Source organism: Vicia villosa, unplaced genomic scaffold, assembly GCF_029867415.1.
Source record: "Vicia villosa cultivar HV-30 ecotype Madison, WI unplaced genomic scaffold, Vvil1.0 ctg.000255F_1_1_3, whole genome shotgun sequence".
In the NCBI taxonomy this organism is placed as follows: domain Eukaryota; kingdom Viridiplantae; phylum Streptophyta; class Magnoliopsida; order Fabales; family Fabaceae; genus Vicia; species Vicia villosa.
Genome location: NW_026705108.1, coordinates 222,489 through 294,577, shown reverse-complemented (window position 1 = coordinate 294,577; position 72,089 = coordinate 222,489). Strand labels below are relative to the sequence as shown.

Here is a 72,089-nt window from a genome sequence, read left to right as displayed (position 1 = left end):
GTTTTATTCGCTCTTTCTCCCATTTTCTTTGGAAACAATAAAGCGCATGGGTGACTCTGTTTAAAACATATGAGCTAAGTCTATTCAATGGCTTTAGTCTCACAAATTTCACCGCTACATTAACCACTAGTTATCATCATCTAAACTTGTTGTCCATGTTGAATGCATATCATCTGCAAAATAAAGTTCCACAGTAGTAGAAGAAGAAGGGGTGGATGTAACCACCTTCATCATTTGTCGGGCTTTCTCTCGATCGAAGAGATTTCTCACTACAACCATACCTTTTGAAGCCATCGTATCTACAAAATGAAAATCAAGAATTCATTAAATGTTTAGAAAATTCCAGAAAGAAAACAAAGCCATGCCAAGTTTCTCTTCTCATCAAAAAATTTCCCTTCTCTCCGAAAAATTTCCCTTCTCTCGTTAACATCAATGAAACCTATTATAGTCGAGGTACCAATGAACCGCTTCTTTTAAATTGAGGTTTCGACATCGAAGGACCAGCCCCTTCTTTATAAAGACCCATTTGCCATCGACTTAATTAGTGATATCAAGCCGACACAGATCTTAGAATACTTCTTTTCAACACTACACGGTTATCCTTGGGAGCAACTGTTCTGGGCCGTCTGAGTTCTTAATAAGAAGAAGCCATTGATGCTCCAAAGGAGACCTAACAACCTGCTCCATTCAAGGATAAATACTCTTGCCCACGTATTCATACTTTCCGTATTTAACCATATCTTTTTAATCTCTATCACTGACTTGAGTGTTGCATTGCTTGCTAACCTAGCATGTACATCTCCGTGATCCATCGCGCCAAAGACTTGTAACACAATAATAAAAGTTTAGCCTTCTAACTCAAACATAATTATAGTTCCGATCTAGAACAAAACTCTTGTATTGTTATTTTTTTCTCTAAATTCATTCGTACTCTAGTTTTACCAAATATAAACATTGACTTTATAAACATTGACTTATTCATTAAGTTACCATATTACTTATATACTTGAAAAATAAACTTGTTGTAATACATGATAATACCAAGTGTTGTTATGATTCACATATTGGTTTCTTAAGGAAGTTTAAGTGACTGGTTTATGCCGACAATTATATTCTATCGATTGAGTAAGGAAATTTCTTTATCCACCTCCTAACCTTCTTGGTCACCTCCGGTGAATTTACCAAAATACCCCTTGTTTCGGAAGTTCATTTTCAAAAACATACTTTTTTTGAAAAAAATTGTGTTTTCGGAAATGTATCTCCGAAAAGGTGTTTTTTTTAATAAAAAATATTAATTTCGGAGATGCATCTCCGAAATAAATTTGTTTTTCAGAAAATTGGTGTATTCGGAAGTTCATCTCCGAATTCACCCCCTTTGGAGGAATTCGGAAATGTTCTTCCGAAATAAGGTCTGGACAGAAGAAAAATAAAAAACAAGAACGATTCGCTTTATTTAATCGGATGAAGATTACATCGATCACATTACATAAGATTAAAGTTACATATTGTTGAACACGGGTAGGTGGGGACGAGTCAAAATTTTGATAACGTCGTCCGCCAATATTTGAAGTTTCGCGTCCAACTCGATCGGGCCCTTCGAAGAAAATCGGTCGAACGTTGTCTACAAAACCGCTAAATCTTCGTCGTTCTTGATCTTAAAAGGTGTGAACTTAATGTCTCCTTCGTCGTTAAGCGATAGCGAGAGGTACTCGAGCTTGACAACCTTTCGATTCTCGGGATAGTGCAAAAGCATGTTGAGCGACATTATCAACTCCGCAAACAACGTGTCGCGCGAGAAGCGAAATTGGAACGACATCGGGTAGCCGGTGGTGAAGTAGATGAATGCTAGGTGGGGGTAGATTTGTGTCATTTGTGTTTTCTTGTGTGAAGAGGATGAAGAAGAGTGTTTTGTATTTATAGACTTATTGGAGCAATGATGGTCCAACAAACCTTATCCTACTTAGTGGACTTTTCGGAAATGAACTTCCGAAAATTGGAGGCAAACTAGTATATTTCGGAAGTTCATTTCTGAATTATGCAGAAACAAATGTAAATTTTGCATTTTGTTGATTGCTTAGTGTTTTGTGTAAAAAAAACAAAAGGAATTCACAATAGACATAAATTAGACAATGATGACATAAAACATACTTATATTATATATGTATTGAATCGGTCCGATTTTACATGATAAACAACAATACATACAAAAATGGTCATTACAAACAAAAAACGATCCGGAACAAACTAAAATTCACCGAACCAATCGGTGGATCCTAAGTCCAAAATAGGTATGTTCTTCGACTGCTCTCTATTTTTCTCGCGCTCTTGGCTCATCATTTCTTCAAACTCCGCCATTCTTGAAACGAAAGGATCCGGCCAAGTCTCCTCCTCATTTGAACTATGTGCCGTCCATTGACAAGAAGTAGCCGGTATAGGACACCCTAGTTTCAAAAACACTTGACGAAGTGCCACGATCGTAGATACCTGAAGCATATGATGCGGCTCGACGCGTCCAATGGCGGTCGACTATGGAGTGGAAAGAAATTCTCACTTAGTCCAAACCTCGTCAAATCGACACACAACATATCATATGCACTTGCTATTAGATGACCCATATTGGGGAATGACATCCACTTCGAATCCGGAGCGATACCGGTAAGTGATGGAACAAGTGAATCATGAATTTTCGCAAACTTTTCTTGATTTTCATATAGTCGACCGTAGATGTCCCGATACGAAGTCAACTCCACAATAAGTTCTCGTCGGACTAAAGTGTGATTAATTTCCCCTTTACCGAGCAAACCCGCGACGGCCCGATATCCACAATTGTCATCGCCTCCAACATCAATGATGTTATCGATATATTTGTGCATAAAAAGTGGCCTCTCATCAATGTAGACAATGGGTGAATTTTTGATCGGTGGTGTGCGAGGTGGCTTCGAAATACGGTCTCCTTTGTTACCACTACACTTGGACTTCGGTGTCGGTGAATCCGGGAATGATGCATCAACATGTTCAAACTAGGAAGGAGGTCGTTTTGTTGATGTGTCTTCTTGTGTAATTTTGGACTTTTTCAGTGCACTTTTCGTTTTAACCGGTTGAGATGGCGGTTTCAAATCGGTGGTCTCCGGAAATGCAATTTTTTGCAATTGTTCTTTTATGTGCATTTTCATTGTGTCATACGCTTTAGCAAACTTCTCCATTATCACTTTCAACTCGTCGGAGATGGTGATTTTGGAGTCATTTTCTTTCGGCGGGTCAAAATCATCAAAACGAAGCTTCTTCCAATGGTCGGCTACCTCAACCATGCATATTGGTGAATTCAACTTCTTCTTTTTTGAAAGGATACAAGCACATGGAAGGTCGTATGTCTTTCTAATGGTGCACCCACATAATGAACTATCCGGCCCCGTGGTCTCCAACCGCTTTGCTTCATGAAACAAAAAATTCAAACCCGTTCAGGATATGTTGTAAATCAATTGGGAGAATAGAATTTGGACCTTATACCGGTGTTCTATAACCGTCTTGCTCCGACCGAACGATGTTTGAATTTCATTGTGTTGATTTTCAAGCATTTGGTTCACGGTGTCCCATCCCCGACACAAATCTCCCTTGCTATCACCCAACCACCTCTTGAAGACCGCATGTGCGGATTCAACTCGGTTAGTTGTGGTGCAACCAAGATGTCTAACTCGATTTGTCCAAGGGCACACGACTTTTTCTCTGACTTTGTCAAGAATGGTAGATTTGATGTAATGACAAAAAGTCTTAATGGAACCACACAAATACCTAAAGTGTACCAATTTCCCGGTATACACCTCTTCGGAGTATGCATCCAAAATTTCCCTCCATGCCTCCATTATCCTATCAACCACAACACCGGCTTTGATAACTTTACTGTTTTCATCCGGCCTATCTTTTGTCCCAACCGCGGGTTTCAACTTACTTCTCACGTTGCAAGTTATGTGATACCGACAAAGTTGAAGGGTAGAAAAACACTTAGAAAGGGGGGGTTTGAATAAGTGTAGTTTCAAAACTTGTAAGATAAATACAACTTGCACAATTATTTTTATCTTGGTTCGTTGTTAACAAAACTACTCTAGTCCACCCTTGACAAGGTGATTTACCTCAACTGAGGATTTAATCCACTAATCACACAAGATTACAATGGTTTTCCACTTAGATAACTTCTAAGTCTTCTAGAGTATTCTAATCACATCCTGATCACTCTAGGAACAACCTGCTTAGATAACCTCTAAGACTTTCTAGAGAATCCGATCACAACTTGATCTCCTCTAGTTCTTTACAATTGAATGTAAACAATTTCAAAGAGTATTACAATGCTTCTTAAAAGCTATAATCACAACTGTGATATTTCTCTTAAAGTTTAAGCTTAATCTCACTAAGATATTACAACAGCAATGTAGTGAGGTTGATGAAGTTTTTGAGAGCTTTTGATTTGAACAGCGTTTCTGTATGTTTGCGCAAGAGTTATTTTAAGCTTTTCATCAGAACTTCTATTTATAGGCGTTTGAGAATATGACCGTTGGGAGCATTTAATGCTTTGCTTATTCCGTACAACATTGCATTTAATGTTTCACTCTTTTGTCAACTACCTCGAGCCTTACTTTTGCTGTGACTACTGACGTTGCCGTTAATAGCTTTTAACGTTCCTTTTGTCAGTCAGCGTAGCCTGCCATCTTGTACTTGATTGTGATTTGATCTTTTGTAGATACAACGTTTGAATCTTCAGAGTCAATACAGCTTGGTGCAGAGCATCTTCTTGTCTTCTGACCTTGAAGTGCTTCTGAGTGTGATACCATGAAACTTCAGTGCTTCTGCTTCTGAACTCATGTTCTTCTGATGCTTCAAAGGACCATGTTCTGATTCTGCTTGACCATCTTCTGATGTCTTGCGAGAGCATGTTCTTATGTTGCATTCTGAACTTCTCGATTCAAAGCTTCTGAGCGCTGATTTGTGCATACTCTTTGTATATTTCCTGAAATGGAAATTGCATAGGATTAGAGTACCACATTATCTTAAGCAAAATTCATATACATTGTTATCATCAAAACTAAGAATATTGATCAGAACAAATCTTGTTCTAACAATCTCCCCCTTTTTGATGATGACAAAAACATATATAATTGATATGAATTTGCAATCAAAATATCGGACGGCTAAAGACAATTACACAATTATAGCATAAGAATATGATTATTAAGTGTGAATGTGTTTCCCCCTGAGATTAACAATCTCCCCCTAAGATGAATAATCTCCCCCTGAAGTAAATACTGGAAGAAATTTATAGATAAGGACTTCCCTGAGTATTTTCCATTTCAGTTGAGACATTCACATAAGCTTATAACTTCAGAAAATTCAGAGCTTCTGCTTCTTGCTTCCATAGGACAGCTTCAGAGCTTTGAATTTCTTCTAGAGTCATTGCATGCTTGATTGTATCAGAACATTCTTGAATGTACCAGAGCGTCATCAGAACATCTCTACATCCTGAAATGTTTCAAAAACAAACTAGACAACAAGAGTCAAAGCATGAATGAATCAGAACATATAGTATGTGTTAGAGCATACAGAATGCATCATAACATAAGATATGCATCAGAGCACATAAAAATAATCAGAGCATATAAAACATAAAAATGTGTTAGAGCATATTCTATCACAAGAATATCAGAACATTCTTCCTTCTTGCTTCTGATCTTGAAGCTTCATAGCACTCAGCTTGCTTCAGATTCTATGAGCATGTTCTTTACATAATTGCTTTTCCCCATGGTTTTGCTTCTAATGTTGAGCTTTTTCAGAATGACTTCAATCATGCAAAAATCTCAAAAACATAGAACTTGCAAATTTTGTTAGACATGTGGGGACTTTCTTCCCAGCAACTAATATAAATAATCAAATCAATTATCACATCTTCTCCCCCTTTTTGTCATAACATCAAAAAACATAAAAGATTCAGATGAAAGAACAAACAAAATATGAGAAGAAAAAAGATTTCATTAATATGATTGAAACAGAAGATACAACAAAATGCATAAGAAGCAGATGCAAACAAAAAAGAGACAACTAAGACACACAAGACTACGACTGGCCTAGTTTAGACATAATCTTTGCAAGAAGGTCATGAATCCCAGTATTGCTCTCAGCCTGCTGCACCATGAATGAGCGAAACTCATTGTTGGTATCTTCTTGCCTGTCCATACGAGAAGCAAGTTCAGCTTGATTTTTCTGCAAAGCCTCCAAAGTCTTCACAAGAAGGGAAGGTTCGCCAGAAGAAGAAGCTTCATTACTTCTGCTCAAAGGGACAGCATTCTCCACAGCATTTGCCACAGTGAGATCATCATAATGATTTTCCTCAGCAGGAATATCTTCAGCAGGATGAATCTCAGCTTCTGCATCCTCCATCACAACATCTGAGTCAAACTCAGAAACAGCTTCAGCATATTCTGGTTCAGGAATCTCAGAATCTCCATTTTCCAATGCTTGAAGAATAGCAGCTAGATTGGTTGGAGGAGTTGGACCAGCCACTTCTGCAGGGTAGACTACTTCTGGAAAGACCATGTTTGGAGCTCTTTCAGAAGGGTTCTCCCTTAGCCAATTAAATACCCACTGGAAATCTCCAGTCAGAACTGAGAAGTGGGGTTTGAAAACCACAATGGCTCTACAAGGATTGCCAACCAGCTCATCTACAGGCATCCTTTCTTCAAGAACTCTCCTGTTTCTGATAGGATGATAATATTGGTCATCATCAACTTCTAAGAAGTATCCAGGAGCACCAGGTGCATTTTCCATAAATCTTCTCTGAACTTCCATAGCTTCAACTTGAAAATTCTGTTGAAAGGCCCTCCAGAGGTTTCGAGTAGAATTCTCATCTAGATTATTTCAAAAAGCATCTCTCAGAATCTCCATCCAACTGGTGAAATCACACTTGAACAACTCATAGTAAATATGAGGAGACGGTTCAGGACGAAGGAATGTGAATTTGTAGTCAGGATAGAGAAGGCAATATGGATTGGATATTCTGGAAGGTAAGGGATGGGATGGAGAAGGTTCAGAATCATGGGGGATAGAAGATGATGAGGGGATATCAGAAGGTGTTGAAAGAATGGTAGTTATGGGGGTAGGGTTAAGAATTTGAGACGATGATGGTATTTGCAAGCTGTTTGGTGGAGGTGATATAGTGGTAGGAATTGGTGTAGAAGGAGGTGATTGAGGGACATTTGCAATAGAGAGGGTGGTTTGAGGGTCAGAATATGGAGGAGAGAATACTTGCCTGGAGAGATTACCAGTTCTTATCGCACGATAAGAATCTACTTTAAGAGGGTCAAAAGTAACCTTCTGCTTCTTAGCTTCCTTAGCATCTTCTTCTGTAGCTTTTCTTTTTAGCTTCTTTTCTTCTTTCCTTCGGGATTTCCTTCTTAACTCAGATAAAGAAGGAAGAGCTCTTCCTCTTATCCATGCAGAATCTACAGCATTTTGCTCAAGAACATATTTCTTTAAGAAACTCTTAACAGATTTTTTAAGTTCTTCTTGGAACAGCTGTGAGAAATTTTCAACCGGAATCCTTCTAGTTAGAATATCTGGAAATATTTTGGGAACAACAATTAATTCCTCAATGATGCACATCCTATGGAGATCAAAACCATTCTTAACATGTCCTTGAATGACACCAAAAAACTTAGAAGTTCCAATAGATCTCAAAGAACCTATGAAATCACTTTCTATCGAATGTCTGAAATCATTCTGGCGAAAGGAATAGTATTCTTCTTTAAGTTAGGAAACTTCGCTCGTTCCTCATCTCGTGATAATTCAATACCAGTTTTCAGGTTCTGGAATAGAATGTTGGAGATGTTAACTTCAATCTTTCTTCCAATACAGAAAAGAATGTACTTATGATCTGCATTGATGAAGGTTGAGGTGAAATATTTCTTTCTGTGATAGAGAGATCCTAGAATGATCTCAGCCCAAACTTTGTAGAACGGTTTTAGAAATTCAGACATATGAGAATCCACACCACAAACATCTGATATTTGTCGCTCAACAGTTGTCCAACAAACTCTACCAGGTTCAACGCCTGTGACTCCCTCATAATCATCAAGATTGTACAACTTCCTGATCAACTTTTTAGTAACCACAACTTCATGCCCTAACACGAAGGAGGTGATAGCATTAGGGGTTACCGTTGCATGCACCCAGAAATATTTTACAAGAGCAGGATAGATAGGTCCAACCATTCTATCAAGGTAGTTTGACCATCCTTGAGCCATTGTTTCAGGATCAGTGAAGAAACCATGTAGACTTAGATGTTCAAAATCCACCGAAGATTCACATAGAACTTCCAGTTCATTTTCAGGAATAGAGCATGTCTTCAATGGAGAGGAACCAGGCTTTTGAAAAACCAGTTGTGCAGAAGACATGTTGAGAGCTTGAGGATGGAGAACCTTAGGGTTTCTGAGATTCGGTCAAGAAACTTTTGGGTTTATGCAATATGAATAAACTCAAACGAGAGAAAGATATGAAAAGGAGATGACAACGAATGCAAAGAGAGAGAGAGAGAGAGAGAGAGAGAGAGAGAGAGAGGGAAAGGAAACATTTTTAAAAGAATATTAAACGAAATAATAAAAAAATTAAAAAGAAATGATGAAGAGCATTTAATGTAACATGATGTGAGGAGAGAGAATTATGACAAAATAAGTGATTAGCACGGTTACCTAGGTCGGCGTCTCCTTAGTTGAGAGCATGCTTGTCCAAATAGAGTAAACACGTGTTTATCATCTGGAAAGCTAGTGACAGCTGTTTTGCTATACAAGAATTTCTGAGTCAACTTAGATAATGAAACGTTAGTAGTAACAGAATCAGAACTTCTAATTAACCATCATCATAACTTCTTATAGCACATAAAAACATTTAGAGCTAATGCATATGTCAGAACTTCTCATCTTCTCATTCTGGGCATAAGTCTATGCTAATGTTTTTCAGAATGAACTTAAACCTATCTTCAGCAAGGGGTTTTGTAAAGATATCAGCCCATTGATGATCTGTATCCACAAAGTTTAAAGAAAGAACACCCTTCTGAACATAGTCCCTTATGAAATGATGTTTAATATCAATATGTTTAGCTTTGGAATTTAATATAGGATTTTTAGATAAACAAATAGCAAAAGTATTATCACATAAGATAGGAATGTTACTCTCATATATCTGATAATCTTCTAACTGACTCTTCATCCATAGCATCTGTGTACTACATCCAGCAGCAGCAACATATTCTGCTTTTGTAGTAGATAGGGAAATGGTAGCTTGCTTCTTGCTGTACCAGGAGATCAGATGACTTCCAAGAAATTGACAACTTCCAGAAGTACTCTTTCTTTCAATTATATCTCCAGCGTAGTCAGCATCACAATATCCTACTAAGTTGTATTCTTCAGATCTTCTGTAGACTAAACCAACATTAGTAGTACCTTTCAAATACCTCAGAATTCTCTTAAGAGCAGTTAAGTGAGATTCTCTAGGATCTGATTGGAATCTAGCACACAAACAAACACTGAATAGAATATCAGGTCTAGAAGCCGTAAGATATAAGAGACATCCAATCATACCTCTGTACAACTTCTGATCTACCTTCTTACTTACCTCATCCTTACCTAAGATACACGTTGGATGCATATGAGTTTTTGCTTCTTTGCTTTCAGAAAGATTAAACTTCTTCAGAAGTTCCTTCACATACTTGGTTTGATGAACATACGTTCCTTCTGATGTTTGATTGATTTGAATCCCAAGAAAATACTTGAGCTCTCCCATCATGCTCATCTCAAACTCAGCCTGCATAGTTTTAGCAAACTCCTTTCCAAGTGTAGCATTAGATGTTCCAAAGATAATATCATCAACATATATTTGACAAATTAAAATATATTTTTTAAAGGTTTAACAAAAGAGAGTAGTGTCCACTTTCCCTCTAGTGAAACCATTATCTAGAAGGAAAGAACTTAATCTCTCATACCAAGCTCTAGGAGCTTGCTTCAATCCATATAATGATTTCTTTAATTTAAAAACATGATTTGGAGACTTAGAGTCTTCAAAACCAGGAGGTTGGTGGACATAAACTTCTTCATCTATATAACCATTTAAGAAGGCACTCTTAACATCCATCTGATATAGAGTGATGTTGTGTTCAGTGGCAAAAGAAATTAGTAGACGAATAGATTCTAACCTGGCCACTGGTGCAAAGGTCTCTGTATAGTCAATCCCTTCTTGCTGACTATAACCCTGAGCAAGCAGTCTGGCTTTGTTTCTTACCACTTCTCCCTTATCACTTAGCTTGTTTCTGAAGACCCACTTTGTACCTATGATGTTGAAACCTTTGGTTCTAGGAACAAGATCCCAAACATCATTCCTTGTAAACTGATTTAACTCTTCTTGCATGGCAATTATCTAGTCTGCATCTTCTAGAGCTTGATCAACAGAAGTTGGCTCGATCAAAGAAACAAGACCTAATTGACAGTCAGCGTTGTTCTTAAGAAATGCTCTTGTTCTGATAAGATCATCCTTCTTTCCAAGAATGACATCTTCTGAGTGAGTAGAAGTGAGTCTGGAAGATCTTCTGACTGTTAGTTCTTCAGAAATCCTCAGATTCTCTAAAGAAGCCGCAACTTGATATTTTGATTCTTTGCTTCTGAGATGCTCAGCTTCTGATGCTTTGCTTCTTGGTTCTACAGCTTCTGATATATCAATATTTATATCTGCAAAATTTTCAGACTGCTTTGGCTTTTCAAGACCAAGCTTATCATCAAACCTGATATTGATTGATTCTTCTATAACCAATGTTTCAGTATTGTATACTCTATAGCCTTTATAGCGTTCAGAATATCCAAGAAGGAAACACTTTTGTGCCTTAGAATCAAACTTACCAAGATGATCTTTAGTATTCAGAATAAAACAAACACATCCAAAAGGATGAAAATATGAAATATTGGGCTTTCTGTTCTTCCACAATTCATAAGGAGTCTTATTTAGAATAGGTCTTATAGAGATTCTATTCTGAATATAACATGCAATGTTTATTGCTTCTGCCCAGAAATGCTTAGCCATATTGGTTTCATTGATCATGGCTCTGGCCATTTCTTGAAGAGTCCTATTCTTTTGTTCTACAACTCCATTTTGTTGTGGAGTTCTAGGACAAGAGAAATCATGGGCAATACCATTTTCTTTGAAGAACTCCTCAAAGAATCTGTTCTCAAATTCACCACCATGATCACTTCTGACCTTTATGATTTTGCACTCCTTCTCAGATTGAATCTGAGTGCAGAATTCAAAGAACACTGAATGAGACTCATCCTTGTGTTTTAAGAACTTTACCCATGTCCGGCGGCTATAATCATCAACAATGACTAATCCATATTTCTTCCCTCTGACAGATGTTGTTTTGACTGGGCCAAACAAATCAATGTGCAGAAGTTCTAACGGCCTTGAGGAAGAAACAACATTCTTAGACTTGAATGCAGGTTTGGAGAACTTGCCCTTCTGACATGCTTCACATAGAGCATCTGATTTGTATTTTAGATTAGGGAGTCCTCTGACAAGATTTAGTTTGTTAATCTGAGAAATCTTTCTCAAACTAGCATGTCCTAATCTTCTATGCCAGACCCATTGCTCTTCAGAAACAGACATAAGACAGGTTACCTTCTGATTCTTAAGATCTTGAAGATCCGTCTTATAAACATTATTCTTTCTCTTGCCTGTAAATAGGCTTGATCCATCCTTTTGACTTACAGCCTTGCAAGACTTTTGATTAAAGATTATGTCATAACCATTGTCACTTAAATGACTTATGGACAGTTAGTTATGAGCTAATCCATCTACCAGAAGAACATTAGATATAGAAGGAGAGTTACCATACTTTATGGTTCCAGAGCCAATTATCTTGCCCTTCTGATCTCCCCCGAACTTAACTTCTCCAGCATATTTAAGCACCCGGTCTTGGAACATAGACCTTCTTCCCGTCATGTTTCGAGAGCACCCAGAGTCCAAGTACCATGACATGTTTTCCTTTGTCTTCTTTGCAGCCAAGGATATCTGCAACAGGAATAATCTTTTCCTTAGGTACCCACATTTTCTTGGGTCCTTTCTTGTTAGTTCTCCTCAAGTTCTGATTGAACTTGGGTTTAGCATTGTAGATAATAGGAGGAACATCATGATATTCTTTGTTTTGAGTTCCATGATATTTCTTAGGTTGTGTCACATGCTTCTTAGTGTGTGTTATGTGAAAGCTTTTGGCATGTGATGTGTGCCTAATATCATGGGGGTGGCCAAATTTAAATTGGTTATACGGAGGCTTGTATGATATTTTCATATCATCCACAGAATCAAGCTTGTATGGGGTTTCACCCTCATAACCAATGCCAACTCTTTTGTTTCGAGAGACAGCATATATCATAGAAGCTAGTTGACTTCTGCCAATACTTCTAGATAAGAACTTCCTGAAACTTAAATCATATTCTTTCAGAATATGGTTCAGACTTGGAATGGACTTTTCTGAATCAGAAGAAGATCCAATGTTATTGGATAATTTTAAAACTTTTTCTTTTAATTCAGAATTTTCCAATTCTAGCTTCTTAGTTTCAAATTCAAATTGCTTTTTCAGCTTTTTGTATTTGATACTAAGTTGAGATTTAAGTTCTAGAAGTTCCGAGACTGGAAACTAACTCATCTCTAGTTAGTTCAGAAAATACCTCTTCAGAATCTGAGTCTGACGTAGATTCTGATTCATCATCCACTGTAGCCATCAGTGCAATATTTGCCTGCTCGCCTTCAGAGTCTGATTTTGATTCTGATGAATCTGAATCGTCCCAGGTAGCCATAAGACCTTTCTTCTTATGGATCTTCTTTTTGGGATTTTCCTTCTGAAGCTTAGGGCACTCATTCTTGTAGTGTCCAGGCTCATTGCACTCGTAGCAAGTGACCTTCTTCTTGTCAGATCTTCTGCTCCCAGAAGATTCTCCTTTTTCAGGCTTCTTTGAACTTCTGAAGTTCTTGAACTTCCTTTGCTTGCTTTTCCAGAGTTGATTTACCCTTCTGGAGATCATGGACAGTTCATCTTCTTCTTCTGATTCTGATTCTTCAGAATCTACTTCTTCAGCCTGAAAAATGTTAGTGCATTTTTTATAATTAGATTTTAATGCAATAGACTTACCTTTCTTCTGAGGTTCATTAGCATCCAGCTCAATCTCATGACTCCTCAGAGCACTGATAAATTCTTCAAGAGAGACTTCATTCAGGTTCTTGGCAATTTTGAATGCAGTCACCATAGGACCCCATCTTCTTGGCGAGCTTCTGATGATCTTCTTGACGTGATCAGCCTTGATGTATCCCTTGTCAAGAACCCTCAATCCAGCAGTAAGAGTTTGAAATCTTGAAAACATTGTTTCAATGTTTTCATCATCCTCCATCTTGAAGGCTTCATATTTCTGGATCAAGGCAAGAGCTTTAGTCTCCTTGACTTGGGCATTTCTCTCATGAGTCATTTTCAATGATTCATATATGTCATAGGCAGTTTCCCTGTTAGATATCTTCTCATATTCAGCATGAGAGATAGCATTCAGCAAAACAGTCATGCACTTGTGATGATTTTTGAATTGCTTCTTTTGATCATCATTCATTTCTTGTCTTGTGAGATTTACACCACTAGCTTTTACTGGATGTTTGTAACCATCCATCAGAAGATCCCATAAGTCACCATCTAGACTAAGAAATTAACTTTCAAGTTTATCCTTCCAATATTCAAAGTTTTCACCATCAAATATTGGTGGTCTAGTGTAACCATTGTTACCATTTCCATTGTGTTGCTCAGTGGAAGCAGATGTAGGTGTATTTGTTGGATCTTCACCATCCATCTAGACTTTGTGTTTTTCTCTTCCTGAATCTTTTCTAACACGGTTAAGTGCTTGCACCTAGAACCGGCTCTCTGATGCCAATTGAAGGGTAGAAAAACACTTAGAAAGGGGGGGGGGGGGGGTTTGAATAAGTGTAGTTTCAAAACTTGTAAGATAAATAAAACTTGCACAATTATTTTTATCCAGGTTCGTTGTTAACTAAACTACTCCAGTCCACCCTTGACAAGGTGATTTACCTCAACTGAGGATTTAATCCACTAATCACACAAGAATACAATGGTTTTCCACTTAGATAACTTCTAAGTGTTCTAGAGTATTCTGATCACAACCTGATCACTCCAGGAACAACCTGCTTAGATAACCTCTAAGACTTTCTAGAGAATTCGATCACAACTTGATCTCCTCTAGTTCTTTACAATTGAATGTAAACAATTTTTAAGAGTATTACAATGCTTCTTAAAAGCTATAATCACAACTGTGATATTTCTCTTAAAGTTTAAGCTTAATCTCAATAAGATATTACAACAGCAATGTAGTGAGGTTGATGAAGTTTTTGAGAGCTTTTGATTTGAACAGCGTTTCTGTAAGTTTGCGCAAGAGTTATTTTGAGCTTCTCATCAGAACTTCTATTTATAGGCGTTTGAGAAGATGACCGTTGGGAGCATTTAATACTTTACGTATTCTGTACAGCATTGCATTTAATGTTTTACTCTTTTGTCAACTACCTCGAGCCTTTCTTTTGCTGTGACTACTGACGTTGCCGTTAATAGATTCTAACGTTCCTTTTGTCAGTCAGCGTAGCCTGCCATCTTGTACTTGATTCTAATTTGATCTTTTGTAGATACAACGTTTGAATCTTCAGAGTCAATACAGCTTGGTGCAGAGCATCTTCTTGTCTTCTGACCTTGAAGTGCTTCTGAGCGTGATACCATGAAACTTCAGTGCTTCTGCTTCTGAACTCGTGTTCTTCTGATGCTTCAAAGGACCATGTTCTGATTCTGCTTGACCATCTTCTGATGTCTTGCGAGAGCATGTTCTTATGTTGCATTATGAACTTCTTGAGTCAAAGCTTCTGAGCGCTGATTTGTGCATACTCTTTGTATATTTCCTGAATTGGAAATTGCATAGGATTAGAGTACCACATTATCTTAAGCAAAATTCATATACATTGTTATCATCAAAACTAAGAATATTGATAAGAACAAATCTTGTTCTAACAAAAGTAACGCGGTCGATGTCGAGAAGACGGTATCAACCGCGTTCATCAAAGCATTGTCCCGGTCGGTGACAATGACGTTTGGCATAACCTTTTGATCAACTAACAAATACTTGCATATTCCCAAAGCCCATTGTCATACCCCAATTTTTGACCTAAGATACCACCTCATATCATTTGCATATGCATCATTTGCATCTCTAACAAATTGCATAGCTTGTGTTTGTTACTTGTGCTCAGCAGGGTTTAATCAAGAGATCACTCATCAGTGCAAGGAACAGTCAATTAGGGTTTTATTCTCCCTTCATCTCAAATGAATCATCTTCATCAACAATCAACATTTGGTCCTCAGAGATTCATTTCAACAAGCTCAAAGGCTCTGAACCAACCAGATTAGGGTTTTGACTGAAGATAGCACACCCCTGACTTTTGCTCAGGATTTGACCTAATGACTTGGGACATAACCTCAAGAACCCAAATACATCATTTTGGCCTAATCTATTGGCTCAAGACATCTCTTACACAAGGAATGATCAACAGTGAAATTGCAAATCATCAGATTAGGGTTTTGAACTATCAGGGACCAAAATCAGGGATCACATTTGGGAAACCCTAAAAATCCCCAGGGAGTCAATCAAAGGTTTCAATCATCCTCAAATAATCCCTATGACAATATCCAATGGAAATTACATCTCAATTCAAGATCCACAGTCATCAATTTCATCAGGTCGACAATTAGGGTTTTTGACCTAATTCATCTGAACAACTGACTTTTTAATCAGGACAAGAGGTCACAACTCAAACCATGGCTCAATATCCTCTAATACTTCAATGTGATCCATTCATACCATTCATTTGATGAGGATAGCCTGTTTCATTTGAAATCTCCAGAAACGCGATTCGTCTGAAAAAGTCAACTGTACAAGATCACCATTGACTTTTGGGGAATTTTGGTCAACCATGACTTTTGAAGTTTTGAATCATCAATATATGATATATGAAGTCAATTGATCAAGAAAAATCAAGAAAATCAATCAAGAATCAAAAAGTCAAAGTTTGACTTTCATACTTAGAAAATTTTCTAAGTGTTTTTCAATGGTTTTTTCCAAACTTTGGAGGGGAATAACTCAAAATTTCACCTACAAACTAAAAAAAACTTCCAACATGAAAGTTGTAGATTTTGATCCAATAAACAACTTTGACACATATAAATTTTTTCCATAAGATCAACCATTTAAGAGATATGGAGCTTCAAAGTTGGCATCTTTGGAAAATTTCACTTGAAACCTCATTTTTTTCAAAGTTCATGGATCTTTTTCACCCACTTCCTTAAAGATCTTGAAGAAACTTTTAACTAGGGTTTTGAAGAGTGTAACATGAGCTTTCCAAAATGTCCAAGAGCATGAAAAAATATGGAGTGTAGCCATGGTTTTGAATTTTGACATTAGTGAACTTTTCACTTGAAATTACATGCCATTTTCACTAAGTTATGAACCAATTTGCCAAATGATCCAAGTAATGATGCATAGAAGCAATAATTGAATGATATTTCTGATTTGAGATCAGAATGGAAGAGGATAAGAAGCTTGAGAAATAACCATGGTTAAGTCACTTTTAACCATTTGCATTTAATGTGAAAGATTCCTTTTTATCTCTAAAGCCAAATCATCATTCTTGATCAACTTGCAAGAGCTTTGTATTCAGAAACTTTGGCCTATAAATAGAGGTCCTTACCTCATTCAAAATCACACCAAAACCTCACAATTATAGGTTTTCTCTCTTCTTTCTTGAATTGCAAGTTTCATAGTTTTCAAAGAGGTAGAAAACTCAACCTCCAAACCATTGAAGTTATGGCCAAAGTGATGGTTCTAACATCTCATAAACATCATATGGGATGTGTTTGATCCATTCACACACCCCAAAACACCTCAAATCTCAAAATCACTACCTCACTTCCATATATGCACATAATAAGCCTTATCATGCCAAAATCAATTCCAGGCTATTTCTGTCCAAACTAGCACTTCAAACACCATCCATATACTTCATATGAACTATCCAAACACTCACCATCAACCTGTAACCTCATAATCATCAAGCTCGATCCATACTTAAAGCTTCTGCAGATCGGGTTCCATGGCCTTGCTCAAGTGAATTCAAACTGTTCCAAGCATTCAAACATGTTCCATAAGGTCCATTGATGCTGTCCAGATCAAGAAACAACAACTGGAACTCCTCATTTGCAGAATTCGATTTTCAGTTTTGCCATTTTTAAGGTAAGTGCTCATGAACTTCAAACTCTATTCTCCATGCATCATAAATGAAATATGAACATACCATCTTGTTTCTGCACACATGAGGATCATTAACCCTCAATCAATTGCTATTTATCTTGCACATACACAATTTCATGATCAATCTCAGAATTAGGGTTCTTCACGATTTCCAGAAAATTGATGACCTTAGAGTGGAAATAAATGAAATTAAAGATCACCATCATGTTCCTTATGGAAAATCGAGTGAAATAGACCCCTTACTTGATCCAAACAATTCAGTTTTCAGAATTTTCAAATTTGATTTGGGGATGTGTTCTTGGCGCCTTTTTTTGTTCATAAATTTCAAATGTTTGTTTTTAATATAATTAAATGGAGGCATATGTATAACAAGCTGCGCGCGCAGCTCAGTTGGTCATTGTTTTGATTGGCAAGCATGAGGGCGTGGGTTCAAGTCCTTGTGGAGACAAAACCAATTTTTCATCACTTATTTTTCTTATTTTTCTTCACAAGCTTCATTTAATTAATTAAGTAACCAAACTAATTCATTTTTTCTTCATTTTTTAAACACTTCTCATTTAATATACATATTTTATGAATACCAAAAAAAATCATCAAAAAAGATTTATTTAATACATTTTTAAATAGGTTTAAAATGACGTGTTTTAAGTGTTTTTTTAATACTTTAAAATATTGTTTTCCATTTGATTTTCAAACATAATCACTTGTAAATATTTTTTGAAGCAAACCCTAATCATCTAAGTGTTAATTAAGTATAATCTTTTTGCTTTTTTTGATTAAATTAACTTCTTTCAAAAATCAAACCGTTTTAAACAAGCGATCGCGATTCTTTTCAAAAACGATAAAACATTTCTTTTTGATTTCAAAAGAAAACTTTTGATTAAATCTTTGTAATTGATCAATTGATTTTCAAAACGAAGTGGGGCCTCTCGAATATTAGAGAGTGTAAGTCCCATTTCTTTTCTTTTTGTACAGTTTTTTTTTAAAAAATAAAACTTTTTCAAAATAAAATCTTTTCAAACAATTTTCAAAACAATTTTCAAAACAATAAAACTTCAAAGAAACAAAACTTTTCAAACATACCATGGGCCTCCATGTAGGTATAAGTCCCAAGCCCCTTTTGTACATACCCACTCCAGTACGTGAAATTAGGTATTTCATTGTACGCCTTTTATACATATCTCAATCTGTTTTTTTAACTTTGAATAACAAACCAAAAATGAAGGTTTCTTTAAACCTTCCCAAAAAATATACCATGGGCCTCCATGTAGGTATAAGTCCCAAGCCCCTTTGTAAATACCTGTTTACATAGCTTTGAATAAATTCAAGTGGACTTCTCCCCGAGTGTGAGTCCCGAGCCCTGTGTATACAAATGGATCATGCTTACAGGTATATTTCCTTCATAAACTCCATTATATACACACACTTTGTCATATATGTATAACTGTTCATATTTGTTCATGTACTTGTTCATGTTTGTTCGTACTTGTTCATACTTGTGATTGTGTTATATATGCTTGTTCAACTTAGTATAACACTAGGTTCCCCATAGCCTCCTATTGGGCTTCGTGCAAAGAATCTCCCTAGTTTAGGTTAGGACATAGAGTATGGTTTCCCGGTGAAATCGCTCTAAGAGCTCAAACCAACTATACCATGCCTCCCCTTGGGCTTTGTACAAACGAGTGACCCTCCCATAGCCTCCTCTTGGGCTTACAATGCAAGGACCCTGGATTGTCCCTCCCATAGCCTCCTCTTGGGCTTACAATGCAAGGACCCTCGGATAGCCTCCTCTTGGGCTTCGTACAAGGACCCACGGGCTTCTTATAAGCATCCCCAATATCCAAATCAAATACCCTAGGAGATTAGACATTTTTCATCTCTATGATAGGAGTATCTCTTCTATATCATCACAAACAATCAATCAATCAAACTTTTTTGCCACAAGGCTGGCTAATCAATCAAACTTTTTTGCCACAAGGCTGGCTAATCAATCAAACTGTTTTACCACCGTACTGGATGATTAATCAAAGTTTTTGTCACAAGGCTGACTTCATTGAAACTTTTGCCACAAGGCTGGCTGATTAATCAAAGTTTTTGTCACAAGGCTGACTTCATTGAAACTTTTGCCACAAGGCTGGTTAAACAAAAACATCTTTATCATTCTAAGCACCCTAAGTGGCATGGCCCCGGGCTTATAATGAAAAGATTTTCAAACAAAAATCAAACAGATGTATGTGATGATATAGATTAGATACATCGAACATTGAGATGACATTTGTCTCTTTTCCTTTGCTTCCACTAGCATAAGTGGGAACTACGATTGCTCTGACTTTCTCAACATCCCTTTGAGAATACGTAGGCACAAGGTCGATCCTTGGCGAGCAAAACAAAACAAAAAAAAACCATTCAAACCTTAGCACCCGTAGACCCCGAGCTACAGATGCTCTGATTCCCTCTAAGGGATATGTATGCAGAGGATCGCGATGATCTTTGCGAGCATAATCAAACAAACACCTTAGGTCCCACCTATTTCACAAGAACCTCCACCACAACAAGAATGGAATAAACAAAACAAAGAAACCTATAGAGTACTATAGATACGTTGGGTGCTAATACCTTCCCTTCGTATAACCAACCCTCTTACCCAAGATCTCTCCCCCACCTTTAGGTTATTGCAGCTTTTTTCCTTTTCCTCTTTTGGAAACAATAAAAAGTTTGGTCGGTACAAAAGAAAAATCATTTTTTGAGCACTCGAGCCCAAAGAAGGCATCAAGTGTCTCATCCCGAAAAAAAACAACGATTTTTCGCCCGCGACAGATAAATGGCGACTTCACTGGGGACCATCTTTTTATTGTTTCAAAAGAAAGGGTTAATTCTAATTTTTGCGTTTGTTATTTCATTTTTGTTACATGTTTGGTTCTATGATTCTGCTACATCTGTGGTTCTGTTACAAGTGATACATTATGGACAAATCCTAACCCGGATTAAGTACACATAAGAATTAGGTGGAGGGTATAGTCATGTATGGCATACAAGGAGTTAGTCCTTAAAAAGTCAGCATGAGAATCCTTCCGCTCAGTGGAGGTTCCTTGTTTGTAGTATATGTTTAGCAAGTTCAGTTGCGAAGACATTATTGCTTTCATTGAACTGTAGAAGCTGAGTTGGCTGTAGAACCCCAACCCATCCTGGCCTTATTAGGGCGTGGTGCAGAAACGATCCAGGTGAAGACTTGGATAGTTGTCATGCGGAGAACCACACTCAGACGAGTTTTTCTTGAGAATATTTCTAGCTCACAAGTTCAGTTGTGCAAGCCGGTAATATCCGAAAGAAAAATGTAGACTCTGACGTATCAGTAGAACATGTTTTGTAGGTGATAAACCCTAGTACTATCCCATGTTTGGTTCTCTGACCTCATGCTCGTGACGCTGGACCTTTGGACCTATGTGTACTATGTTTGAATTACCATGTTTGTAGTACCATGTTTGCGTTACCATGTTTGAACTACCATGTTTGCTTTACCATGTTTGAATATGTGGCATCCACGCATCCATGCATTCATACATTCAAAAAAAATCCATCTTTTCCCATAAAAACATGATTTTTCCAAAAAAATTTTAGAGAATTTTCTTTGCAAACATTATAGGATTAAGTTATGGAGTGGGTAAAAAGGCATACCAAAAAGTACGATTTCAAAATGCCTAATGTGGAAAGGCTGAAAGAGTTAGCATCTTCTGTACAAGATCCTTCTGATTTTAGGAAAAGCCATGGAAAGCTTTTGCCTATCTTGAACACTCATGTTGATGAAGGACTTCTCAAAACTCTGGTTCAGTTCTATGATCCCGTCTACCGGTGTTTCACCTTTCCAGACTATCAGTTGGTACCAACCTTGGAAGAATACGCCGATCTTTTGGGTATTCCTGTATCTGACAAAATACCTTTCAATGGTTTGGAAGCCATTCCTAAGTCACCAGTCATTGCAGCAAGTATCCACTTGAAGAAATCTGAAATAGAAAGTAATTGGACTACCAAAGGAAACTTTCCGGGTTTAACTTCGCAGTTTCTAATAAAGAAAGCCTTTGATTTCATTGACACTGGTAGCATGATAGCTTTTGAAGCTGTACTAGCCTTGCTCATCTATGGGTTGGTTCTGTTTCCCAACGTCAACGACTTTGTTGATATCAACGCCATAAAGATCTTTCTGATTGGAAATCCTGTTCCGACTTTGCTTGGTGACATGTATTTCTCTGTTCATCATAGGAATCGCCAAGGCGGTGGAATCATTGTATGTTGTGCACCTCTTTTGTACAAATGGATTGTTTCACACTTACCTAAGTCTCCTATTTTCACGGAAAACCGAGAAGGCTTACGTTGGCCTCGAAGACTTATGTCACTTACTAATAATGATATTCATTGGTATACCTTGGCTCGCTGTGGTACAGAAACCATTGATAGTTGTGGAGAGTTCGCCAATGTACCCCTCATTGGTACACAAGGAGGAATTAACTACAATCCGGTCCTAGCCCGACGACAACTCGGGTATGCAAATTCAATTAAACCAATGGGTCTCGCAGTGGAATGCTACTTTTACCGAGAAGGGGAGGATCCTCAAAGGTTGAAGACAAGAATGGTGAGAGCTTGGTGCGACGTCCGAAGAAAAGAAAAAGGTGGGATAAGGAACTGCATTGCTACGAACGCCTACACCAGCTGGGTAAAGAAAAGAGCAAAGGAGTTTCAAATGCCTTACGATTATGAAAAACCCATGTTCCCTGTGGTGTCTCAACTACACAACATTCCCATTGACACTACGGAAGAATACCAAGAGATTTTAGCCAAGATGAGGTCAGAAAAAGACGCTTGGGAAGAAAAGTTTCGTAAAACTGAGGAGGAAAATAGAAAGTTGAAGAAAAGAGTGAAAGATCACGAAGAAACTCTTTATTATCAAGATGGTTGGCTCATGAGTAAAGATGAGAAGATCCGTCAGAAAGATGCTGCAATCAGAAGATACATCAAAGAAAGCAAGAAGAATCTTGAAGCCTCGACAAGCAACGCTCCGATGCCTGACAATTGGAAGAATGTTGTTGACAAGCTGAGAGCTGAAAAGGCCGAGTTGAAAGCTTACTATGGGAAAGAAATCATGAAGCTCAAGCTGCACAACGCATTTGGTTTTTCGTCTGATGAAGATGTTTAGGATTTGTTTAGCTTTTTTATTTATTATTTGCTTTTGTAAGGAGCAACGCTCCAATGTTGTAACATTTCCCATTATTGCAAAAAAAAAATGAATGAATAAAGGATTTGTTTGTGTTCAAATGTTTGCAAGAAAATAATCTTTAAAATGTTTGGAAAAATCATAAATTTCTTTTTACATACATCATTCTGCATATCGAGTCTGTTGTATAGAGTCTTATCTTTTGGATCTTTCTCCAATAGATCGTCAAGCTGTCGCGTCTCAAAGTTTCTCGACCGCTCTCGCAATCAGATCACAGATACAATACTCGTTCAAGCAGAAGAAGAGTAATGGAACACTCTGAACAAGAGAATATTGAGCTCCGTGGTACGGTGACCACCCTTCAGGAAAAGTTGGAAAGTCTCACTACTCTGGTTGACTCCTTGATGGCCGCACAGAATCAGCCGCCACCACCCAACAGTCAAGCAACGGTAACATCTGAAGTCACTACTCCAGTTTCTACAGTTGCATTCGGTATTCCATCTTTCTCCATGCCAGAAGGTTGGGGCTCGCCTTTCAGCTTTGGTACAGGTTTCTGCCATAATTTCTCTGGGGTTCAAACAGCTACAGCTGAAGCGCCTGCTGCACAAGGTTCAACATTTATTCCACATTCAGGGGTAACTTTTTCCCAAATCACTATGGCACTTTCTCAACCCACTATGACAGTTCCGACCCCTACGGTTCACACTGTTCCTTATGATGGCAATGAGATTTATCATGATCAAGGTGATAGCACAAATTCGCGTAATCTTGTGGAAAATCTCCAAGAACAGTTCAACAAGATTCAGCTGGAAGTCAAAGCTATCCGTGGAAAAGATTTGTTTGGAAAGAATGCCCAGGAGCTATGTTTGGTTCCCAGTGTACAAATACCTGCTAAGTTCAAGGTCCCAGACTTTGAGAAGTACAAAGGTAGTTCTTGTCCACAAAGTCATCTCGTGATGTATGCTAGAAAGATGTCTACTTATGCAGATAATCATCAGTTGCTTATCCATTACTTTCAAGACAGTTTGACTGGTGCCGCACTGAAGTGGTACACAGGCTTGGATAGCACCAATATTCGAACATTCAATGACCTAGGTGAGGCCTTTGTCCGACAATACAAGTATAACTCGGATATGGCTCCAGACAGAGATCAGCTTCGATCCATGGCTCAGAAAGATCATGAAGCTTTCAAAGAATATGCCCAACGATGGAGAGAAACTGCTGCTCAGATTAATCCACCGTTAAAAGAGAAAGAGATGACAAAAATCTTCTTGAATACTCTCAGTCCCTTTTATTATGAACGCATGATTGCTAGTGCTCCAAGTGATTTCACCGAAATGGTAAACATGGGGATGCGTCTAGAAGAAGGGGTCCGAACCGGACGTCTAACTAAAGAAGGTGGATCTTCGAGTGGAACCAAAAAGTTCGGAAGTGGTTTCCCAAAGAAGAAAGAACAAAGTGTCGACATGGTATCCCAAGGGAGGCCAAGAGGAAATGTCAGTCGTCAACAACAGGTTTCTGCTATTGCGCCAGTCGTTAATACAGCGCCAAATCCGGGATTTACCCCGCAGTTTCAACAACAACAGCCTCGACAACAGGCTCAGCAGTTCAACAACAATCAGAATCGTGTGCAAAGAGCTCCACAGTTTGATCCGATTCCAATGACCTACACAGAGTTGTACCCTGCTTTGATTGAAAGAGGTCTTGTTCAAACTAAAGCACCACCACCAGTACCTGAGAAACTTCCATGGTGGTACAAAGCTGAGGTATCATGCCCTTATCATCAAGGAGCACCTGGCCATGATCTTGAGCATTACATAGCCTTGAAATATGAAGTTCAGAGGTTGGTTAGGTCAAATCTCCTCTCTTTCAGAAATTTGAATCCTAATGTGCAAGCAAATCCGTTGCCCAATCATGGAGGGCATGTTGTAAACATGGTATATGGATGTCCTGGCCAATACCGAGTCTATAATATCAACTTCTCAAGAGCAGATTTGGTACAAATGCACGCCACTCTTTGTCGGGGGCAGAATTTTCGCCAGCATCAATACGGTTCCTGTAGAATATGTTGTGTGGATCCTCACGGATGTTCGATTGTGAGAAGAGATCTCCAAGTTTTGCTAGATAATGGTACTATTGAGATCTACAGAAATAGGGGTGAAAATGAAGTTAACATGATAGGATGTTATCCGCATGAGCTTTTAGTCTCAGATATCAACTCGGAAATGCCTACAGTTAACGTCATCGTTCCTCATTTCAACATGCCTGAGCGCATGGAAGTTACTTACAACAAGCCGAAGGTTCCAATTGCTCCTTTGATCATTTGTCTACCTGGACCTGTTCCTTATGACTCTGACAAGGCAGTTCCATACAATTACAATGCCACAATGATAAAGAATGGACAAGAAGTTCCTTTACCTACTCTCTCATCTGTCGTAAACATCGCTGATGTGAGTCGAGTAACAAGAAGTGGACGTGTGTATACTCCACTACCTCCAAAGCAGCCTGTTGCTCCTGTAACTGGGCAAAATCCTGTTAATACACCAGTGGGGAATCCTGTGGAAACTCCTGTCAGTAATACAAACACTGATATTGGTCAATCCAGTGGAACCAATGTCAATCCAGATTTTGATGAAATTTTGAAGCTTATCAAAAGAAGTGAATACAAGATTGTGGATCAGCTTATGCAGACTCCTTCAAAAATCTCAATACTTTCATTGCTGTTAAACTCAGAAGCCCACAGGGAAGCCCTGATGAAGGTCTTGGATCAGGCTTTTGTAGATCATGATGTGACTGTTGACCATTTTGATGGGATAATAGCCAACATAACTGCTTGCAACAATTTAAGCTTCTGTGATGAAGAACTCCCCGAGGAGGGCAGAAATCACAATCTTGCTTTGCACATTTCTATGAACTGTCAGTCAGACTCTTTGTCCAATGTGTTGGTAGACACCGGATCTTCCTTAAATGTGATGCCAAAGAAGACTCTTGCTCGCTTGTCTTACCAAGGAATGCCTATGAAATTCAGTGGTGTAGTAGTCAAAGCATTTGATGGATCGCGAAAATCTGTTATTGGCGAAGTCAACCTTCCCATGACAATTGGTCCACATACATTTCAAATCACCTTCCAGGTCATGGACATTCAAGCTGCTTATAGCTGTCTGTTAGGACGACCATGGATCCATGAAGCAGGAGCGGTAACTTCTACGCTCCATCAAAAGTTAAAATTTGTAACAAATGGAAAATTGGTAACGATAAGTGGAGAACAAGCCTTGATGGTGAGCCATTTATCCAATTTCTCTTTCATCAGTGCTGATGATGTGGAAGGAACTCAGTTCCAAGGTCTCTCTTTAGAAGACGAATCTTCCAAAAAGAAAGCATCAATCTCTTCTTACAAAGAGGCAGTAAAAGTAGTGAAAGATGGAACTACCACTGGCTGGGGGCAAGTTGTGATCCCGACCAAGAATGAAACCAGAGCAGGACTCGGATGTTCACCAACATTCTCAAACTGCACCAAGAAGGATGAAACCCTTCGTCCGATCAAAGAAACGTTCCATGGTGGAGGGTTCCTTAATCCAATTCCTCAAGAGGTTAATGTCCTTATCGAAGAATGTATCGAAGAAGGTCTCTCCGATGATGAAGAAGAATGGAAATGTTATCTCAATGACTCGGGATACATATCTCAGGAAGAACCATATCCTCCGTCAGAGAAATCCAAAGGCAAAGAAACTGAGCCTGTTCCTGCAGAGATCTGGGACACCTTGGGACAACCAAGTGGAAAATTTGATTATATGGTGAAATACACTGCACCTGAAAGTTCAAAGATTGCGATTGAAGATATCCAACCAACTGGATGGGGAGATTCCTTTGAATATAATAGTCAACCAGAAGAGGCTTATCAACCCTGTCAATTTTCTCAGCAGCCTGAAATTACTGAAGATTTCGGATTCAATGCATCTGCCAAGGTTTATAATCCTGAAGGTGGTTATTATCACATAAATGCCATTTTTGAAGATGAAGGGGAAGATGGCCCCGTAACTGACTCGGAAAGTGTCGCTGACAATGAGTCTCTTCATCCTGAAGACTGGGAAATACATCCTGAAAATTCTGAAGATTGTGACTCGTCTTATGCTCTTCAAGAGGTGGAAGAAGACCGTTTCAACTCTATAAAGAACAAGGGTGACAAACCAGGGCCTTCAAATCCTGCTCGACCAGCGGTCAATGTCAATACTGAAGATCACTCTGGGGAGAATTTTCCTGAATACATAATACACAGAGGAGTTCGTTGCTACTGGAAGGCTGTCGACGTTCCGAATGTTGTTCGCCGCTCAAAGTAATCACCTCGCTGTTATTTTGACCTCCTGCCTTGCCCAAAGCAGAGAGATGTTTTATAGGGCTTTGCTTTTAAATGTTCCGCCCAAATAACTTTGTGTATAGGGCTTTGTTTTAAAAGTTTCCCTCTTTGTCCTGCCCAAGACAAATGAGTTTGTGTTTAGGGCTTTGTTTCAAAGATGAATCATAAATAAAGTGTCATTTTGAATTCCCTACATTATATGTTTTATTTTTGCTTTTTTCTGGAAATGGTAATCCTAAAAAACCAAAATAAAATAAAAAAAAAACTTTTTCAAAAAAAATCTGCATACACTCCTGCATTCATAAATTTTTCTGAAATAAATATAAATCACATGTGCAGATTTACTATTGATAAACCCATTGAATGCAATAACCCTATGCCCTCTCCCAACTTTGAGTTTCCTGTGTTCGAAGCCGAAGAAGAGGAAGAAGAGGAGATCCCGGACGAGATCTCTCGATTACTTAAGCACGAGGAAAGAGCCATTCTGCCTCACAAAGAGCCTTTAGAAAAGATCAATTTGGGTTCTGAAGAAGACATAAAAGAAGTGACCATTGGATCGCTGCTTGATACTGATGTCAAGAGTAAGTTGACAGACCTTCTCAAAGAGTATGTTGACGTGTTTGCCTGGTCCTACCAAGACATGCCTGGGTTGGATACCAATATTGTTCAGCATTACTTGCCATTGAAGCCAGAATATCCGCCAGTTAAGCAGAAATTGCGAAGGACTCACCCTGACATGGCTAACAAGATCAAAGTGGAAGTTCAAAAGCAACTCGACGCAGGTTTTCTAGTCACCTCTGAGTATCCTCAATGGTTGGCCAACATAGTGCCAGTTCCGAAGAAAGATGGCAAAGTCAAAATGTGTGTTGACTACCGTGACTTGAACAAGGCCAGTCCAAAAGACGACTTTCCATTACCTCATATTGACATGCTGGTTGATAACACCGCTAAGTTCAACGTCTTTTCTTTCATGGACGGGTTCTCCGGTTATAATCAGATCAAGATGGCTCCTGAAGACATGGAGAAGACATCTTTCATCACCCCATGGGGTACCTTTTGCTACAAAGTGATGCCGTTTGGATTAAAGAATGCAGGCGCAACTTATCAAAGGGCAATGACTACTCTCTTTCATGACATGATGCATAAAGAAATAGAAGTTTATGTGGACGACATGATAGCCAAGTCCAGCACAGAAGAAGAACATATTGAATACCTTTTGAAGTTGTTTCAACGACTAAGGAAATATCAGCTTCGCTTGAATCCTAACAAATGTACTTTTGGGGTTAGATCTGGAAAACTCTTGGGTTTCATTGTCAGCCAAAGAGGTATTGAAGTAGATCCCGACAAAGTCAGAGCTATTCAAGAGATGCCTGCACCAAAAACTGAAAAGCAAGTAAGAGGATTTCTCGGACGATTGAACTACATCTCCAGATTTATCTCTCAAATGACTGCTACATGTGGGCCAATTTTCAAGCTTCTCCGCAAAGATCAAGGGGTTGTATGGACTGAAGATTGCCAGAAAGCGTTCGACAGTATCAAGGAATACCTGTTAGAACCACCAATATTGATTCCTCCAGTTGAAGGAAGACCACTAATCATGTACCTTACTGTGTTAGAAGAATCCATGGGTTGTATGCTTGGACAACAAGATGAAACCGGTAAGAAGGAGCATGCCATCTATTACTTGAGTAAGAAATTCACAGACTGTGAGTCTCGTTACTCCATGCTCGAAAAAACATGTTGTGCTTTGGCTTGGGCTTCAAAACGTCTCCGCCAATACATGATCAACAATACTACTTGGTTAATCTCCAAAATGGATCCGATCAAGTACGTCTTTGAAAAGCCTGCCTTAACAGGAAGGATTGCCCGATGGCAAATGCTGTTATCCGAATATGACATTGAATACCGTGCTCAAAAAGCGGTCAAAGGAAGCATTCTCGCCGATCACTTGGCGCATCAACCAATTAATGAATATCAATCTCTCAAGTTTGACTTTCCTGATGAAGATGTCTTGTACTTGAAGATGAAAGATTGTGACGAACCGTTACCTGAAGAAGGTCCTGAGCCCGGATCAAGATGGGGCTTAATTTTTGATGGAGCAGTAAACGCTTTTGGCAATGGAATTGGGGCAATTATCATCACTCCCAAGGGTACTCATATCCCATTCTCCGCCAGATTGCTATTTGATTGCACCAACAACATCGCAGAATATGAAGCTTGTATCATGGGTCTCGAAGAAGCCATTGATTTAAGAGTCAAGATCCTAGACATATATGGAGATTCAGCCCTTGTGATCAACCAAATCAAAGACAAATGGGAAACTTACCACCCTGGTTTAATTCCTTACAGAGATTATGCAAGACGTCTTTTGACTTTCTTCAATAAAGTTGAATTGCATCATTTACCTCGAGATCAGAATCGAATGGCAGACGCCTTGGCTACTCTATCTTCCATGTTCAAAGTCAATCATTGGAATGATGTGCCTAAAGTCAGAATCACGCGCCTTGAAAGGCCCGCCTATGTGTTTGCAACTGAAGCAGTCATCGATGATAAACCGTGGTTCCACGACATCAAACGCTTCCTTCAAACTCAAGAGTACCCGCTTGGGGCATCAAACAAAGATAAGAAAACTCTAAGGAGACTTTCTGGCAGTTTCTTCCTGAACGGAGATGTGCTATACAATAGAAACTTCGACATGGTTTTGCTCAGATGCGTGGATAGACACGAAGCAGACATGTTAATGCATGAAGTGCATGAAGGGTCCTTTGGAACTCATTCAAATGGGCATGCAATGTCCAAAAAGATCTTAAGGGCAGGATACTATTGGTTGACAATGGAATCAGACTGTTACAAACACGTGAAGAGATGTCACAAGTGCCAGATCTATGCAGATAAGATCCATGTGCCACCGACTCTACTCAACGTTCTCTCATCTCCATGGCCTTTTTCCATGTGGGGTAACGATATGATTGGAATGATCAAACCGAAAGCTTCAAACGGTCATCGTTTCATCTTGGTAGCTATTGATTACTTCACCAAATGGGTCGAAGCAGCATCTTACGCCAATGTTACAAGACAAGTGGTTGTGAGGTTTATCAAGAACAACATCATTTGCCGATATGGTATTCCCAGCAAGATCATTACTGATAATGGTTCGAACTTGAACAACAAGATGATGAAAGAATTGTGTGAGGAATTCAAGATTGAGCATCATAACTCTTCTCCTTATAGACCAAAAATGAACGGCGCCGTCGAAGCCGCCAACAAGAACATTAAGAAAATCGTCCAGAAAATGGTCGTCACTTACAAAGACTGGCAGGAAATGCTGCCATTTGCTTTACATGGGTACCGTACTTCAGTGCGTACTTCAACAGGGGCAACTCCCTTTTCTCTAGTATACGGCATGGAAGCTGTACTCCCCGTAGAAGTTGAAATCCCATCAATGAGAGTCCTCATGGAAACTAAGTTATCAGAGGCTGAATGGTGTCAAAGCAGATATGATCAGTTGAACTTAATCGAAGAAAAACGTATGACTGCTCTATGCCATGGACAGTTATACCAAGCAAGGATGAAACAAGCCTTCAACAAAAAGGTTCGACCTCGTGAATTTCAAGAAGGCGACCTCGTGCTTAAAAAGATCTTGTCTTTTCAACCAGATTCTAGGGGCAAATGGTCTCCTAATTACGAAGGCCCGTATGTCGTCAAAAGAACATTTTCTGGCGGCGCCATGACTCTTGTAACCATGGATGGTGATGAACTCCCACATCCTGTGAATGCTGATGCAGTCAAGAAATACTTTGTCTAAAAAATACAAAAGAACAGCTCGGTAAGTCGAAAACCCGCAAAGGGCGACTTAGGCAAAAATGAGCGTCTCGGTGGACTGAAAACCTGAAAGGGCGGTCCAGGCAAAAATTAGAGACAATAAACAGAAAAATTCATCCTGGTAGATTGAAAACCTGAAAGGGCAATCTAGGCAAAAATTAGGGATTAATGCCAAAGTAACTGCATCAGTCCGTACTTCGTCACCTGAAGAGTCTTTTTCATCAGAGGATCTTCAATCAAATCATTGCCAATCTGAAGCAACAAGCACAGTTGGAACTCAAAGTTGTTAGGGGGAATAGTGGTTATTGCTTTCAATGTAGCCTTTTCCGCATAATTACCATTTCCAACTTTTGTAAATACTCCATGGAATTACGCCTTTAGCGGATTTCCATCCTATTAAATAAATTTGAGCCTTGTGCCCATTTGTTTGCAATCTTTAATTTCTTTCAGTTTCAAAATGACGCTTTAATTGTGTTATTCACTTTTGAAACAAAAAAAGAAAAAAAATAGGTTTTAAATGAATTTACTTTTCTTTTTCAAAATAAAAGCGAAATTTTCCTTTGAGTTGTGAACAACGGAAGGAACATCAGCAGTCGTCTCCACAGGATGAACAAAAGGATTCTCCCTGAAAAATTGTTGAGACAACGGTATTCTGGTCCCAGAAAAGAATTCCTGAAGAAGCTCTTCTATCCCCAGTGAAGAAGCTCTTCTATCCCCAGTGAAGAAGCTCTCCTATCCTCAGTGACGAAGATTTTCCATCTCCAGTGAAGAAGTTCTTTCATCTCAATGAGAAAAGATGCTCATCTTCCCCAGAGAAGTTTAAAGCACACAACATCATTCATCACCCGTGCTATCTACAACATGTTGAAAAACATTTGCCAAGTATTTGGTTGTATTGCGACGTCGGTCCCTCTCCAGCATACTTCTTTGTCTGTCAGTATTGTCAGCATGCATACTACATTCATGACATTCATCATTCATACATATTTGCATCATTTATGCATTCTTGCATTTTTCAATGTCTGCCTAAAATCACTTGTCCAGGATATACCTATCCCAAAAAAAAAAAGAAGAAGAAAAAAAAAAAAGAGAAAAAGAGGAAAAAGAAACAGTATGGGCGTGTCATCTCTCCAAGTAGGTTATCACCCATAAGCCAAAATAAAATCTTCTTTCTCCAGGTCCCCACTGAGATCATTCCTCGTGGAAGAAGGTTGCTTTAGTTTTCTCCTCTCAAAACGGAGGAGAAAATCCCCAGTCGAGTTCATTCCTCATTGGGCACAAAGTCTTGTTTGACTGTTTCTTTCCAATTCATTCATGGATAGAACCCTGTCTTTACCAAAGATTCAAATTCCGATTCCCCAAATAGAGTCAAGAAAAAAATAGACAATAAGCAATAGCCTCGTCATCTGAGCAGCTTATGTCTCTTTCAAAAGTTTTTTCCTCTCTAGGAAATCAATCATGAAGACCATTTGACAATCAGGGCCTTATTACTGTTCACAAGGCTGAATAACCAGTAATTCCCCTAGCAAAGTCTCCAGGATCATTTTGTCACTTGGCTGATAATCGATCATGTCTTCAAAACCACTATCACGAGGCTGGTAGTCGGTAACCTTTTGTTCTGGTTATATTATTTAACATGTCTATCACAAGGCTGATAGTCGGTAATATTAACCGAACCTTTGAAACTCTTTTTACCTTGTCAAGTCTATCACCATGCTGATAGTCGGTAATACAGTTTCATACCTTTCACCTTCACATTATTAAACAAGTCTATCCCCATGCTGATAGTCGATAATGTCGATAGGTAAGCTTTTCTTACAAAGCTATCATTCCCCGGTGAAGCATACACTTGCTTTCCCGAAAAGACAAAACGGAATCTCTTCCTAAAACGGATTGAGATATCCTTCCCGATCTCTTTTCCCCAGTGGAGTCAGTTTGATATCCTTCGGTAAAGATATTCTTGCATCATTCGCAATTTTGGTATCCTAGGTCCAAAATTCGCGTCTTCTGATATTTAAGTCTCTTCCACCCTATCAAAACGAAGATTTTCAATCTTCATGTCTCAGGTTGAAGAAACTTAAATAGGGGCATCTGTCATACCCCAATTTTTGACCTAAGATACCACCTCATATCATTTGCATATGCATCATTTGCATCTCTAACAAATTGCATAGCTTGTGTTTGTTACTTGTGCTCAGCCGGGTTTAATCAAGAGATCACTCATCAGTGCAAGGAACAGTCAATTAGGGTTTTGTTCTCCCTTCATCTCAAATGAATCATCTTCATCAACAATCAACATTTGGTCCTCAGAGATTCATTTCAACAAGCTCAAAGGCTCTGAACCAACCAGATTAGGGTTTTGACTGAAGATAGCACACCCCTGACTTTTGCTCAGGATTTGACCTAATGACTTGGGACATAACCTCAAGACCCCAAGTACATCATTTTGGCCTAATCTATTGGCTCAAGACATCTCTTACACAAGGAATGATCAACAGTGAAATTGCAAATCATCAGATTAGGGTTTTGAACTATCAGGGACCAAAATCAGGGATCACATTTGGGAAACCCTAAAAATCCCCAGGGAGTCAATCAAAGGTTTCAATCATCCTCAAATAATCCCTATGACAATATCCAATGGAAATTACATCTCAATTCAAGATCCACAGTCATCAATTTCATCAGGTCGACAATTAGGGTTTTTGACCTAATTCATCTGAACAACTGACTTTTTAATCAGGACAAGAGGTCACAACTCAAACCATGGCTCAATATCCTCTAATACTTCAATGTGATCCATTCATACCATTCATTTGATGAGGATAGCCTGTTTCATTTGAAATCTCCAGAAACGCGATTCGTCTGAAAAAGTCAACTGTACAAGATCACCATTGACTTTTGGGGAATTTTGGTCAACCATGACTTTTGAAGTTTTGAATCATCAATATATGATATATGAAGTCAATTGATCAAGAAAAATCAAGAAAATCAATCAAGAATCAAAAAGTCAAAGTTTGACTTTCATACTTAGAAAATTTTCTAAGTGTTTTTCAATGGTTTTTTCCAAACTTTGGAGGGGAATAACTCAAAATTTCACCTACAAACTAAAAAAAACTCCCAACATGAAAGTTGTAGATTTTGATCCAATAAACAACTTTGACACATATAAATTTTTTCCATAAGATCAACCATTTAAGAGATATGGAGCTTCAAAGTTGGCATCTTTGGAAAATTTCACTTGAAACCTCATTTTTTTCAAAGTTCATGGATCTTTTTCACCCACTTCCTTAAAGATCTTGAAGAAACTTTTAACTAGGGTTTTGAAGAGTGTAACATGAGCTTTCCAAAATGTCCAAGAGCATGAAAAAATATGGAGTGTAGCCATGGTTTTGAATTTTGACATTAGTGAACTTTTCACTTGAAATTACATGCCATTTTCACTAAGTTATGAACCAATTTGCCAAATGATCCAAGTAATGATGCATAGAAGCAATAATTGAATGATATTTTCTGATTTGAGATCAGAATGGAAGAGGATAAGAAGCTTGAGAAATAACCATGGTTAAGTCACTTTTAACCATTTGCATTTAATGTGAAAGATTCCTTTTTATCTCTTAAGCCAAATCATCATTCTTGATCAACTTGCAAGAGCTTTGTATTCAGAAACTTTGGCCTATAAATAGAGGTCCTTACCTCATTCAAAATCACACCAAAACCTCACAATTATAGGTTTTCTCTCTTCTTTCTTGAATTGCAAGTTTCATAGTTTTCAAAGAGGTAGAAAACTCAACCTCCAAACCATTGAAGTTATGGCCAAAGTGATGGTTCTAACATCTCATAAACATCATATGGGATGTGTTTGATCCATTCACACACCCCAAAACACCTCAAATCTCAAAATCACTACCTCACTTCCATATATGCACATAATAAGCCTTATCATGCCAAAATCAATTCCAGGCTATTTCTGTCCAAACTAGCACTTCAAACACCATCCATATACTTCATATGAACTATCCAAACACTCACCATCAACCTGTAACCTCATAATCATCAAGCTCGATCCATACTTAAAGCTTCTGCAGATCGGGTTCCATGGCCTTGCTCAAGTGAATTCAAACTGTTCCAAGCATTCAAACATGTTCCATAAGGTCCATTGATGCTGTCCAGATCAAGAAACAACAACTGGAACTCCTCATTTGCAGAATTCGATTTTCAGTTTTGCCATTTTTAAGGTAAGTGCTCATGAACTTCAAACTCTATTCTCCATGCATCATAAATGAAATATGAACATACCATCTTGTTTCTGCACACATGAGGATCATTAACCCTCAATCAATTGCTATTTATCTTGCACATACACAATTTCATGATCAATCTCAGAATTAGGGTTCTTCACGATTTCCAGAAAATTGATGACCTTAGAGTGGAAATAAATGAAATTAAAGATCACCATCATGTTCCTTATGGAAAATCGAGTGAAATAGACCCCTTACTTGATCCAAACAATTCAGTTTTCAGAATTTTCAAATTTGATTTGGGGATGTGTTCTTGGCGCCTTTTTTTGTTCATAAATTTCAAATGTTTGTTTTTAATATAATTAAATGGAGGCATATGTATAACAAGCTGCGCGCGCAGCTCAATTGGTCATTGTTTTGATTGGCAAGCATGAGGGCGTGGGTTCAAGTCCTTGTGGAGACAAAACCAATTTTTTATCACTTATTTTTCTTATTTTTCTTCACAAGCTTCATTTAATTAATTAAGTAACCAAACTAATTCATTTTTTCTTCATTTTTTAAACACTTCTCATTTAATATACATATTTTATGAATACCAAAAAAAATCATCAAAAAAGATTTATTTAATACATTTTTAAATAGGTTTAAAATGACGTGTTTTAAGTGTTTTTTTAATACTTTAAAATATTGTTTTCCATTTGATTTTCAAACATAATCACTTGTAAATATTTTTTGAAGCAAACCCTAATCATCTAAGTGTTAATTAAGTATAATCTTTTTGCTTGTTTTGATTAAATTAACTTCTTTCAAAAATCAAACCGTTTTAAACAAGCGATCGCGATTCTTTTCAAAAACGATAAAACATTTCTTTTTGATTTCAAAAGAAAACTTTTGATTAAATCTTTGTAATTGATCAATTGATTTTCAAAACGAAGTGGGGCCTCTCGAATATTAGAGAGTGTAAGTCCCATTTCTTTTCTTTTTGTACAGTTTTTTTTAAAAAAATAAAACTTTTTCAAAATAAAATCTTTTCAAACAATTTTCAAAACAATTTTCAAAACAATAAAACTTCAAAGAAACAAAACTTTTCAAACATACCATGGGCCTCCATGTAGGTATAAGTCCTAAGCCCCTTTTGTACATACCCACTCCAGTACGTGAAATTAGGTATTTCATTGTACGCCTTTTATACATATCTCAATCTGTTTTTTTTAACTTTGAATAACAAACCAAAAATGAAGGTTTCTTTAAACCTTCCCAAAAAATATACCATGGGCCTCCATGTAGGTATAAGTCCCAAGCCCCTTTGTAAATACCTGTTTACATAGCTTTGAATAAATTCAAGTGGACTTCTCCCCGAGTGTGAGTCCCGAGCCCTGTGTATACAAATGGATCATGCTTACAGGTATATTTCCTTCATAAACTCCATTATATACACACACTTTGTCATATATGTATAACTGTTCATATTTGTTCATGTACTTGTTCATGTTTGTTCGTACTTGTTCATACTTGTGATTGTGTTATATATGCTTGTTCAACTTAGTATAACACTAGGTTCCCCATAGCCTCCTATTGGGCTTCGTGCAAAGAATCTCCCTAGTTTAGGTTAGGACATAGAGTATGGTTTCCCGGTGAAATCGCTCTAAGAGCTCAAACCAACTATACCATGCCTCCCCTTGGGCTTTGTACAAACGAGTGACCCTCCCATAGCCTCCTCTTGGGCTTACAATGCAAGGACCCTGGATTGTCCCTCCCATAGCCTCCTCTTGGGCTTACAATGCAAGGACCCTCGGATAGCCTCCTCTTGGGCTTCGTACAAGGACCCACGGGCTTCTTATAAGCATCCCCAATATCCAAATCAAATACCCTAGGAGATTAGACATTTTTCATCTCTATGATAGGAGTATCTCTTCTATATCATCACAAACAATCAATCAATCAAACTTTTTTGCCACAAGGCTGGCTAATCAATCAAACTTTTTTGCCACAAGGCTGGCTAATCAATCAAACTGTTTTACCACCGTACTGGATGATTAATCAAAGTTTTTGTCACAAGGCTGACTTCATTGAAACTTTTGCCACAAGGCTGGCTGATTAATCAAAGTTTTTGTCACAAGGCTGACTTCATTGAAACTTTTGCCACAAGGCTGGTTAAACAAAAACATCTTTATCATTCTAAGCACCCTAAGTGGCATGGCCCCGGGCTTATAATGAAAAGATTTTCAAACAAAAATCAAACAGATGTATGTGATGATATAGATTAGATACATCGAACATTGAGATGACATTTGTCTCTTTTCCTTTGCTTCCACTAGCATAAGTGGGAACTACGATTGCTCTGACTTTCTCAACATCCCTTTGAGAATACGTAGGCACAAGGTCGATCCTTGGCGAGCAAAACAAAACAAAAAAAAACCATTCAAACCTTAGCACCCGTAGACCCCGAGCTACAGATGCTCTGATTCCCTCTAAGGGATATGTATGCAGAGGATCGCGATGATCTTTGCGAGCATAATCAAACAAACACCTTAGGTCCCACCTATTTCACAAGAACCTCCACCACAACAAGAATGGAATAAACAAAACAAAGAAACCTATAGAGTACTATAGATACGTTGGGTGCTAATACCTTCCCTTCGTATAACCAACCCTCTTACCCAAGATCTCTCCCCCACCTTTAGGTTATTGCAGTTTTTTTCCTTTTCCTCTTTTGGAAACAATAAAAAGTTTGGTCGGTACAAAAGAAAAATCATTTTTTGAGCACTCGAGCCCAAAGAAGGCATCAGGTGTCTCATCCCGAAAAAAAACAACGATTTTTCGCCCGCGACACCCATGGAAAGTTATCTTCTTTTTCACACTCCAAAAAAGCAAACCCGACCGAATATGTCTTGTCCGTCGAGGTCACACCGACAATCTCTAGAAGAGGAAGCCTATACTTGTTGGTTTTGTACGTCGAATCCATCACAAGAACGGTTGGAAATGTGTTGAATAATTTGATACTTTCGGGATGAGTCCAAAATATATCACGCACCGTAACTTTGTCCTCGGACGTTCGGAAGCTTGACACATATTTGTTGTCGCCTAATAGCTTCAAAAGTTGTTGCATTTCCGACCGAAGGCCCATTTTCAAAACTTTGAGATTGTGTCGTTCATTGTAAACTTGCTTGATATTTGAAACGCTATCCGGTTTTTTACGCTTCAAATCGGCAAGTATGTTGCGAGACGCCACTTTGACTATCGTTAAATCCGAAATCACATTCTTCTCTTCGCGGGACAAACGACACGCCATTGGATGTCCGTGTAACTTGGCATCCAAGGCATGATTATGAATTCCACAAATTACGGTTAAACGCCACGAATCATCAACCCTCTGAGTCGCGCGCAACTTAAACGGACACCCACACTTTCTCGATCTCGTGTCTTCGTGTTTTAGCACCCGGTTTGATTGTGCATAACTCCCACCCCGTTCGCAATTCAAAACAACGAAAGGTTTCCGCCTACTATTTCCATTGTCGGACCTTAAAATAACAATACCAAATCCAAGTTTACTAGCTTCGTTCCGAACCCAATCAATCAATTGTTCGCGACTACCGAAGCTCCGATCATTTGTAAATTATTGCCGAACATCAACCGCATTGATCATAGGATTAACGTCGATAACCGGATCGTTATTAACGTTGACAACTGCCGGAACTACTGCGTCATCGTCTTGCACAATGTTGTCTGGATGCACCATACCTAACATATGCAAAAATTAGCAAAATTGGCCAAAACTGTTTTTTTTAACTGCCAGGCCATATTTCGGAAGTTCATTTCTGAAATTTGTTAGGTAATATATTTCGGAAATGAACTTCCGAACCATCGCATGTTTCAGCATAAATTTGTTGAATCAATGTAGTGAAATAGGGGATGAAACGAGAGATGTTTACCTCAAATTTTAGCTTTCTATGCTCCTTTAACGTGATCAACGGTTTAAAACATGATTTTAGGACGAAAAATGGATGGAGATTGATTGAGTTTTGGAGAGGGTTTGGAGAAGTTTTGGAGAAAAAATGATGAAATAGTGAAAGAGGGAAAATTGTATATGCAGCAATATTTTCGGAAATGAACTTCCGAAATATTCACGGTTTTGAATTTTTTTTTTTTACTTCGGAAATGCATCTCTGAAAACACCACTTTTTTGGTATTTTCGGCGATGCATTTCCGAAGTCAAAAAAAATTTAAAAAAAAAAATAACTTCGGAGATGCATCTCCGAAGCAGGGATAATTTTGGGATTTTGCTGGGAGTGACCCCATAGAAAGGTGGGTAAAAAAATTTTGTTGAGTAAAAACGCATTTAAGTATGATCTGTAGATTATTGGATTCGGTTGATAAATGGTTTGAAATTTGAATGATTTTTATGGTCTTTTTCATAAGCAAACAAACATGAATTATAGAGGAGTAGAAGGATAGTGGTGAAAGTCATCAATTAAACTTGATGGTCTTTTTTTATGTAAAGCACTAATTAAACTTGATGGTCTTTTTTTATATAAAGCATTAATTAGTCTTGAATATGGCCATTCTATATATGGAAATTTGAATGATTTTTATGGTCTTTTTCATAAGCAAACAAACATGAATTATAGAGGAGTAGAAGGATAGTGGCGAAAGTCATCAATTAAACTTGATGGTCTTTTTTTATGTAAAGCACTAATTAAACTTGATGGTCTTTTTTTATGTAAAGCATTAACTAGTCTTGAATATGGCCATTCTATATATGGTAATGATTTTAGTTAATAGTTTTTAATCTTTGATGGTAGAATAAGATGATTTCAAAATATGTCATCTATATTGAAATTATTAAGAGTGTAGAAGAAAAGATACTGTACTCATAAAATTGTAGCTATGGATGGAGATAAAATACGTTCCTATTTTCAGTATTTTATTTTTGTTGTAAGAAATATGAGAATAAATTTATAGAATACCGTTTGAAATTTCTATATTTTCCATCTAGAATCCTTAAAAGTCAATAGATTTTCTAACCTATTTCTTTTATAATTTGTGAGCTATAGAATAAACTAAAGTAAAAACATAAATGTGACAAGTCTATCCCTTTTTTTATTTTTTGATATTTATTTTAGTAATTTTCAACTTCCAAAACTACAATCATTACTCAAAGGAAAACGTCTATATTCATCTTTCCTTTTCTATGAACAAGTTTGTGCACCACTTTACTATGGTCGGAGTTGAATGGTGACCTAATAGTATAACTTTCTTTGTCGGTGTCCGAACAATTGGTGTAAGAACTTCAATAATGTAACCCTGTTTTGTTACGGCAATGGTCCTCATTAACCTAAAATAAATATTGAAACAATAATTATGACATTCCTACTAAGCTAGCAAAGAAAATGACATAAAAGAAAAAGAAATATCAAAATATTAAATCATTACAAATTTATGCTTCATGACAACTCATTATCATTATCATTCAATGTGATATTATGAGAATTCATTACCATTCATTATAGCAAAAACGAGTACCTATAAACCCATCAAATCATATAGTACTGATTAATAATCATGTAGTATTAAAATCATTATTCATTAATTAATTAAGAATTCTATGTTATACACAAATTAAAATGTACTAGTGTTCTCTTCATGAAATGAGAGCCACAAAAAATTAGATAATTATTTCAATCAATCACAATGCACCGCTTCATTATTTATTTTCTTATAATTGTATAATTTTTTTTTATTAGAGTGTGTTTTGGTAGTAAAGAGAAAGTAAGAAAAAAAAAGACGGTGAGAAAAGAGAGAAAGAGATAAGAAATATAATAGATTTGACATATTATTATTATTTTTTCTTCTGATAATCAGATTTGACATATTATTTAGTATAAAAGAAATATGAGAGAAATAAAAAAGAGAGAAGTGTTAATAAATTTTAAAAGTACAAATATACCATCAATTAAGAAACCATTCAATAAATTTAATTTAATTTAATTTTTCATTTATCAATTTTTTATGATTACATAATTACTCCCTTTATTATTAATTTAATTAAATACATTAATTACTTTTTTATTTTATATAAATTTTATACATAGAATAGAAATGAAAATTAATATATTTAATTAAAATACAGATAATGGAAATATTGAGTTTTGTTTTTTTTTTTTAAATTTATTAATAAATCCTTAAATAAAAAAATGTCTTATATAAATTAATTTAGTTTTTATTTAATTTCAATTATTAAATTAGATTATAATTATAATCAAAATGTTTTTTTATTATTAATATGTTTAATTATTTAATTAGTCATTTAACTTGATAAATCTATTAGTTTTTTCAAAAAAATTTAGAGTGGTTACCAAAGGTATATGACTTATATGCAGTATTATAGACAAGGATAATAATGGAATTGAATAGTGTGAGTTATTACTGTTCCTTTTTCTTCGCTATTTAGCAAGAACTGAAAAATCGTGTGCTCCATAAACATTATATCTCTCTTCTCAATTTCTCTGCATTCCAAGCAAGAGAAATAAAGTATTTCTCTTATACTTCTCTCTTCAATATCCCTCTGTTTACAAGTTCTCTCATAACTTAAGAAGAAACAACAACTGCAAACCTCACATTGGGATGTCGCGGCGGAAGGAGCAAGAGAAAGAGATGGAGGGAGTAAGCGATAAGCTGCATTAATTTATTTTATATTTTTTTAACATATGTTCATTAATTTATCAGTTCTGGTTTTAGAATCTAATTTTGATTCACTTAATTTTATCATGTACAGGTGGTTTCGTTTGCAGGAGCTGGAAACTCGAGTAAGTATAAGAAACGAAATTTTGGTCTTTTGATTTTAATTGAAAGGCTGGGTTTGGTTCTTATACCTGCTCTAATACTAACCTTGACTCTTCCGTTTTTGCGGAATGAAGATTATTGGGAGGTTAGTATTTGGAAATGGGAAATCATGATTCTGTTTTTAGTCTCGGGTCGGTTATTGTGGCGTTCTATCATTAGGATTATTGTGTTTTGGATTCAAAGAAAATTTCAATGGAAGATCGAGGTTCTTTACTATGTATATGCTTTGAAGAAAACAGTTCAGAATTATATATGGTTATTGATACTTTATTTAGCATGGTCTTTCTGGTTCCGGCTGATCAACACTGATTTGAAAGATTTGGAGACAGCTCTGTTCTGTTTTTTTCAGGCTCTTTCATTATGGCTCTTCAAAACCTTAATTGCTAAAGTGTTAACCACTCATTATCATTTGACAACATATTTCGGCAACATTGAAGAGTCGATCAACAATCTCTTATGGATTAATATGCTTTCTGGATCACATATGGTAAAAATTCAAAAGACTAAAGCACAAGAGGAGGAAAGGCGTGCTGCTTGTAACTTGTCTAACATCACAATTGAAAGGCCAAGGAGTGAGATTGAATATGGTGGTGGAATATCTTTCAATATTTTGTCTAAGCTGAATCCAAAATTTGTGTCTTCTTTAGAAATGAAGAGCTTAATAAAAACATTCACCTACAGAGCACTTGATTTGGAAGACGACCATTCCGCATTAGTCACAACTGAAAAGGAGGCTAAAGCAGCAACCGAACAAATATTCAGAAATATTGCTATATGTGGTTCCAACTCCAAGTATATAGACATTGAGGACTTGATGCCTTTTATGATTGAAAGTCAAGCTTCTCAAATTGTAAATCACCTTAAAGGGGCATAGATTCTGGAAAAATAAGTCAAACTGCCTTGAAAGACTGGATTCTGAATGTGTTATGGGAGAGAAGAACACTTATTTTAAAAATAAATGACCCCAAATCCCCGGTCCCAAAGTTATACAACTTGTTGAACTTCTTAACTGTCCTTGAGATTTTTGTTTTAACGATTTTAATTTTGATTTGGGAAATGGTCACTACCAAAACCCTTGCCGTTATTGGGTCACAGTTCGTGTTGGTTGCATACATATTGAAAATCACATTGACCGCTGCTTTTAAAGGAATAGGTTTTGTTTTCTTAAAACATCCCTATGATGTAGGAGATAGATGTGTCATCGATGATACAGAACTTATTGTTGAAGAAATAAACTTACTGCATACTGTGTTTATATCGTTGGAACAACAACTCATAACCATACCCAACAGCGAACTTAGCAAGAAAGTCATACTTAATCATAATCACAGTCCTGAATTGGAAGAGCCTCTGCAATTTTATATTGATGTATCAACTCCCGATGATATTAGAGATATAAGAGGTTAGTTAGATTAATTATTAGTTGGTGTTCTTTACATAATTAGTTAGTGTGTATTTATATGCTTTAGATGGTCAAATTGTAATAATGTCTTAACTTGTTGATTGGAAAGCTGAGATACCTTCCTTCTGAGAAGGAGAAGGATAACAAGTTTGCTCCTAATGATATTATGCAGATTATTGATTATCTTCTCTTTCTCTTATTTGTGTTTTTATTATTTTGGTATTAGAAAATTATTATTATTATATCAAGTATAAACATTATTTTGGCATGTTATTCTACTATTAATTTGTCTTGTATAAAATTTGTTAGTGAGACAATTCAATGATGCCACCATTCAAGAAAATGCGAAACCTGTGAGAGTTTCCCATATTACTCTCATTATGTTGAGAATCAATTTGAGCTTGATGAGTGGTGGAAGATGATTGGTCGGGCGGAACCGAGTCTGCAGAATCGCCATTCTGTTGATTCTGTCCATTTCAAGATCTCCATAAGAAAAAAATGTATTAATACATTGAAATTCCAAACTCAACAGCTTCCATATGAGCCTGTCATAATGCAGTTTCAAGAAAATGTATTAATACATTTAAATACTTTATATTAAAAAAAGCTTCTTTCATACAATTTGGGGCGAACCTAATTCAATCATACAAAAGTGCCGTGGGCAACATATTTGTGACTTTCAACTGTGTTCAAAGTGGTGCTTTGTTTCCTTGATTATAAAACTGTACGTGAATTAGGAAGACTCGGGGAAGGGACACATGTTGTGGTGCTTTGTTCCCGTGATTACGAAACTGTACGAGAATTAGGAAGACTTAGGCTATGTTTGCGAGTTTGGAGGGGAGGGGAGGGGAAGGCTTCCAAAAACAAAATTTTAAAAAAAATATAGGAAAATATTTGACATTTTTGAAAAAATGATTTTGTTTAGAATGATAAAAGAGTCATTATCATTACTAAATTTTTAATTTTCAAAATACTATAACAACCTAAAAGATATTTGGAAAATTTATGTAAGCCCTTCAAAACCCTCCTTCAATACAATTTTTGAGTTCCCCCATTTTATGGGGTTTTTGGTGTTATGAATAAACTCAAACCCTCCAAAACCCTCCTACCCAAAATCCTTTTATCCTTTTCACCCAATTCTTCCTATTTTTCAAAGCCCTCCCCTCCCTTCCCCTCCAAACTCCCAAACATAGCCTTAGGGAGGGGACACACAATAGCATAATAAATCTTGTATATTAAAGTAAATTTCCTATTCAATATAGAAAGTAAAGACTTTTTACATCTGATTTCAGGCAAGACTAACAATAGAAAAAGATCTACTGGCACTGAGAACTGTATTTTTCATTATGTAGTAAATTCAAGAATCACTCCAAGCATCATCGTCTTCATCAGTTCCCGCGAATCCGGAGTACCGTAACTGATGGCTCCTCAAGTGTTGTAAATTCCTGAATAGACTCTTCTGTTAATGCATTTGAAGAAATGGAATCATCTCCAGATACAGAACATTCACCGAGTGCAATTCTCCAGGACTGTCTTTTTTGGCTTTAAAACATGTATCTTCCATTATTTTACTAGAAGATTGGGTCTGTTTGTCTTGTTTAAAGATGGTATCAGCCCCAGGAACAGAACATTCAGTGAGCCTGAAAATCGCCACTGAAGACATAGTGAAACGAGAGAGATGAGGCTGAGTTGAGTCTTGAGAAGCTTTGCACCTTCTGAAGAGACAATGACAAGGATAGGGGCATCATGCCAAACCCTGAGAATAAATTTGGCATTCGTTTTGTAAGTGACCTCTGTTCAATTGCAAGTTAGCTTGGTGAGGTCTTAAAAGTGTTGACTAAGTAATGTTGATTCTCCATTGATACTTGAGCATGACTACATTATTGGAGGTCTCCAGAGGTTTTATTGGATCATTAAAGCATTGAAGGAAATTCAAATTTCAAATAGAAAAAGAGAGAAAACTTCATTTTTTTTAAATTCAAATGGTTTGAGTTACAAGTTACAAAACCAAATACATTCAAGTTTCAAGTACAAAAGCTACTACAAAAAAAAAAGGAGAAAATCACACTGAAAAAAAATACAAAATTCCAAAGTTGACTTTCTAGTCAATAGTTGACCTTTTGGTCAACGGTTGACCATTGACTTTTTGAACCAGGACCTTTGACCTTGACTCTACACTCTTTCCTAGACTATTTCTCTTCAATTCTTCAAGTCCACTCCATCATGCCTCAAAGTTCTTCATGATCCATACGCTTTGTAACTCTGCATCATGTAAAACAACACAACATAGACCAATCAACATTATTTTGATGATTTCATACCTGTAAAAATCAAGTACATATCAGTTGATGGCCACAATACCAACTGTATATTACAAGCAAGCTTTCAAAACAGTTCCATAAACAACAACTCAAAACTATGACAAGATCCAAAATGTATGCCCACTTAAGTTAGTTCAAGGGCATGATAGATTAAATGTTCAGTTCAGACCATGACAATACATGCATACACATCCTAATAACAGACCATGACAATACATGCATACACATCCTAATAAGAGACCATGACAATATGATAGAACAGAGGAAAGGTAGAATAGAATGGAGAAAATTATTTTATTAATGAATATGAAAACAGAAAAGATATCTAGAGCAAATGCTCCTCAGTCAGAGAAAACAATTCTCTCACTGCCCAACCCTAATATGAAAAACAAAATAATAATAATAAGATACCTACCTACGGCCCCATACACTCCTATTTATATGGGAAATCTAAACTAACTCCTATTTATATGAGAAATCTAAACTAACTCCTATTTATATGGGAATACTAATTAACTGGGTCTTTTTTATTCTTTCTCACATATACTCTCCATTGTTCAGGCCCCAAATTATCTTTGTTAACTAACACATCCCTATCATCACTTGTGGGGTCCGCTCCATTCCTATCATCACCCCCACCTACAACATTAGCCTTGTCCTCAAGGCGCAGATCAGGGAATTGACTCTTCAACAACAGTTCCTCTTCCCAGGTAGCATTTCCAACATCCACCCCTTCCCATTGAATCAACCATTCTCTCTTGTGCTGTCCACCATCCAATTTATCCCTCCATGACAAAACCTTGGCCGGAGTAATATCCCCTTTTTCTGACTCTAAACTGATAGGTAGCTGAGTAGTAGTAGTATAGTTTTCCACCACTTTCTTCAATTGCGACACGTGAAATGTAGGATGTATTTTAGATGTTGGTGGTAACTTTAACTTATAAGCAACCTGCCCTATCTTCTTCATGATTTGATAAGGTCCGAAAAATCTAGGGGCTAATTTTTGATGGATTCTTTGCACGATCGAGTGTTGTCGATGAGGACGTAATTTGAGGAAAACCCAATCACCAACCTCAAATTGCACTTCCTTGCGTCTCTTGTCAGCTTGGTATTTCATGTGCTCCTGGGTTTTGAGTAAATTAGTTTTCAATTGACGCAACGCCTCATCTCTGTCCCTTAACTCCTGTGCTACAGCTTCTACTCTGGTTTCGCCCTCCAAAAAATGCACCAACACTGGAGGCTTTCTGCCATATACTACCTCAAAAGGGGAGAACCCCATAGACACATGAAATGTGGTATTATACCACAGTTCTTCCAACGGAATCCAGTGTGCCCATGTCTTAGGTTGATCTGCAATAAAACAACGTAGATAGGCTTCTAAGCAACGATTAATCACTTTAGTTTGGCCATCCGTTTGGTGTAACACTCCGTATTTTTCATAATTTATTTAAAATTAATTTAATTGAACTATGGGAATTATTTGGAATTATTGAGAATTATTGAGAAATTAAGCAAATGGGCTTAAACTTTGATTAGTAAAGAGGGGGTGTGTTGGTAGGCCCTATTACTAATTAAAATTATTTTATTTTATTTTATTTTTTCACAAAATAAGGGATTGTGAGAAAAGAGGGATAGAACCAAGAGAAGAGAAGTTTGAACGTGAAAGAGAAGAGAAGCAGAGAAGTGCGAAAGAGGAAGAGTGAAGAATCAACCTTCAGGTAAGGGGTACTCTTCCATTTATCCTCTATTATGGGATTATAGGTAGTAGGATGGAATTGAACATGTTGTTTATGTCAATTGAGTTATGCTTGGGTTGTAGAAATGTTAGGTTTTGAGAGAATTGATTAATAATGTTGTATTGATCATGTATAGTGTTAATTGGATGATTGAAATGTGTTATAAATGTGTTAATTTGTGTTTGTGGTTGCTGTTTGGTGTTATAATACATTTGGGTGCGAATTGGTGTGGATTCGGGTTTCTACGGTGTTGGAAAAATGGGGTTTTTCTGCTACAGCAGCGTCAGGAATCGGTTCCCAGGTGGGAGGAACCGGGTTCCCGTAGTAAAAATCAGAAGCGAAGGATTTCTGTTCAGCAGGAACCGGTTCCCATGTAGGTGCAACCCGGTTCCTGGTAGTAAAAACCAGAGAGGTGTTTCTGAAGGATTTCAGGAATCGGTTCCCGCGTAGGGAAGAACCGGGTTCTACGTACTTTTGCTAAATTCTATTTAACTTTAAAAACTCCTAACTTTTAAACCGTAAATCGGATTTTGGAGCCGTTTTGAGCATAGTAAAGCTAATCAAATGATTTACATAATAAAATAGTGTTTTGAGTCGTAACTCAATTTTATTTTTAAAACACTCAATTTTATTTGGTTGTGGTGGTTTATGCGTACAGGCACATTAATGAATGTTTTACCTGTTATGATGTTATGGTTGTAATTGGTGTTTGTTATACATATATTGTTGATGTAAAATATGTATTTGATTATGGTTGAGAAATAGCATAACTGTGTGTGGCTATTGATTATTGTGTTGGTTGATGATTATGACATTTGGTTGGTTAATGTTGATGATGAGCATGTTATGGTTGATACATTCATTTCATAATCATTATGTGGCTTATCCTTGACGATGGTGGATCAGTGGTAGCTAATTCCCATTGTGTGGAATTAGTGAGTGGGTGTCGCCGTATCCTTGACGATGGTGGATCGGTGTGATGGGTTATCCTAGATTTGGTACCACATGCATATAGTTGCATTGCATTAGGCTACTTGTGTTATTATAACATGAATGGAAGATTGTCCAATGTTATAATATGTATGATTGTGTATTGGTTGTGACTAATTGTGGTGTTGTTAATCTGATTGTAACTGTAATTGGGTGGATAATATGTGATTGATATTTTATTATCTATATATTATAACATTGGTTAAATGTGAATGAGAATCACCCTTACTGTTGTTATTTTTCAGATTGAGGAGCGACTTTTGTACTTGGTGAGGATTAGCTCGTCAAGTAATTCGTTAGAGTCGGTTGGGTCCGTGCCATGCTCTGGTCGTGTAACATTGGGGACGTTATTTAGAGTTATTTGTTAAACTCTTTTCATTGGGTGTTTTGCTTATGTTGGTGTTTTAAGTCTAAGACTTTGGTTGTTTCATTATTCAGATGTTAAAGATATTTCCGCTGTGTTAACATGATAATCTGAATAATTTTGGTTTAACGTTCTCTTTTATGGCATGACATGAGTATTGTTTTAATTATATGGAATTTGTAATGCCCTTTTCATGTTTTACTCTAATTATTGCTTAATATTTATGTGGGGTATTAGAAGTGTGTTACAATAGTGGTATCAGAGCATAGTCGGTCGTTAGAGTCAGAGTCTCGTGTCAGTTAATTCCTCGTATGCGATTAGTGTAAGGTTGACACTATCGATACTTCTTGTTCTAACGAATATTGTTTTATTATTTAGCAGAACAATGGCCGGAAGAGGTGGAAGGAACAACGATGCGATTGCTGAGGCTCTGGGCATGATTGCTGGTGTACTGGGAGGTAATGCCAATGGAGCTAGAATTGGTGCTGACAGGCAGCTGAACAGTTTTCAGAGGAACAACCCTCCGTTGTTCAAAGGCACTCACGATCCCGAAGGCGCTCAGAGGTGGCTGAAGAAAATTGAAAGGATCTTTCGGGTGATTGATTGCGATGAAAATCTGAAGGTGAGATATGGTACTCACATGCTGTCTGAAGAAGCTGATGATTGGTGGATGGCTAGTAGGGATGAACTGAGAGCTGCTGGTGTTGCATCACTTGGGCTGTGTTCAAGATAGAATTCTTGCGAAGGTACTTTCCTGAGGATGTTAGGGGCAGGAAAGAGGTTGAATTTTTGGAGCAGACACAAGGTAACATGACCGTGTCGGAGTACGCGTCCAAGTTTGTTGAACTAGCGAAGTATTATATCCATTACAACAATGATGAGGCTAGCGAGTTCTCGAAGTGTGTTAAGTTCGAGAATGGTCTCCATGACGAGATTAAACAGGGTATCAGATATCAGAGGATTCGCAGGTTTGTTGATTTGGTTGACTGCAGCCGAATCTTTGAAGAGGACAATATTAAGATGAAGTCGTCGCACTCTCGCGAGTTGGTCGACAAGAAAGGGAAGAAGCATATGGATCGTGGTAAGCCATATGGTAAAGGTAACCAGAAAGCTGGAGGCTGGAAGAAGCCTAGTGGGGGAGACTCTAGTGCCCCTATTAAGTGCTTTAAGTGTGGAGAACCTGGTCATCGCATTCACGAGTGCAAAAGTGAAGAAAAGAAGTGCTATAAATGTGGAAATGCGGGTCACATTGCTATTGAGTGCAAAGGGAACACTGTAACTTGTTTCACCTGTGGAGAAGAGAGTCATATTAGTCCTAAATGTCCTAAGCCGAGGAAGAATCAAGCTGATGGTAAGGTGTTCGCCTGATCTGGTTCCAAGACTACTCCAGAGGATCGATTGATTAAAGGTACGTGTTTTATTCATGGCACTCCTTTAATTGCGATTATAGACACTGGCGCGACACATTCTTTTATTTCTATGGACTGTGCTAAAAGGTTGAATTTAGAAATATCTGATATAAATGGAAGTATGGTTATTGACACTCCTGCGTCGGGTTCAGTGACTACTTCGTTTTCTTGTTTGAACTGTCCAATTGATATTTTTGGAAGAGAGTTCGGAATGGATTTAGTGTGCCTTCCGTTGGAACAACTCGATGTGATTCTGGGAATGAACTGGTTGCAATTCAATCGGGTTCATATCAATTGTTTCTCGAAGACAGTTTTTTTTCCTAAAGATGTGTGTGTGGAAGGTTTGGCGATGACTGCTAGGCAGGTAGATGAAGTGTAACACCCCTCTAATAACCCGCGGCAATTAAACAATTATTAAATCAGAGTGAACATGCAAGAGGTGTCACAATTCATAAGTAAAGGAAATCAAATTGGTACATGTCATGCATTCACTGAAACGTCTGAAATTATAACTCATTAACCAAAGTCATGTTTTGCACAGCGGAATTAATTCATCAAGTCAACATTCATCATTTGAATGTAAAGGCTTCAAATAACAAAACAAAATAGAGTTATAAACCAAAACCCCAAAACAACGCGTTCCCAGTGTTACATCTACCAGAGCATGACACTGACTCAATAACTAATAACAGACTTATGAGCTAATCCTCACCAAGTCACGCCGCTATCCTCAATCTGAAAATGAAAATAAGTAAGGGTGAGTCTCATCACAGTTAACCAATGTTATTGCATCATAAATAATAACATATCATAGTTATATCATTCACCCAATTGTTTTATATTCAGACAATCGTCATTCACACATCCACAGATAAACAGACAAGTCATCATATAACATATATCATCATGTTATAAACAAATCATGCACATGTATGAAACTGACACTATGCATGTGGTACCAATCATCACCAGTGGAAATCATCCACCGACCGATCCATCATCATCTAGATACGACCCTGCCAGCACAGATTCCACACAATGGGAATCCTGCCCTTCACTATATCCTTTCATCATTAGGATACAGCCCTCATCAAATGACTATGAATGCATGCAAACATATATATAACATACTTTCATCATTACCGTTCTATGAGTAGCATCCTCTATACTCATTTCATCATCATCATCATCATTATTAAGCATGTTCATATATACATTAACATCATTCAATACAATCAACATATTAGTAAACCACAAGATCACATCACAAGGTTTACCCATTCTCAAACAGCACACAAAACAGGCCTACAGGTCGAAAGTTACGCATCATTGAACTTTCCAAAAAATCACAAAATAGAATTTGCACATACAGAAGCCATACGCGTATCATATATACCATACGCGTACCAGCCTTTTCCATACGCGTACCATAAGCATTTCACCAGACTCAGAATTTGCCTAGAAGCAAACTCATACGCGTATCTACCTTGGCATACGCGTATCATCAGAAGCAAATCCACCTCCAAACTTCTCATACGCGTATGAGCATCTTCATACGCTCATCATACGCAAATCGCCAGTACAGGGTATTTGGGACAGGGCAACCACGTATCATACGCGTATAGCCCTTGGGGAGTGTCCCTCATACGCGTATGACCTCATCCCATACGCGTATGGCACTGTTTCATACGCGAAACACCAGAAAAATGCCCAGAACCTGCAACTTCGTAACAGTCCAAAACCCATTCGTTTTTACTCATACCAATCCACGAAACCAGAAAATTCACATCTAAACAGCATACGAATTCATCCACAACCACAGTATATGATTCCATAATCAATTTCATTCATCATACCCTAAATCTATCAGTTATTAGGGATTAACAGTCCAAATTTCAATGGTGAACACAGATAACAATTCGGAATATAGAATCAATGGATCCAACCATACTCCTAATCCATACTATCACCTATAATACGATAAAAGAGATTAAACGGAGAGTCTCCCCTTACCTCAGATAAAAGTCTTGGTTCTTGGTCTCTCCCTCTACAGTTCTCCTTCGCGTTCCTTGTTCCAACTTCTGTTCTTTCACGTTCTTTCTTTGTTTCCCAATTCCCAATTATTTTATGAAAAAAATATTGAGATTAGTGAAAGCTTTACTAAATCACACCCCCATCTTTACTATTTCCTCATATGGCCCAAATGCCTTAAACCATTATTTATTCATTATTTCCACAAAATCCCTAATAATTCTAATTATTAATTCAATATTCCAATTAAATTAATATTAAAATTATACGGGTGTTACAACTCTCCCCCACTAAAAGAGTTTTCGTCCTCGAAAACATACCTCAGGCAAAAAGTTCTGGATAAGAGTCTTTCATCTGACTCTCTAGCTCCCAGGTAACATTTCCCTCAGCAGGTCCTCCCCAAGCTACTCTGACCAAAGCTATTTCCTTGCCACGCAATTGCTTCAGCCTTCGATCTTCAATCCTCACAGGTAAAGTCTCAACTGTTAAATTGTCTTTCACCTGTACATCATCTACTTGAATCACATGGGACAGATCTGAAATGTATTTCCTCAACTGAGACACATGAAATACATCATGCAATTTCGCAAGCATCGGCGGTAAATCGATACGATAAGCCACTTCTCCCACTCTTTCAGAAATTTGGAATGGTCCAATAAAACGCGGAGTCAACTTCTTCGACTTCAATGCCCGACCAATCCCTTTCATAGGAGTAACTCTCATAAACACATGATCTCCCTCTTGAAACTCAAGTGCTTTTCTCCTCTTGTCATGATAACTCTTTTGACGACTCTGAGAAGCTTTCATCTTCTCCTGAATCATTTTAATCTTCTCCGTAGTCTGTTGTACAATTTCTGGACCAATCACAGCACTCTCACCGGATTCGTACCAACACAACGGCGTTCTACACCTCCTACCATACAACGCCTCAAACGGAGCCATACCGATACTCGAATGATAACTGTTATTGTAGGTAAACTCAATCAAAGGCAGATAACTGTCCCAAGTACCTCCTTTTTCCAACACACAAGCACGCAACAAATCCTCTAACGACTGAATCGTCCTCTCAGTCTGTCCATCAGTCTGCGGATGATAAGCAGAACTCAATCTCAGCTTAGTACCCAAAGCTTTCTGCAAACCTTCCCAGAACTTAGACGTAAACCTCAGATCTCTGTGTGACACGATACTTGAAGGAATACCATGTAGACTAACTATCTTCTCAATATACAACTGAGCTAGCTTCTCCATCTGATAATCCATTCTTACCGGTATAAAATGTGCAGACTTCGTCAATCTGTCTACCACGACCCAGATAGCTTCACAATTTCTGACAATTCTCGGCAAACCCGAAACAAAATCCATTGATATGCTATCCCATTTCCACTCAGGAATAAACATCGGTTGCATAAACCCAGACGGCTTCTGATGCTCAATCTTTGACTTCTGGCAAGTCAAACAAGAGTACACAAACTCAGCAATCTCTTTCTTCATTCCAGGCCCCCAAAACAACTTTTTCAAGTCATGATACATTTTGGTAGCACCATGATGAATGCTCAATCCACTACGGTGTCCTTCTTCCAAAGTATGTTTTCGGAGTTCATCAATATCAGGAACACAAACCCGGCCACCAAACCTCAGTATACCATTCTCGTCAACTCTGAATTCACCACCCTTGCCTTGATTAATCAAGGTCAACTTATCAATCAATCCAACATCAGCTTTTTGACCTTCTCTGATTTCTTCAAGAATACCACTAGTTAGCTTCAGCATACCCAATTTGACACTAGTAGGAGTACTTTCACACACTAAACTCAAGTCTCTGAATTGTTCAATCAAATCCAATTCCTTCACCATTAGCATAGACATATGCAAGGTCTTCCTACTCAATGCATCAGCAACAACGTTTGCCTTACCCGGATGGTATTCAAACCAAAATCATAATCTTTCAGAAATTCTAACCACCTTCTCTGCCTCATATTCAACTCTTTCTGATCAAATAGATACTTCAGGCTTTTATGATCACTGAATACTTCAAATCTCGAACCATACAAATAGTGTCGCCACAACTTCAACACAAAAACCACAGCTGCCAACTCCAAATCATGAGTCGGGTAATTCCTCTCATGCACTTTGAGTTGCCTCGATGCATAAGCGACGACTTGTTGATTCTGCATCAAAACACCACCTAAAACCATCAGTGACGCATCACAATAAACCACAAAGGATTCTGTCGGATTCGGCAAAATCAAAATAGGAGCACTAGTCAACCTCCTCTTCAGCTCTTGGAATCCTTCTTCACACTTTACATCCCAAATAAAGGCTTGTCCCTTCCTGGTTAATTTAGTTAACGACAATGCTAACTTTGAAAACCCTTCGATGAACTTTCGGTAGTAACCTGCAAGACCAAGAAAACTACGAATCTCTGACATTGACCTCGGAGCTTCCCACTGAGATACAGCTTCTATCTTTGTAGGATCAACAGCAATACCGTCCTTAGAAATCACATGTCCAAGAAAACTGACTTCCTCTAACCAGAATTCACACTTCGACAGTTTGGCAAAAAGTCGCTTCTCTTTCAACAACTCTAACACAGTTCTGAGATGTTCCGCATGTTCTTCCTCATTCTTAGAATATATCAGGATATCATCTATAAACACCACCACGAACTTATCGAGATAAGGATGAAAGATCCTGTTCATATATTCCATAAAAACACCAGGTGCATTAGTAACCCCAAACGGCATTACAGAATACTCATAATGTCCATACCTCGTTCTAAAAGCAGTCTTCTGAATATCGTCATCTTTCACACGTATCTGATGATACCCAGACCTCAGATCAATTTTACTAAATACACATGCTCCAACCAATTGATCCATTAAATCATCAATCCTCGGCAATGGATACCGATTCTTGATAGTAACCTTGTTCAATTGTCTGTAATCTACACACAGCCTCATTGAACCCTCTTTCTTCTTTACGAGTAACACAGGCGCACCCCACGGCGAAACACTCGGACGAATAAATTTCTTCTCAAGCAATTCCTCTAACTGCTTCTTCAGTTCAGCCAATTCAGACGGCGACATATAATACGGTGCCATCGACACTGGACTAGTTCCCGGAACCAAATCAATAGAAAATTCTACTTCTCTTTCCGGTGGTAATTCATTCACATCTTCTGGAAAAACTTCTGGGAATTCACGCACTACAGGTAATTCGCCACTCGCCACTTTTTCTTTCACATTCATCAATGCGAACAACATAAACACTGTTGCACCATCTCCGATAGCTTCATTCACCTGTCTAGCCGTCATTTCCAGATCACCAGTACTAACCTTTTCAGGAAAAATTACCGTCTTCGTAAAACAGTTGATATGAACATGGTTGAATTCCAACCAGTTCATTCCCAGGATTACATCGAGTTGTTTCAACGGAAGGCACACTAAGTCCATCCCGAATTCCCTACCAAAAATGTCAACCGGACAATTCAAGCATGCAGACGAAGTAGTTATTGAACCCGACGCAGGAGTGTCAATAACCATACTTCCATTTATGTCAGATATCTCAAGATTTAACCTCTTAGCATAGTCCAAAGAAATAAAAGAATGAGTGGCTCCAGTATCAATAATTGCAACTAAAGGTGTGCCATGAATGAAACACGTACCTTTAATCAACCTATCCTCTGGAGTAGTCTCTGACCCGGTCAAAGCAAAAACCTTTCTCCCGATTGGTTCTTCTTTGGCTTAGGACAATTAGGACTGGTGTGACCTTCTTCTCCACAGTTGTAACAAGTCACAACCCTCTTCTTACAGTCAGCAGCAATATGACCCACTTGGTCACACTTGTAACACTTCTTCTGATCAAGCTTGCATTCATTCCTACGATGCCCCATCTCACCACAATTGTAACATCTGATACGAGTACTGGAATCTCCCCCACTGGGTTTCTTCCAATCAGCAGGTTTGCCTCTATCCATATGTTTCTTTCATGGCACAGTCAACCAACTCGCGAGAGTGAGATGACCTCAGCTTGATGTTATCTTCCTCAAAAATTCTACTACAATCTACCAGGTCAACAAATCTCCGGATTCTCTGGTACCTGATACCCTGCTTGATCTCATCACGAAGACCATTCTCAAATTTGACACATTTCGAGAACTCACTGGCTTTATCATCATTGTAATGCACATAGTACTTTGCCAGTTCCACAAACTTGGCAGCATACTCCGGTACTGACATATTGCCTTGAACCAGTGCCAGAAATTCAACTTCCTTTCTGCCCCTGACATCTTCAGGGAAATACCTCCTCAGAAATTCCCTCCTGAATACAGCCCAAGTAATCGTTGTACCACCAGCATCCAGTTCGGCTCTGGTTGACATCCACCAGTCACCAACTTCCTCAGATAACATGTGAGTACCATATCTCACCTTGAGATTCTCAGCACAGTCAATGACTCTGAAAATCCTCTCGATTTCCTTGAGCCATTTCTGAGCACCTTCAGGGTCATGCGTGCCCTTGAACAATGGAGGATCGTTCCTCTGAAAATTCCCCAATTGTCTTTCAACACCAATCCCTGCCCCTACGGCATTCCCTCCAAGCACACCAGCAATCATGCCCAGAGCCTCAGCGATAGCATCATCATTTCTTCCTCCTCTTCCAGCCATTGCTCTGCTTAACACAAACAATCCAGTCAGAACAAGTATCGACAAATAACTCGTATTAGTCGTATACACAGGAAAGACTGACACTAAGACTCTGGTCACAACGACCGACTATGCTCTGATACCACTATTGTAACACCCCTCTAATAACCCGCGACAATTAAACAATTATTAAATCAGAGGAAACATGCAAGAGGTGTCACAATTCATAAGTAAAGGAAACCAAATTGGTACATGTCATGCATTCACTGAAACGTCTGAAATTATAACTCATTAACCGAAGTCATGTTTTGCACAGCGGAATTAATTCATCAAGTCAACATTCATCATTTAAATGTAAAGGCTTCAAATAACAAAACAAAATAGAGTTATAAACCAAAACCCCAAAACAACGCGTTCCCAGTGTTACATCTACCAGAGCATGACACCGACTCAATAACTAATAACCGACTTATGAGCTAATCCTCACCAAGTCACGCCGCTATCCTCAATCTGAAAATGACAACAAGTAAGGGTGAGTCTCATCACAGTTAACCAATGTTATTGCATCATAAATAATAACATATCATAGTTATATCATTCACCCAATTGTTTCATATTCAGACAATCGTCATTCACACATCCACAGATAAACAGACAAGTCATCATATAACATATATCATCATGTTATAAACAAATCATGCACATGTATGAAACTGACACTATGCATGTGGTACCAATCATCACCAGTGGAAATCATCCACCGACCGATCTATCCTCATCCAGATACGGCCCCGCCAGCACAGATTCCACACAATGGGAATCCTGCCCTTCACTATATCATTTCATCATTAGGATACAGCCCTCATCAAATGACTATGAATGCATGCAAACATATATATAACATACTTTCATCATTACCGTTCTATGAGTAGCATCCTCTATACTCATTTCATCATCATCATCATTATTAAGCATGTTCATATATTGATTAACATCATTCAATACAATCAACATATCAGTAAACCACAAGATCACATCACAAGGTTTACCCATTCTCAAACAGCACACAAAACAGGCCTACAGGTCGAAAGTTACGCATCATTGAACTTTCCAGAAAATCACAAAATAGAATTTGCACATACAGAAGCCATACGCGTATCATATATACCATACGCGTACCAGCCTTTTCCATACGCGTACCATACGCATTTCACCAAACTCAGAATTTGCCTAGAAGCAAACTCATACGCGTATCAACCTTGGCATACGCGTATCATCAGAACCAAATCCACCTCCAAACTTCTCATACGCGTATGAGCATCTTCATACGCTCATCATACGCAAATCGCCAGTACAGGGTATTTGGGACAGGGCAACCACGTATCATACGCGTATAGCCCTTGGGGAGTGTCCCTCATACGCGTATGACCTCATCCCATACGCGTATGGCACTGTTTCATACGCGAAACACCAGAAAAATGCCCAGAACCTGCAACTTCGTAACAGTCCAAAACCCATTCGTTTTTACTCATACCAATCCACGATTTGAGTCTAAAAACCAGAAAATTCACATCTAAACAGCATACGAATTCATCCACAACCACAGTATATGATTCCATAATCAATTTCATTCATCATACCCTAAATCTATCAGTTATTAGGGATTAACAGTCCAAATTTCAATGAGGAACACATATAACAATTCGGAATATAGAATCAATGGATCCAACCATACTCCTAATCCATACTATCACCTATAATACGATAAAAGAGATTAAACGGAGAGTCTCCCCTTACCTCAGATAAAAGTCTTGGTTCTTGGTCTCTCCCTCTACAGTTCTCCTTCGCGTTCCTTGTTCCAACTTCTGTTCTTTCACGTTCTTTCTTTGTTTCCCAATTCCCAATTATTTTATGATAAAAAAATATTGAGATTAGTGAAAGCTTTACTAAATCACACCCCCATCTTTACTATTTCCTCATATGGCCAAAATGCCTTAAACCATTATTTATTCATTATTTCCACAAAATCCCTAATAATTCTAATTATTAATTCAATATTCCAATTAAATTAATATTAAAATTATACGGGTGTTACAACTCTCCCCCACTAAAAGAGTTTTCGTCCTCGAAAACATACCTCAGGCAAAAAGTTCTGGATAAGAGTCTTTCATCTGACTCTCTAGCTCCCAGGTAACATTTCCCTCAGCAGGTCCTCCCCAAGCTACTCTGACCAAAGCTATTTCCTTGCCACGCAATTGCTTCAGCCTTCGATCTTCAATCCTCACAGGTAAAGTCTCAACTGTTAAATTGTCTTTCACCTGTACATCATCTACTTGAATCACATGGGACGGATCTGAAATGTATTTCCTCAACTGAGACACATGAAATACATCATGCAATTTCGCAAGCATCGGCGGTAAAGCGATACGATAAGCCACTTCTCCCACTCTTTCAGAAATTTGGAATGGTCCAATAAAACGCGGAGTCAACTTCTTCGACTTCAATGCCCAACCAATCCCTTTCATAGGAGTAACTCTCATAAACACATGATCTCCCTCTTGAAACTCAAGTGCTTTTCTCCTCTTGTCATGATAACTCTTTTGACGACTCTGAGAAGCTTTCATCTTCTCCTGAATCATTTTAATCTTCTCCGTAGTCTGTTGTACAATTTCTGGACCAATCACAGCACTCTCACCGGATTCGTACCAACACAACGGCGTTCTACACCTCCTACCATACAACGCCTCAAACGGAGCCATACCGATACTCGAATGATAACTGTTATTGTAGGTAAACTCAATCAAAGGCAGATAACTGTCCCAAGTACCTCCTTTTTCCAACACACAAGCACGCAACAAATCCTCTAACGACTGAATCGTCCTCTCAGTCTGTCCATCAGTCTGCGGATGATAAGCAGAACTCAATCTCAGCTTAGTACCCAAAGCTTTCTGCAAACCTTCCCAGAACTTAGACGTAAACCTCGGATCTCTGTCTGACACGATACTTGAAGGAATACCATGTAGACTAACTATCTTCTCAATATACAACTGAGCTAGCTTCTCCATCTGATAATCCATTCTTACCGGTATAAAATGTGCAGACTTCGTCAATCTGTCTACCACGACCCAGATAGCTTCACAATTTCTGACAATTCTCGGCAAACCCGAAACAAAATCCATTGATATGCTATCCCATTTCCACTCAGGAATAAACATCGGTTGCATAAACCCAGACGGCTTCTGATGCTCAATCTTTGACTTCTGGCAAGTCAAACAAGAGTACACAAACTCAGCAATCTCTTTCTTCATTCCAGGCCCCCAAAACAACTTTTTCAAGTCATGATACATTTTGGTAGCACCATGATGAATGCTCAATCCACTACGGTGTCCTTCTTCCAAAGTATGTTTTCGGAGTTCATCAATATCAGGAACACAAACCCGGCCACCAAACCTCAGTATACCATTCTCGTCAACTCTGAATTCACCACCCTTGCCTTGATTAATCAAGGTCAACTTATCAATCAATCCAACATCAGCTTTTTGACCTTCTCTGATTTCTTCAAGAATACCACTAGTTAGCTTCAGCATACCCAATTTGACACTAGTAGGAGTACTTTCACACACTAAACTCAAGTCTCTGAATTGTTCAATCAAATCCAATTCCTTCACCATTAGCATAGACATATGCAAGGTCTTCCTACTCAATGCATCAGCAACAACGTTTGCCTTACCCGGATGGTATTCAAACCAAAATCATAATCTTTCAGAAATTCTAACCACCTTCTCTGCCTCATATTCAACTCTTTCTGATCAAATAGATACTTCGGGCTTTTATGATCACTGAATACTTCAAATCTCGAACCATACAAATAGTGTCGCCACAACTTCAACACAAAAACCACAGCTGCCAACTCCAAATCATGAGTCGGGTAATTCCTCTCATGCACTTTGAGTTGCCTCGATGCATAAGCGACGACTTGTTGATTCTGCATCAAAACACCACCTAAAACCATCAGTGACGCATCACAATAAACCACAAAGGATTCTGTCGGATTCGGCAAAATCAAAATAGGAGCACTAGTCAACCTCCTCTTCAGCTCTTGGAATCCTTCTTCACACTTTACATCCCAAATAAAGGCTTGTCCCTTCCTGGTTAATTTAGTTAACGACAATGCTAACTTTGAAAACCCTTCGATGAACTTTCGGTAGTAACCTGCAAGACCAAGAAAACTACGAATCTCTGACATTGACCTCGGAGCTTCCCACTGAGATACAGCTTCTATCTTTGTAGGATCAACAGCAATACCGTCCTTAGAAATCACATGTCCAAGAAAACTGACTTCCTCTAACCAGAATTCACACTTCGACAGTTTGGCAAAAAGTCGCTTCTCTTTCAACAACTCTAACACAGTTCTGAGATGTTCCGCATGTTCTTCCTCATTCTTAGAATATATCAGGATATCATCTATAAACACCACCACGAACTTATCGAGATAAGGATGAAAGATCCTGTTCATATATTCCATAAAAACACCAGGTGCATTAGTAACCCCAAACGGCATTACAGAATACTCATAATGTCCATACCTCGTTCTAAAAGCATTCTTCTGAATATCGTCATCTTTCACACGTATCTGATGATACCCAGACCTCAGATCAATTTTACTAAATACACATGCTCCAACCAATTGATCCATTAAATCATCAATCCTCGGCAATGGATACCGATTCTTGATAGTAACCTTGTTCAATTGTCTGTAATCTACACACAGCCTCATTGAACCCTCTTTCTTCTTTACCAGTAACACAGGCGCACCCCACGGCGAAACACTCGGACGAATAAATTTCTTCTCAAGAAATTCCTCTAACTGCTTCTTCAGTTCAGCCAATTCAGACGGCGACATACAATACGGTGCCATTGACACTGGACTAGTTCCCGGAACCAAATCAATAGAAAATTCTACTTCTCTTTCCGGTGGTAATTCATTCACATCTTCTGGAAAAACTTATGGGAATTCACGCACTACAGGTAATTCGCCACTCGCCACTTTTTCTTTCACATTCATCAATGCGAACAACATAAACACTGTTGCACCATCTCCGATAGCTTCATTCACCTGTCTAGCCGTCATTTCCAGATCACCAGTACTAACCTTTTCAGGAAAAATTACCGTCTTCGTAAAACAGTTGATATGAACATGGTTGAATTCCAACCAGTTCATTCCCAGGATTACATCGAGTTGTTTCAACGGAAGGCACACTAAGTCCATCCCGAATTCCCTACCAAAAATGTCAACCGGACAATTCAAGCATGCAGACGAAGTAGTTACTGAACCCGACGCAGGAGTGTCAATAACCATACTTCCATTTATGTCAGATATCTCAAGATTTAACCTCTTAGCACAGTCCAAAGAAATAAAAGAATGAGTGGCTCCAGTATCAATAATTGCAACTAAAGGTGTGCCATGAATGAAACACGTACCTTTAATCAACCTATCCTCTGGAGTAGTCTCTGACCCGGTCAAAGCAAAAACCTTTCTCCCGATTGGTTCTTCTTTGGCTTAGGACAATTAGGACTGATGTGACCTTCTTCTCCACAGTTGTAACAAGTCACAACCCTCTTCTTACAGTCAGCAGCAATATGACCCACTTGGTCACACTTGTAACACTTCTTCTGATCAAGCTTGCATTCATTCCTACGATGTCCCATCTCACCACAATTGTAACATCTGATACGAGTACTGGAATCTCCCCCACTGGGTTTCTTCCAATCAGCAGGTTTGCCTCTACCATATGGCTTATCTCTATCCATATGTTTCTTTCCTTTTCTGTCAACCAACTCGCGAGAGTGAGATGACCTCAGCTTGATGTTATCTTCCTCAAAAATTCTACTACAATCTACCAGGTCAACAAATCTCCGGATTCTCTGGTACCTGATACCCTGCTTGATCTCATCACGAAGACCATTCTCAAATTTGACACATTTCGAGAACTCACTGGCTTCATCATCATTGTAATGCACATAGTACTTTGCCAGTTCCACAAACTTGGCAGCATACTCCGGTACTGACATATTGCCTTGAACCAGTGCCAGAAATTCAACTTCCTTTCTGCCCCTGACATCTTCAGGGAAATACCTCCTCAGAAATTCCCTCCTGAATACAGCCCAAGTAATCGCTGTACCACCAGCATCCAGTTCGGCTCTGGTTGACATCCACCAGTCATCAGCTTCCTCAGATAACATGTGAGTACCATATCTCACCTTGAGTTTCTTAGCACAGTCAATGACTCTGAAAATCCTCTCGATTTCCTTGAGCCATTTCTGAGCACCTTCAGGGTCATGCGTGCCCTTGAACAATGGAGGATCGTTCCTCTGAAAATTCCCCAATTGTCTTTCAACACCAATCCCTGCCCCTACGGCATTCCCTCCAAGCACACCAGCAATCATGCCCAGAGCCTCAGCGATAGCATCATCGTTTCTTCCTCCTCTTCCAGCCATTGCTCTGCTTAACACAAACAATCCAGTCAGAACAAGTATCGACAAATAACTCGTATTAGTCGTATACACAGGAAAGACTGACACTAAGACTCTGGTCACAACGACTGACTATGCTCTGATACCACTATTGTAACACCCCTCTAATAACCCGCGGCAATTAAACAATTATTAAATCAGAGGGAACATGCAAGAGGTGTCACAATTCATAAGTAAAGGAAACCAAATTGGTACATGTCATGCATTCACTGAAACGTCTGAAATTATAACTTATTAACCAAAGTCATGTTTTGCACAGCGGAATTAATTCATCAAGTCAACATTCATCATTTAAATGTAAAGGCTTCAAATAACAAAACAAAATAGAGTTATAAACCAAAACCCCAAAACAACGCGTTCCCAGTGTTACATCTACCAGAGCATGACACCGACTCAATAACTAATAACCGACTTATGAGCTAATCCTCACCAAGTCACGCCGCTATCCTCAATCTGAAAATGACAACAAGTAAGGGTGAGTCTCATCACAGTTAACCAATGTTATTGCATCATAAATAATAACATATCATAGTTATATCATTCACCCAATTGTTTCATATTCAGACAATCGTCATTCACACATCCACAGATAAACAGACAAGTCATCATATAACATATATCATCATGTTATAAACAAATCATGCACATGTATGAAACTGACACTATGCATGTGGTACCAATCATCACCAGTGGAAATCATCCACCGACCGATCTATCATCATCCAGATACGGCCCCGCCAGCACAGATTCCACACAATGGGAATCTTGCCCTTCACTATATCCTTTCATCATTAGGATACAACCCTCATCAAATGACTATGAATGCATGCAAACATATATATAACATACTTTCATCATTATCGTTCTATGAGTAGCATCCTCTATACTCATTTCATCATCATCATCATCATCATTATTAAGCATGTTCATATATACATTAACATCATTCAATACAATCAACATATCAGTAAACCACAAGATCACATCACAAGGTTTACCCATTCTCAAACAGCACACAAAACAAGCCTACGGGTCGAAAGTTACGCATCATTGAACTTTCCAGAAAATCACAAAATAGAATTTGCACATACAGAAGCCATACGCGTATCATATATACCATACGCGTACCAGCCTTTTCCATACGCGTACCATACGCGTTTCACCAGACTCAAAATTTTCCTAGAAGCAAACTCATACGCGTATCAACCTTGGCATACGTGTATCACCAGAACCAAATCCACCTCCAAACTTCTCATACGCGTATGAGCATCTTCATACGCTCATCATACGCAAATCGCCAGTACAAGGTATTTGGGACAGGGCAACCACGTATCATACGCGTATAGCCCTTGGGAAGTGTCCCTCATACGCGTATGACCTCATCCCATACGCGTATGGCACTGTTTCATACGCGAAACACCAGAAAAATGCCCAGAACCTGCAACTTCGTAACAGTCCATAACCCATTCGTTTTTACTCATACCAATCCACGATTTGAGTCTAAAAACCAGAAAATTCACATCTAAACAGCATACAAATTCATCCACAACCACAGTATATGATTCCATAATCAATTTCATTCATCATACCCTAAATCTATCAGTTATTAGGGATTAACAGTCCAAATTTCAATGATGAACACAGGTAACAATTCGGAATATAGAATCAATGGATCCAACCATACTCCTAATCCATACTATCACCTATAATACGATAAAAGAGATTAAACGGAGAGTCTCCCCTTACCTCAGATAAAAGTCTTGGTTCTTGGTCTCTCCCTCTACAGTTCTCCTTCACGTTCCTTGTTCCAACTTCTGTTCTTTCACGTTCTTTCTTTGTTTCCCAATTCCCAATTATTTTATGAAAAAAAATAATATTGAGATTAGTGAAAGCTTTACTAAATCACACCCCCATCTTTACTATTTCCTCATATGGCCCAAATGCCTTAAACCATTATTTATTCATTATTTCCACAAAATCCCTAATAATTCTAATTATTAATTCAATATTCCAATTAAATTAATATTAAAATTATACGGGTGTTACATGAAGCAGTTAAGGACGGGGCTGTCGTGTTTTTGTTGATTGCATCGATGGAGGTGAAAGAGAAAGTGGTGAGTGGTGAATTACCGGTAGTATGCGACTTTCCCAAAATCTTTCCAGAAGATGTTAGAGAGTTGCCACCTAAGAAAGAAGTGGAATTTGCTATTGAGTTAATTCCGGGGACACATGTTGTCCTGACCGTATATGAGCACACGGTAGCATAATAAATCTTGAATGGTAAAGTAAATTTCCTATTCAATATAGAGAGTAAAGACTTTTTACATCTGATTTCAGGAAAGACCAAAAATAGAAAAAGATCTACTGCCACTGAGAACTGTATTTTTCATATGTAGTAAATTCAAAAACCACTCCAAGCATCATCGTCTTCATCAGTTCCCGTGAATGACATGATGTCCGGAGTACCGTAATTGATCACCTTGATCCCTTTCCAAATGAATTGATGGCTCCTCAAGTGTTGTAAATTCCTGAATAGACTCTTCTGTTAATGCATTTGAAGAAATGGGATCATCTCCAGATACAGGATATTCACTGAGTGCAATTCTCCAAGACTGTCTTTTTTCGATTCAAGACATGTATGTTCCATTATTTTACCAGAAGACTGGGCCTGTTTGTCTTGTTTAAAGATGGTATGAGCCCTAGGAAGAGCACATTCAGTGGGCATGAACTTGAATTCAATACGCTTTCTTCAGGACTATCCTTTTTACCTATATCTTCCATTAACTGAGGCAGTTTTCTTGTTGGCCGCTGGAATCAGCCCCACCAACAGCACCTTCAGTTGGATTTCTGTGTATTAAAGCATAGAATAGCTCCTCTGCAAAGCTATTCTCTATGGTAGCCTCCACAACAGGAAACAAATCTTCTAAGTCAAGTTGAATTGCTTTAATATCATCACCAGATTATCAGTCCCAGTTGTCAAGCTGCAGTTTAGTGTCCGAATTAAGGTTTAATTCCATGGGCAGACAAATGGGATCCTCCCCTTGTGAACCAATGTCTCCAACAACTGATATTTAAGAACGATACTCATTAAGAGATTCTTCCTGCATCACTTCAATGTCAGAATGACCACAACATTCGCCTTCATGGGCTAAATTTAAATCATTGGAAACTTGTAACAAAGTATGGGAATGGACATGAGGATTGCAGACATCCAACTATCCAAGTTGTTCAAATAAACAGTTGGGGAGATGGTGTCTTCCTCATCTTCTAATGTTAAACACCGTTCAACAGGAACATGTGGTGTTTTATCTGATAGAGTCACTGTGTGTAAAGACTCTAGTGAGGTAGCTGTAGTTCCATGATCTGAAGACAGTAATAAAAATCCTAAATCCACCAGACATAAAACAGAAGAGACTGATTCAAAATTAGATACTTCTCGCCCAAGATCATGTGCATCATCTTGTGTGACAAAGTCATTATGAAAGAAAATGTTTATGAATGTGCTTGGGCAATATAATATTTATACCCTTTATATAACTAATTATATATTATGTTTACAAGGAAAAATAAATAATAGTCCAACTCCCTAAATGTATGAATCTAAGTGGCCTCTGTTCAATTGCAAGTTAGCTTGGTGAAGTCTTAAAAGTGTGATAGGTAAGTTCTGAACTTGTTTGCAGACATCACATGGTCTATCACCTTTATTTCCAATCCATTTAACTGCACATTCTTTGTGTGCTAGTGAAAGCTCACCTTTGCAGCTGAACTCCAATTTAAAATTACCAGAACCTTCTCCCAATTCAACCATACAAATTGGTTATGAGTATTAGTGATTTGGCTATTGTTACCCATGTGGTCATGATCAATTGTTACATCAAGTTCATGGGTGATGTTATAACTTGAATTGTATGTCCAAGAAAATTGTTGATTTGGACTACAATAGGGTAAAATATGGTCATGGTGAGTCATATATCTAGTAACAAATATGTTGTTGCTGTTTAAATCTAAGATCACAGCACCCGCGACACTTTGCTTGTACCCCAAGAAAACCCCCTTTCTTGCTTTAGAATCCAACTTTGCTATATGATTGTGAAGAGTAGAAGAATAACACAAACATACAAAAACTTTTAAATCACTTATGTCAGGACCATTTCCAAATCTATGGAAGTAAAAAGATTTATTTTGAAGTAAGAGACTTGGAACACAATTTATGAGATAAATGGCCGGAAGGATAGCATAAGACCCAAAATGCTTTAGTAATTTGGACTGAAAAAGTAAAACTCTCACAACATTCAATATCTGTTGATGCTTCCTTTCAACTCTTCCATTTTGTTGGGGAGTTTCAACACAACTAGTTTGATGTTCTATGCCCTTGGATGCGTAAAAATCAGGCATAAAAACCTCAGGACCATTGTCTATCCTAATAATTTAAAACCTAGAATTATGTTGAACCTTAATAATAGTTAGGAATTTTTGTACAAGATTAGTGACTTCACATTTGGATTTACACTGATTAATTGTACAAGTGAATTGTCTGCAGTCATCAACTGCAAGTAATAAAGTATTTATGACCATGAATAAATTGAATGGATAACGGACCCCAAGTATCAAAATGAATCAATTCATAGCAATAACTAGCTTTATTACTATTGAGATGAAATGGAATCTTCCTATTCTTAGAATAGTGTGACATACAAGTATGTCACAAACAACATGTTTATCTACATTTACAAAAGGAAAATGCTTGTGCAAACTAAGTTAGTTAGTAATCCCCTATTTAACAAGTAACATAATCTGAAAGGCCATAGGGCTTCTTGGGGAATAAAAGTAGTTTGAAGTTGAATTTGAATTTGAGAAGAAGTTGTGTTTTCTTGGTGTGATGTTTGTGTGTTGGCACGGTAATACATTCCTTCCACTAAATCAGCAGATTCAATCATCTTCAGGCTCTTCTTTTCCTGAATTAAACATTTAGCATTATTAAAAATGACAACACTATCAAGATCAAAGCACAATTTTTGAACTGATAACAAGTTCATATGAAATTCAGGCACAAAAAGTACATCTTGTGCAATGAGACTGGTGAGAATGTTACAGTTTCTGAATATCTTGTTATTTCCATATATCCATTAGGTAATATAATCTTGACTGGAATTATTTCTTGTATGAATTAAAAAATTAACTGAGGAGCAGATGTGATCACTTGCCCCTAAGTCCACGATCCATGAGTCAACATTCAAATGGTTTAGAGAATGAGATATTCTAGATATACCTGAAGTATGTGATGCCATGTTGACTTTTCTGGATTAACAGCTAAGCTTGATGAACGTACCAAATTCACCAAAAGGTAGTTTTGATCCTTATTGAAAGTATATTCATCACTTCCTTTACAAGTATTAGAATTTAGAATCAATATAAGTACCCTCCCTTGCTTTATTCAGTTCAAGTGAAGAAAGATTTGCCATGGCAGTACTTTTACCAAAGTTAGGAAGAAATCCATGTTTTTCTATAGTATGTATCGATGGTATGTCCATTTATGCCACAATGGATGCATACTTTCTTGTTTACATGAATATATGAAGATCTATTGCCTCGTCCACGACCTTGAGATCATTTGTAATCAGCAACATTGATTAAAATCTTAGAATAACTAGATGGTAGAACTTTAAATTTAAATTTGAGGTAGCGGATTCATCAACAAAATCTGTGAGCGAATTGAGTCGAAAGAGTCATTCAAACCGGTAAGAAACCGTATTGAGCACATGATCTCATGTTGATGTTTAGTATTACTCAATCTGGTGATGCAAACAAAACAATGAGGGCAAGAAACTCCCAGTCGAGAATATTCAGTGAGTCAAAATTCTTGCTCAAGTCTTACTTACGTCTTAACAACCTCCATCCTCAATTTCAACTGACACGCACAAGTTTGGAAATTATCAACTCAATTACTCAAATATGTAGACAACTTACTTTAGTCTTGTCCTTGGTTCAAGTCATTATGATTTAAGATTATAGCCCGTATATAAAATTGGCGTACAGTAACCCTTGGAATGTCTTCTCTGATGCCTTAATTGTTGCTTCTGTCTTAGTGACATATATCTGGCATCGGGATCAACATTCAACTAGTTACATTCCACGTTAGGATATGTTCCTAGCATCTCGTGAGGGGAAGAGATCGGCGTTGGTTCGAAAACATCTTATGAATCCTTCTCTTACTTTGATAGGTAGGTCGACCATACCCTTAACGATCTCATTGGTTTATCGTGCAGCTGGACGGTCTCGAAATCTCAATATGGGACCAGTCTCAAGATCTTTGGCTAAGTTCGGATTAAGAGTCTCAATTCATCTTCTACGGGGAGTTCCTCCTTGTTGGAATCGAGATCTTAGAAGAAAAGATCCAACTGGTAGGAGTATTAATTATTCAAATTAAGCCACTTGAAATTCTCTTCAACAAACAAATTGGATGAAAATAGCACGGCTGAGATTAAGTTTTTGTATTATGATTTAAAAATATCAAATTCAAAACTTTATCAGGTGGTTAGAAAAAGTTGGCTGCATGATTCTAGAAATTTGTGACTGCAGCAAATCTCAATCATTCTACTCAATCCTTAGCTCACACGTTAAATAGGCTTAAAAAGAGTATATGTGCAGTGTATATTAAATTTTGGGCAAAATACCTTTTTTGGTCTCTTAACTATATCCTCTGGTTCACTTTGGTGTCCTTCAACTTTTTAATAGATGCATATGAGTCCCTTCCGTCTATTTTCGTCAAATGTCCGTTTATAATATGTACGTGGCAGCTGACTTGGCAATTGTACATCATTCCAAAATACTAAGCCACTTTGTCCCTATATGATTTAAATTACAAATAATGATATGGAGTATATTTCATTTCTTTACTTAATGCCAAAAAGCTACCATCTTCTCCTCAACGCGCTTCCTCAGTAAAGTTCAGAAAACAACACAAGCAAAACCGTTGCAGATAGAATCCATTATTTTCTTGTTTCCAATAACAGTAGGGACTATTTGTATCTTTGTTCCTATGAACAAGTTTGAGAAAAAGATGATTATAGTTGAGGGTTTTTGTTTTTTGTTAAAGTGTTCTTCAAGTTCTAATGGCTTGATATGCAGTTTCTCAGTCTGTATCTTAATCTTCTTTCAGTTTCCAAATTTTAATTTCCCAAAAAAAAATGGCACTAAAAAGAGAGAAAAAACCCGCCGAGAAGAAACCCGTGGAAGAGAAGAAATCCACCATAGCCGAGAAAAACCCCAAGGCCGGAAAGAAGCTACCATCTAAAGACGGTGCTGCCGCCGTAAACAAAAAGAAGAGAACCAAGAAGAACATGGAAACCTACAAGATCTACATCTTCAAAGTCCTAAAACAACTTCACCCTGACATTGGTTTTACAGTGTTGTTGTTGTTTAGGGGTTCTTGTTTACTAGATCTGGATTTAGGTTATTTTACATTTCAAGAGTATCTTTATCTAATTTTTAACTTGTAAGATGAAGTATTGAGATCTGGTGGTTCCTCTGTGGTTTAAAAAATTGGTGGAATTGATTATATTTATTGTTCACATAAAAAATTCTAATGGCTTATGTTTCAGAATTGCAGGAAAAGAAAGAGAGAGAATATGGTCAATCTTATCTCAAGAGACCTAAACAATGTCATATGAACTCCACCTATCCATACCAGCAAGTCAACTGCCACTTGGAACCTATTTTTTGACTTTTACTAACGGAAGGACTGATGTTGTTATGTTTAAAAAATTAAAGGATCAAAGTTACACGAAAAAAAATTAAGAGACCAAAGTGAACTAGATGGTATAGTTAAGAGGCCAAAATGAGTATTTTGTCTAAATTTTGAAAGTAGAATAAATATTAATAAATAAATAAACTATAGAAATGAACATTCAAAATTAAATTTTGAAACTAGAGTAAATATTAATAAATAAATTATAAAAATGAACATTTAAAATTAAATTTTGAAATAAGAGTAAATATTAATAAATATAAAAAGTTTAACATTAAATATGATAATAAAGTGAAACAAATACTAGTAGGAGTATTAGTTTTGGTCCAAGAAAAGTTGGAATAGGGGTGGAAATAGACAGGGCCTACAGGCTAGCCTATATAGGCTACGGTCAGGCCACATATTTTTTTTAGAGAATTTCTTTATTGATTCGGAGATGTATCTCCGAAGTACTTTTTTTTTATAGATTTTTTCAGACTTCGGAAATGCACTTCCGAAAACGCCAAATAGGGGGTGTTTTCGGAGATGCACTTCCGAAAACATCTTTTTCACATTTTTTTGGGTTTTCGGAAGTGCACTTCTGAATTATGCAGAAATTGTTTTTTTTTTAATGTTTTTCTTAACAGTTCCGTATTTTTAATTAAACGAAAATGCCGAATAAAATAAACGACATATCAACATAAAATACTAATAAATACAATTCGAATAATATATACAAGCCGGATAAAATAGTAATAGTGTGCGAAATACAACCCGAATACAATAAAATCCAAGAAAAATAATCCGGAACCCTTACTGTGTATGCCTAACCCTATCTCCCTGGGACCTCCTCTACCTCTTATATGCCGCCGCACGTCCCGCATCACCGACCATCCTTTCCACCACGGCGACTGCCTTTGGAACGCCCTGATCAATGATACCTCGCTCCAACGCGTCCCGCCCAAGCATCTTTATCCGCTGGCATATCGGCAGGAGGTCAATGGCATGGCCATCCTCGACCTGCTGGTTCTCCAGGATCTCCTCGTATGCTGG

The 72,089-nt window shown here is 37.8% G+C and overlaps 1 protein-coding gene across 1 annotated transcript; it reads left to right on the top strand.

Annotated features, from left to right (window-relative positions):
- The first annotated feature begins 41,460 nt into the window (after positions 1–41,460).
- On the top strand, positions 41,461–43,465 carry LOC131626026 (mechanosensitive ion channel protein 6-like). The gene is made up of 2 exons (XM_058896843.1): positions 41,461–41,700; positions 41,813–43,465. Exons 1-2 carry the CDS (start codon positions 41,662–41,664, stop codon positions 42,752–42,754), a joined length of 981 nt encoding a protein of 326 aa, XP_058752826.1. The 5' UTR covers positions 41,461–41,661; the 3' UTR covers positions 42,755–43,465.
- The last annotated feature ends 28,624 nt before the right edge of the window (positions 43,466–72,089 follow it).

Coding starts and splice junctions, on each gene's coding strand:
- LOC131626026 (XM_058896843.1), top strand. CDS start 41,662: ATGTCGCGGCGGAAGGAGCAAGAGAAAGAGATGGAGGGA. Junction 41,701..41,812: donor AAGAGAAAGAGATGGAGGGA/GTAAGCGATAAG, acceptor TATCATGTACAG/GTGGTTTCGTTTGCAGGAGC.